Here is a 52,105-nt window from a genome sequence, read left to right on the forward strand (position 1 = left end):
TGAATAATATAAAGTGTTATGCAAAATGGATGGTACTAGTGAGCATATATAATGCAATATAACTGTACTACACACAGAGGATTAGTGCATAATTCCTGAAAAATTAAACCCACTGTCCACTAGGAAGATAAGAACTACAAGTTTGACAAAAGCATGTATAAAAATTACAACAAACTTGATTACAGACAACATAAATATCTATCATTTCTATCAAGCTTATTATCCACCGACTCCCTATAAAAATTATTATAATAAACACTAGTAACTCATTTAAAGATGGAATGAACACCGTGCCTCCAACATCTTTTCTCAACATTCTCTTTATCAATTTATAAAGCTTTTCTCAACATTCTCTTTATCCATTTATAAATCAGTTTTTTATCCGAGGAGGGAAATGGACAGGTTTTGGGGGGATATTAACACATTAAAATAAAATTAGTTTGGGAGTCAATACGTACTCCTCTGTACTGAGGAGAGTCTTCCAGCTCCTAATTTTTTAGGAGTGAATAGAGAGTCTATTGGAGTCCATTTTTGCATCAAATTCATTATAGTTTAACTTAAGAGGCAGGGTGAGGACTGAGGAGTCTCTTGCGATTGCTCTTACTGCCTTATGGCAGAACAGCCAACAAATATCCATAGACAAAGGCTTAGCTACAGTACAACAATAAGGATTATCTGAAGAGCTCATAAGACCTTCAGAGCAAACTGCATGACCCCATAAAAAGTTTCAGAGCAACCGTTTACACTTAAAGTTTATAATCTCGGCACGCCCTCCAAATGGGTTCAAGTTCAACAAAAAGTCTTTTAAATATATTGTTGAGGATGGATAGAAAATTAGAAATTTTTAACTGATGTTCGACTCTCATAAGCAAACTCCCACCACAAGCTGATAGCCAAACACGACCGAAAAAACACCAATTAGAAGTTGAGTTGGATGTAAATACCTCCTTGTACACATCAAGGGGAAGCGGCAAACTAAGAAAACACATCCAAACTTTAGTAAACTTCAATTTTATCTTTTTAGCCACATACGTTGTAGCTGGAACCTGAAGAAGATGATATCATATTAAGACTTTACAGTTCAAAAAGATAAACAGGTATACCAACGTAAAATATCACCCAGATGCTTAAAATCTCCATAAAGAATAAAATCAAAATTAATAAGTTCTAATTTACGTTGTCGCTTGTGAAGCTTTTCTTATCGCCATCATCCTGGTTCTGCTTCTTGTTTTTGGCTTTTAGAACCTCCGCATGCTTTTCATTATCAACATCTTTATTAAAAATGCCTGGTGCAGTTAGCATATAAAGTTTGCTTCAGAATATTTTTAATATCCGTTAAATTAAGAAATGCACCAGAGAGATGAAAAGTGAACAAGACACACTGAAGATCAAAGGAAATTCATAAGATAATATTAACAATTTACCTGATCCATTCCACATTTCAAACTCCGCTGGTGTTTTCTCAAGACCTTCCGGAATAGGGATGCATGATAATAGACGATGTATATTGTAAACTGAATGCACCATGCTGCAACAAGAACATTATATAAATCAGCACAAAGTTCTCAACACACACTAAAAACTTAATAATCATACAAGTCTCATAAAAAACCATGTTTGCTGAAATAATTATATGAATATATTAGAATCCCATAGCAATAACCGATACAGGGAAGGTTAAATAATAATAAAATTTGTTGATTATTTATAATATTACTTTGTGGGTGAAGAGGTGGATGTTCCTTTATCATGTCCAATTCATAATTCGTGTTCTGCTCACTTGTTCACTTTTCTGAAGCTGCTGAAATTTTATTCTAATTTGGTGAAAGTTGATTTATATTTTTTTTGAGGCTGGTATACATTGATGGTGGGGAGGCTCAGTTCTTAATGTATTGCTATTCTTATTTCAGTGTGCTGGGCTCTTTGTATATGTCGCAGTGGCATTGTAGGGAAGGTAGATTCTATTTGATCCTTTATCTTGTGGTTTCAGCTCAAATCACTCTTAACCAGTGGTTGAAATCTTAAGAGTAAAGGTATTTTCCATCCTTGGCAACGTAGGCTTTAGGTGACGACGCTGAGATTTGCTCAAAACCTGCAAAATACTGTGTCAGAGTTATATATGTTGTAGATTTCTTCTCCCAGAACCAACAAACATTCACGTTTCTTTATTTAAATGATCTGTTAATTGTCACCTCACATATATTGTTTCTCTCCGATATAAAGAGATGTAACCATCCAATACTAACCAGAGTTAAATATTAGAAAGTGATAAACATATTATAAGTATGTTGATTTATTTGTCTCTACCAATCCTCTGCGGACTTTCTGATATAGGTTTTATCCTAATTTAAACTTTTTCCTGACTTTGTCCCAGATTAGACATCACATAAATTCATAGTCCATGTACGATCTACATCTCATCGTGGCAGCTAATATTAGAAAACTTTAAACATGTTATCACTGCCTTAATGTGTCACTCAGTGCTGGTGAGTGTTGAATACATAGAGTCTAACAAACCAACGTCTTGCTACTTGTAAATCCAGTATTGTGATTTTCATAAAATATGATTAACAATATAAGTGGAACATGGTTCGAATGCAGGTAAAGTGCATCTAAAACTATGATTTTATGTGTTTTAGAAGTCATCAACATAGTCACATTACAGAGCATAAAAATATTATATACAAAGAATTGGAGACAAAGTACAAAGTCAAGCTAACCTGTTTTTGCTATCATCTGCCTGACTCTTGTTATCTAACAGCAGAAAGTCATCAGATAAAAAAAATTTAGAACATTCAACATATGAAGAACTTGTAACAGGCGAATTCATAAAAACCAGAACAGACTAGTTCAAATACCAGAGACTTTCATCTTCTCCAGATTCTGACCCAGCTTTTCCAGGCTGATGTAAGTAAAATATCTGTACCAGGAGTGGTGATTTTAACATTACTGAATGGCTCGAGATATAAACTCTGAATATTAATCCACAAAACAAACTAAGAGCAATCAAGTGACAATTTCTTGAAAGACCCAACCAAACAAATAGATTAGGTCTATGAATCTATTCATAAGCATATATGTAATAAATCCTTCAGATAGCAATACTATATAGGCCTATGATGCTATGATAATCATCAAATATCTACTGTTTTTCTGAGGTCATCAACTGTAGACAGCAACCAGCTGTAGATAACATTATGAACTTTAGAATGAAAATATCTGGTAGTGCTATATACTTCCCAAATTGCACTCACCGCTTGTAAACAAATCATTTTTGCATTATCTATGTGTAAAGGGTTTTTAAATTGTTAACATATGGTATTAAGCATGAAATCATAAATTTATTCAACAGCTAATAGTAACATGGATATATGTTCATACCGAACGTCAATGTACTTGAAATATTTTGACCGGAGCAAATCCAATAAAACATCAATGCCTGAAGTAGAATCAACCTGCAATTTGATATATTGTGAATAAATTAAGTTTAAGAGGCAAGCACAGCATCCTCCCCAAAGTAGGAACCGAACCAAGCCAAGCGGAAATTTCCAACTCAACCTCCCCAAAAGACGAAGAGCAGTATTTCATCAGTCATTCTACTTGGAAGACAGTAGCATTAACGACAACCTAAACAATTAAACAATTTTACAAAATCACAATAATCTTATAAGAAAAGAGAAGATACGTACCATAGCACGGAGAAATTTGTGATATATAAGAGAATGAAAGTTTCCTCCATTCCCAACTTTAACAAACTCCATGATGGTATCGAGAACCACTTCCTAGAAGGAAAAAAAAAGAGAAAACAAATAAAATACACACACATATGTATAAAGTGACACGCAGCAAATGGGAGCAGAAGAATTACTCTTAGGTCGAGCTGACAGGTGTCTGAAACAGAAAGATCAATAAGTGATTGCGCAAGCTGATCGAACTTGGAGCGAAGCCAAGTGAAGTAGATAACGTTAGCATCCGAATCACGAGCAGGACTTTTCTTAGAAGAAGAAGACGAAGAAGGGATTTTGGGGAGTAATGGAGTGAAGAAAGATTGAAGAGAGAGGAGAGATTCGAGCACAAAGTGTGGGGGAGAAGATGGGTCGTTGATTATAGATATCAAAACGGGGAGATTGTTGATGTGAGTCGTTGATGAGAGAAGCTCAATTCCCAGCTTTTTTATGGAGGAGAGAGTGTGCTTCGAACATCCCTCTGCTTTACTGGTCTTCTTCTTCGTCTTCATCTTCGTCTTCTCGTTTGTGTTTGGCTGCTGATTTCACAAAACACGACTGGGGTTTTAGGGTTTTGTCTTTACAACTCTAACCAGGAAGTCAGGAACCATACAAAAAGCCCTCGCAAAAATTACTAGTAATTTGAAATTGCAAAAATGAAAAAAAAAAAAAAAAAAGATATATCTTAATCTTAATCTTAATATCTTAATAATTAATAATTAATAATATATACAAAAACTGCTTTCAAAAAAAAAATATATATATACAAAAATATTAGAGTATTTGGACATAAACATTGATAAAATTTAGGACATATTTGACTACTACTATTTAAATTAATTAGCACTTTGCATATGTTAGTTTTGATCATTTTTACAATATAGTGATATCAAACAATACTACATTAGACATGGGTGTTCAATTCTAGAAATTAAAAGAAAAAAATATTGTTTTTTAATGATATACCCAACATATTTAACATTAACTGTTAAAATTAAATGATAATCCGGTTTTACCCATGTCATTTAACGTTAAATGTTAATATATAATAAGAATTCGTTAAGAAGTTGTAAAGTGATTAAATTTTTTAAGTTGTGGGATGCATCTTGTCGACATTTAGGCCATGCTCTCAAGTTTTTTTAGGAGAGGAAGCAAGTGAAAGCAAATGTGCTTTCACTTTCATCCCACTTTTGAAGTGAGAGTATGCTATATTTGCATTCATTTTCACTTGTTTTCCTCCCTATAAAAAATTCGGAGCACAAACGGGAGTGAAAGTTACATAACTTTACTTCAATTTCACTTGTTTTTCTCCCTAATTATAACTCGGGAGCATGGCGTTAAAAATATGAGACTGAATCGAAAGAACAACAAAAATTGATGGGTGCAAATGCTAATTACAAAACCAAAACATTCTGTCTTTAACGTTGACCGTTTGTTTTTTGACGGAAATTAGTCAAACGGGTGTAATGTGATGGAAATTCATAAGTTATGGGATGTAATATGTAATAATTTAAAACTTAAGACCAAATAGCAAAAACGATCAAAAGTAATGGGTGCAAAGTGCTAATTACTCTTACTATTTAAAAAAATCAGGATATTTTGCCTGTGATACGCCAATACGCGTGCTCTGATTTATGAGAAAATGACCCGAATAACATATTTTTAAATGACACCTGCCCATAATATCAATATGCGGGGGAAGTGTCCTTCTGACCTCACTGTCCACGCATATCAAAGATGCTCATACGTTTTTTCTGTTTATTATATCTCCCGCTCATGTGTTGTCTCTCTCCTCGTTCCCTTGTTCTTTGTCAAGCATCCATTTTCTTTCTTCAGATTCCTCTGTCTATATACATGCACACATGTGTACCATTTTATTAAATCTTGATTCACCCGTATAAGTGATTTGTAAAAAGGAGAAGTTTTGTTAGAAATAGGGATGAACCATGAGAAGGTTGGGGGGAAAAGGGGATAAAATGAAGTGAACATGGGTTTCATGGATCTGAATATTTAATCTGCAACACAGAACTTCATGAGAGGTTTCATATGTGAATTAGCATCCTGCCATGACAGGTGTCCCTATAATTTTAATCAAGCGTGAGTTGAAGAAATCGATGTATATGGGACAATAAATAACATACGCATTTGAAGCATGCGCTCTTTGTGATGGCGCATCTCTGATATGCGTGTTCAGTGATATTTACTACAGTGTTTACTTGAAAAATATAGTTGGAAGTGATAGAACACTTTTTCGATACACGCATGTATGTGATGCGCACAATGCATCCTTCATACACGCATATTCCAATTGTGTTTTCTATTGGCAAAAAGGGCATTTTTTCTGTCACCTGTTAATTTGGGCAGCGGTTTATGAAAAATCATTATAAAAGGCTTTCCCCCCTTATTTCTTCTATATTTTAAAATTGTAATACTACAACAATATAATTTCTAGTCAGCTACAAAATCGTATTTTGATAATATAATTATTATATGATTTTGTTGTTTAAATCAGTGCAGGATATTTGATATAACTACTTTACTAAAAAACTGAGAGAAGTGTAACCTGATGCATGCATCATGGAAGTGTCTGTCAAATAAGTAAAGTAGATGATTTGCTTAAAAAATATTTATATTTATTTATAATAAAAATTGATCAAATAAATCTGAGTGTCGAATTAGAAGTGAATGAATGGCTGTGATCTGGTTTTTTGGTCTCTTAATTATATGGTCTCCATTGAACTTTCTTCTTGAAATATATATTGTTAGGCTCCTTGGAGTATACATCTTTTGGAGTCCTTGGAGACCCTATACTATACCGTAAGATTAAAATCAAATAAAGGGTAGATTTGAGAGACAGGTGGCTAAGAAACTGCTAATTTATCATACGTATAATACATGTCGTTATAAACTGCATATCAATTTCTCCCCCTTTTTTGCTCTCATTGAATGACAGTTACCTGTCAATTAATGTCCTGCAGTTTCTCACCTAATTCCTATAAAAAAGATATTACAATAAGTCGTGGATACACTACAACAGTTATCGCTTAGATCATAGTTGCAGGACCTAATTAGACATTAACGTAAAATGTTATAGTCTTATTTTTGAGTAATGTATTATGGAGGAACAATATTCTTCAAATTAGGTAGTTTCTCAAATTAACAACAGTGATGGGTTGCAGTTTGATAGATCAATTATATTGCAAGACAAAATCAATAAATCTGTTGATGCATGTTAGTTTTCTATGATGTACTAGTATATGTGGTATAAGATCTCCATTGTCCTGCTGTGGTTTTGTTTGATCCATTGTTTCTTGGAGACAATTATAGACACAACATGATTGTTTTGAATGCTTCATCGCTTGTAGAACAACCGAAAACGAACAAACTTGACAACAAATCATTGTTCAAGAGCGCGAAATCGATGATGAACTGAGGGACAAGTATACTGAGAATAAGAAAAATAAATATTAAAGATAACCTTGGTGCTTGAATTACGGAGAACGGAATAACTGCCATCCTGAACTTGCGCTTGATCTGAGTAAACGTTGCAGTGTATGTATACGGTCTGAAGAGTATAAAGAACAATAAATAAAAAAACAAACATTCTTTTTAAAATAATAACAGCCCTTAGATTTGAAGAGAGTGGAGTTGGACGGACCAGGGGTCTCCAATACTCCAAATAAATTTGGTCTCCACAGAACCTAAGCCTAAATAAACTAAACAAATTATTCACATTATAACAATACAAAATAATTTCAGGCCGGTTCTAGCAAATCCGGTGTTTAAGAATTCACTAGTTGATCAGGTTTAATCGCTGCTCGGACATGTTCCGTCTCGATTAAACGTTAATCAGCTAAAAATTTGTTTTGCAAAAAATCGGTTAAAAATCAGATTATTAGTAAAAATTGCTATAATCGGTCAAAAAGTCGGTCAATCATGCAAAAAATTAATTTAATTTAATTAAAATGAAAAATGAAGGAAAAAAATATAGTGTGTCGTGTGTTAACTTTAAGACACGTATATTATTCAGCTAATGAAATTTGTTGTACATATAGTAAGTAATGTTTTTTGTGATATAATAATTTATGCTATTTTTTTTTACATGACTAGAATTTATACTATATAATAATAAAAATACGCTAATGATCAAATACAAACCACCAAATACGAATCACGAGAAACTAAGTCTATATGACATCACCCGTCGCCTAGATGTCATCACTCACCCCTTAGATATCATCACCCCGCCCCCAGCTCATTCTCGACCCCGCTTAATCCACCCCTGGTCCACTAAAGCCTCACCAAGACTCCGAATAGGATCCAAAAGGGCTCCAAATAACCTTAAAAGCCAATACGTTACCCCATCCTTTTCCCACTGGGGCTCCAAATGTAATTCAATTATTATATTTTAAATTTGAATAATATAAATATATTATTAAGATTATATGAATATAAGTTAAACACCACATATTAAAAACTTTAGATAAACACAGTTTCAGTAGTCACATCCAGAGTAAGTGAGACATTTTAGACGAAACATTCATACCAAAGCGGGATTGCTGAGCTGTCTCTTAGCACTGCCTTTAGTGATATTTGAATTACTATACTGCATTTAATGATGTTTGAATCACTGAAAGGTTAAAACTGTAATTTCTCGTTACTACATGAAGAAAAAATTTCTGCATTTAGCAATACCTTTTTTTTTTTAATCTTGAAACACCCTAATTTTAGTGGTTGTTTTGGGTAGATAAGCAGGGGCTTATTTTAAGTAGAAGCCCAAAACAAAAGTTAGGCCAGTGTTTGGAAAAAGAAGCCGATCATTTTTTTTGGGCTTCAGAAGCTAGAAATTCGTGCTTCTTTTCTTCGATTCTCACCTTATCTTTTTTTTTTGCCAGGGCGCTTCTCACCTTATCTTAAACATATCTAGTACTAACATAAAAACCTATCTATTCTAACACGACTGCGGCGTCTTCGATGTCTTCTTCAACAACATTCTCGGCTTAATCCTGAAAATTACTCCTTCAAATTATCAACTCACTCGATTCTCCACTCAGCTCGATCTATTCGGACATTACTCTGAAAGTGTTTGTCCTAAATCCAATCATGTATGATGAGTTAGGAAATACTTTCTTGTATTCGTATTTGATTTCATTAATATTAATAAAAGACTTGTTTTGATTTTATTATGGGATTTATCTATTTAAAGTGTTTTAAATAAGATGTTCCATAGTTTGGAGTAAAGCTTCTAGAATTATAATGAGATTATAATAGTGAGATCTAGAAGATGATAACTCTGGACTTAAACAGTTCCTGATCATAGGATAACTAATCGGAAGTTAGTAAATCCGCAAAGATTGGTACATACTGTGCTTGCTCCCTTGAGGAGGATGTCTGTTCTCATAGGCATTTGTGTGGTGACACTATAGCCAGTATGTAGGTGCTTATTGGGGAATAAGTTCACTGAACATGACTCGATAAGTTGAATAACTAATGGAGATTACTCACGTGTCAATAGTTATTCACTGAGTGATAGTTGTACAAGTGTCCTAAGACTTGAGATCGTTAAAGTTATCTTATATATAAAGAACTGTGCTTTGGTTTAGTCCTTAGTCTCAAGGACAACCATTAGGACTATTTTGGGCATAGGGATTTATGTATAGAGATAGTTAACGTCAATAGAGGATCTACCCCTTCCAGTATAGGAAGAGAATACCCTATGTTATTCTTTCTATGCAAGTTCTGGAATCTCTGGCCAGAGTGTATGAAATTAGAAAGGAGTTTCTAATTTGCATTAATATGAACTTCGCATTAAGAACAAGAAATCATATGATTAAATTTGATAGGCTTGACACGAGATCCATGCCTTGTATTTAATCGGGATATTGTAAGGGTAGAAGGAATTAATTGTACGGTAACTAGTCACTGACAGGTTCTTGTTATTCTAAGCAGAGAATTCATATTATCCGGATAGTCGCGATATGTTGAGAAGCATCACTCACGATGTAGAATAAATATAATTAATCAGTTAATTATATTTAGTGAATTTTAGAATTCATATAAATAATTAATAAAAAGTTTATATTATTTATTTCTACTACCGGCATAATATTGAACCTACAGGGTCACACCATAAAAAGATTAATTTATTGATGAAGGGATTTTTTGAGAGAGCAGGTTATTTTCTAAGGAGTTTAGAAAATAATAATAATTAAAATAGTTTTAATTATTATTTAAACATTTTATAAGATAAAGTGTGGGATTTATATATATTAATATATATTGATATAATAATTGTGTAAAACCTAGGAGGGCCCTATATAAAGAAAGAGATGAGAAGGCTTTAGAGAACTGGGGTTTTGTGAAAACCTAGTAGCCTCCCTCACCTTCTTCATCTCTCTCTCTCTCTCAAAAGTAGAAGGGCTCCATCTTTATAAAAGCTTCATCGAAGGATTAATCTTGGTGGATACCGGTAGAGTGCTTCACGCATTGAGAAGCAACTGCTAGGACCTCTCTTTGTCTTCCTTGGATCGCTTTTAAAGGTTAGAATTCGATTCTAAAACTATTTCATAAATCGTATGTGTAATTTATGTGTCTTTCTATATGCGCGATTCATGATTTACGGATTGATAATTGTTATATCATGCTTCCGCTCTTCCGTAAATTCCTTCAATGGAATCAGAGCCAGGTTATATGCATATAGATTCATGATAAAAATTTCAGAATTTTATTCATACGTATGGATTTTTAAATTGATTTTATGATTCGAGGGCTTTATTGATTTAATTATGAATTAAATCGTAAATCTTTTTAAAGGCTTGTTTCTTTTCAGATCTGGGTTCCTTGTATTTTTCTGAAAATTTCCATATTTTTTTCGAAATTTTCTGAGGTCAGAAAGTATTTTTCTTGAATTTTTAAAGTTTAATTCTGCCTGAAAATTACTTTTCTGATTTATGACATGGATCTGCCACGTGTCGCATTCGGATTGGCTGGGAGTGTTGACTGTGCAAACGAGTCAGCAGCTGACGTCAGCGCCACGTCATCTGATGACGTCAGCGCCACGTCAGCGCTGGTGGGTCAACTGCCAGTCAGCGCCACGTCATCTGATGACGTGGCGCCACGTCAGCACTGACGTCAGCGCCACGTCATCAGTTGACGCGCGCGCTTGATTTCGTTTTTTGGCTTTTCCGGGTGCGTCCGAACTCCGATTGAGACTTGTAAGGTACCGTTGGATTCGTTTTTTCGAGACGCATCTGATGGAATAAAGAAACAGATTTTTTAAATTGTTTAAAAAATATTTACAGCCCTTGGAGTGTGTTGAATGCCTTGTTTGATGATATTTGATGCATCCCATTATTGGCAATCTTGCTTATAATTGTGTTACATGCTATAATAAATCCATACATCATTATATTAATGTGTAACATGATTTTATTTGCATGCTTACTTGTTTATTTTATTTTATATATGAGATATATGCCTATGTTTACCATGCGATGATAGATTTAGGTGAACTTAAATCAATATAAGGCGTGCTCTAGAAAATCTAGAATAGGAATCGTTTCTTGCCTTAATAAAAATATTATGATTACAATCATGAGATTCTTGTGTTTATGAAACACGTAATTAAATATGAATTTTCAATATTGAGAGAAAGGATGGTTCTGTCAAAAGCGGATTTCGATCTGTAAGAAAGGGGTATTAAGTGACGCCTCTTGACAATGCTCCCCCCGATCTGGGAATCATCCAATTATCGATTATTGATTTGAAATATTTAATTTAAAAGGAAGAATCTCTTTATAATATGATTATGATTGTAATATAATATAATCCCTCTAAAATTAAATAATATCAAGTAGTAATTGGCCAATGACACAACGGGCTTGTGTCGGTCATAGCCTTCCAACATGGTAGAAAGTAGTTCTTGTTTTTAAATCATTGTCGTTTCGTGCTACAACCGAGGGCTTTGATTTCGAAATAAGAAATACTTGTCTATTACATAGAGATGTGTACATTGAATTAGAATCTACTGGTCGTTACGTGCTGCAGCCGTGGGCCGTTGGAAACTGATTTAATTGTACGAGATGTTGGGTTAGACTTGACTTAGAATATTGAGTTTGTCGTGCTACAGCCGTGACTCAATTATTCAAGAGGCTAAAGTTTTATTCGATGCTGCAATCAGTCAAAGTGTGGCTATCAAAGAACTTCACTATGAAGGACTTGGGAGAAGCGTCCTACATTCTCGGTATGAAGATCTATAGGGATAGATCTAGAAGAATGATAGGTCTTACCCAGGGTACATACATCAAAAAGGTGCTTAAAATGTTTAGCATGGAAAACTCCAAAAGAGGTCTCATACCGATGGGCCATGGAGTATCTCTTTCTGGAAAGATGTCTCCTAAGACACCTGAGGAAAGAGAGCGTATGAGTAAGATTCCTTATGCTTCAGCAATAGGATCTATCATGTACGCGATGTTGTGTACTAGGCCTGATGTTGCTTATTCAATTAGTGTGACAAGCAGATATCAGTCCAATCCAGGTGAAGACCACTGGAAAGCAGTGAAGAACATCTTTAAGTACTTGCGAAGGACTAAGGATATTTTTCTTGTTTTTGGTGGTGAATCTGAGTTGAAAATAGAGGGTTATACCGACTCTAGTTTTCAATCAGAAAGTGATGATAGTAAATCCATGTCAGGGTACGTGTTTACTCTAAATGGTGGTGTGATTAGTTGGAAGAGTTCCAAACAGTCTACTACAGCTGACTCCACAGCGGAAGCAGAATATATAGCTGCAAGTGAGGCTGCAAAAGAAGCCGTTTGGATGAGGAAATTTGTTTCTGAATTGGGAGTTGTTCCTAGCGTTGAGGAGCCTATTGTGTTGTATTGTGATAACAATGCAGCAATAGCACAAGCCAAGGAACCTAGGTCTCATAAAAATTCCAAACATGTTTTGCGACGCTTTCATTTGATTAGGGAAATCATTGAAAGAGGAGATGTCAAGATTGAGAGAGTTGACACACATAACAACGTAGCAGACCCACTCACAAAGTCATTATCTCAGATTCACTTTGATCGTCATAAAGAGAAGATGGGTATTAGATATCAGGGAGATTGGCTTTAGTTCAAGTGGGAGATTGAAAGTGTTTGTCCTAAATCCAATCATGTATGATGAGTTAGGAAATACTTTCTTGTATTCGTATTTGATTTCATTAATATTAATAAAAGACTTGTTTTGATTTTATTATGGGATTTATCTATTTAAAGTGTTTTAAATAAGATGTTCCATAGTTTGGAGTAAAGCTTCTAGAATTATAATGAGATTATAATAGTGAGATCTAGAAGATGATAACTCTGGACTTAAACAGTTCCTGATCATAGGATAACTAATCGGAAGTTAGTAAATCCGCAAAGATTGGTACATACTGTGCTTGCTCCCTTGAGGAGGATGTCTGTTCTCATAGGCATTTGTGTGGTGACACTATAGCCAGTATGTAGGTGCTTATTGGGGAATAAGTTCACTGAACATGACTCAATAAGTTGAATAACTAAGGAGATTACTCACGTGTCAATAGTTATTCACTGAGTGATAGTTGTACAAGTGTCCTAAGACTTGAGATCGTTAAAGTTATCTTATATATAAAGAACTGTGCTTTGGTTTAGTCCTTAGTCTCAAGGACAACCATTAGGACTATTCTGGGCATAAGGATTTATGTATAGAGATAGTTAACGTCAATAGAGGATCTACCCCTTCCAGTATAGGAAGAGAATATCCTATGTTATTCTTTCTATGCAAGTTCTGGAATCTCTGGCCAGAGTGTATGAAATTAGAAAGGAGTTTCTAATTTGCATTAATATGAACTTCGCATTAAGAACAAGAAATCATATGATTAAATTTGATAGGCTTGACACGAGATCCATGCCTTGTATTTAATCGGGATATTGTAAGGGTAGAAGGAATTAATTGTACGGTAACTAGTCACTGACAGGTTCTTGTTATTCTAAGCAGAGAATTCATATTATCCGGATAGTCGCGATATGTTGAGAAGCATCACTCACGATGTAGAATAAATATAATTAATCAGTTAATTATATTTAGTGAATTTTAGAATTCATATAAATAATTAATAAAAGGTTTATTATTATTTATTTCTACTACCGGCATAATATTGAACCTACAGGGTCACACCATAAAAAGATTAATTTGTTGATGAAGGGATTTTTTGATAGAGCAGGTTATTTTCTAAGGAGTTTAGAAAATAATAATAATTAAAATAGTTTTAATTATTATTTAAACATTTTATAAGATAAAGTGTGGGATTTATATATATTAATATATATTGATATAATAATTGTGTAAAACCTAGGAGGGCCCTATATAAAGAAAGAGATGAGAAGGCTTTAGAGAACTGGGGTTTTGTGAAAACCTAGTAGCCTCCCTCACCTTCTTCATCTCTCTCTCTCTCTCTCAAAAGTAGAAGGGCTCCATGTTTATAAAAGCTTCATCGAAGGATTAATCTTGGTGGATACCGGTAGAGTGCTTCACGCATTGAGAAGCAACTGCTAGGACCTCTCTTTGTCTTCCTTGGATCGCTTTTAAAGGTTAGAATTCGATTCTAAAACTATTTCATAAATCGTATGTGTAATTTATGTGTCTTTCTATATGCGCGATTCATGATTTACGGATTGATAATTGTTATATCATGCTTCCGCTCTTCCGTAAATTCCTTCATACTCCTCCCGCTCGCTCATGTAATTTTAAAACCCCTTTCAGCTGTTGTGTTTTCGTTTTTACTTACTCACAATTGCAATGGTGGTACTTGTTTCTATTTATGCTTGCACTCTTGTAATACAGAGAGGGGGATAGTTTCGATCTGGTACAATTTTGATGTTTAGTGTTGTATGTATATGTTTCTCCCCTCTTTCGATCTTTTACTCTCATGGGCTAAGATGTGTTTGCTATTTATTTTTGTACCTGTGATGTTTCCCTCAACTTCACTGAAAAATGGAAGACGTAGTGCTTCGAAGCGGAAGAGATCAAGCGCTGAAATGATATGTGATAGCTTTAACGGCCTAATTATTGCACTGTCTTCTAGGAGCACTCAGTCGACTACTGCACAGATGAGAGCAGCTAAAGAAGATGCGGCCATAACTGAGGCCTTTGCAATACTTAATAGTATGGAGCATGATATTAAACAGTACTACATTAGACATGGGTGTTTAATTCTAGAAAAATAAAAGAAAAATATATTATTTTTTAATGATATGCCTAACATATTGAACATTGACTGTTAAAATTAAATGATGATCCGGTTTTACCCATGCCATTTAACGTTAAATGTTAATATATATAACGGGAATTCTTTAAAAGGTTGTAAAATGATTAAATTTTTTAAGTTGCGGGATGCATCTTGTCGACATTTAAAAATATGAGACTGAATCCACAATAAAAAAATTGATGGGTGCAAAGTGCTAATTACAAAACTAAAACCTTCTGCCTTTAACGTTGACCGTTAGTTTTTTGACGGAAGTTAGTCAAACGGGTGTAATGTGATGGTAATCATAATTTATGAGATGTAATTTGTAATAATTTAAAGTTCAAGACAAAATCACAAAAATGATCAAAAGTAATGGGTGCAAAGTGCTAATTACTCCTACTATTTATAAAAACCAGGATATTTTGCCCGTGATATGCCGATACGCGTGCTCTAATTTATGAGAAAATGACCCGAATAACATATTTTCAAAGGACACATGCCCATAATATCAATATCTGGGGGGAAGTGTCCTTTTAACCTCACTGTCCACGCATATCAAAGATGCGTATATGCTTTCTCTATTTATTATATCTTGCGCTCATGTGTTTTCATTTTCCTCGTTCTCTTGCTCTTTGTCAAGCATCCATTTTCTTTCTTTTGATTCATCCGTCTATACACATGCACACATGTGTACCATTTTATGAAATCTTGATTCACCCATATAAGTAATTTGTAAAAAAGAGAATTTTTGTTAGAGAGAGGGATGAACCATGAGAAAGTTGGGAAAAACGGGATAAAATGAAGTGCACATGGGTTTCATGGATCTGAATATTTAATATGCAACACAGAACTTCATGAGAGGTTTCATATGTGAATTAGCATCCTGCCATGACATGTGTCCCTGTGATTTTAATCAAGCGTGAGTTGAAGAAATCGATGGATATGGGACAGTAAAATAACATAGGCATTTGGAGCATGTGCTCTCTGTAATCACGCATCTCTGATATGCGTGTTCAGTGATTTTTATTTGGTGTTTATTTGAAAAATATAGTTGGCAGTAATACAACACTTTTTTGATACACGCATGTACGTGATGCGCACAAGCACAGTGCACCCTTCATACACGCATATTCCAATTGCGTTTTCTATTGGCAAAAAGGGCATTATTTCTGTCACAGGTTAATTGGGGCAGCGTTTTATGAAAAATCATTATAAAGGGTTTTTAGCCCTGATTTCTTCTATATTTTAAAATTTTATTATCCCGACAATATAATTTCTAGTCGGCTATAGAATCGTATTTTGATAATATAATTATTATAGAATATACTTAAGTATGGAAAACATGAGTTCTCTTCACCCCGGAAGCAGCGGCTCAAGGCGATTTCAAAATTTGAAATCTCATCAGGGTTTTCAAAGGCATGAAGGTATAATCAAGGATCGGAGATGGGATCACAGGATAAGCAGCTGAGTAACTTCATCTGGGCGCATAATGAGTGGGTCGATAAAGAAATCTTGGAAAGATATATTAAACTCAAGGGAAGAAGCTGCGATCAATGAAGCTTTGAACCAGATTCACATGAGAAGTCTAGAAGGGAAATCGAAGCAGAGGAGTATGGATGATGGAAGTGCTAAGAAGTATAGCGAGGTGTTGCGAGAAACTGGGGAGTTTTGAAGGAGGTTAGCGTAGACTATCAAGGCCCCTGGAAACAGGTCTCTTACTGAAACCCAGAAAAGCTAATGTAAGTGTTAAGAAGGAAGCGACCACTACCATCTTCTTGCACAACATACCGGAAGATACCACGAGTAGAGAAGTATGGCAGCTGTTTAATTCTTGTGGCATAGTGTTTGATATAATCTTGCCAAGAAAGAGAGATGTTAATCGGAGAAGATATGGTTTTTTGAAGACGTCTAATGAAAAGGAGGCGGGGGCAATAATTAGTAATGCAAAGATGGATTAAAAAATTAGGAAGGAAGATTAAGATAACCATCAATGAAACATCAAAGAGGAAAAACGTGGAAGTAAAGGATGGGGGGGGTCATAAACACCCCTAAACAGGGGAGGAATATGGAAAAGAAGGAGGAAGACAATTGTTTCAAGAAAATAATGTTGAATTCATTGAAGTAGAAGTTGATGAGTAAGTGGAAAATGCTCTAATGGACTGCAAAGTAGGGTATACATGGTTTGATATGAGAGTGAATAGTCTACACGAAACTTTGAGTGACATGGGTCTAGGAAAGTATAAGGTAATATCGCTGTCTAGAAGGAAATTTCTTATCCGTGAAGATAAAAAGGAAAGTTGGGAGGATTTGGATAAAACAGATTTGTCAGTATGGTTTGTAAAATTAGACAGGATGACAGTGGTGATCATGTAATTTCGAGAGTAGTATGGCTAGAGTGTAGAGGTTTGCCGATGCCCGCTTGGAAGGAGGAAAACTTAAGGGCATTTACGAACAGGTTGGGTAGGTAATTTAGCTGGTCATATCAGAGTGATGGTCTTGGGGAGTTCTTTAACCCCTTAATATGCCTGGACACGACTGAGTGGAAATCCATGTATGAATATATGAAGATTTTATACAAGGGAGTGCAGAAAGAAATTTCTTTCGAGAAAGTAAATGATGAGCATTACTAGTTAGGTAAAGTCTTGCCTATGGAGCTCTTACAGGAAACTAGAATAAAAACAGAAAAGGCTGAGGCAGAGGATGAACATCAATCAAATAAGGAAAACATTAAGGGTAAGGAGGTAGAAGACTTGTCTCAAGTTGATCAAAATGTAAACTCTAGTTTTCACAATGCTATTGAGCAGGAAATTTTGGTTAACAAGGAAGAATTGGATAAGAATAGCAGAGATATGCTGAGAAAAAAAAAGTTATATGATGATATTAGGCACTTACAAACTAGTTCAGTGAAAGTCACGTAGGAAAAATAAAAACTTGAGGATTCAAACAAGTCGGTAGTGTGTGTGGAAAAAAGCATAGAGGAACTTAAAAACTCTCAATCAACGCTATGTGCGAGGTTATCAAGAATGCTGAAGGCTAAAAGTAACAAAGGGAGGCCAAGAAAAAGGGCGGTGCATCAAAAAAACCCTTTTGAGATTGATACCAAGTTTAGAATCAGAAAGGTTAATAATGTGGGGGTAGAAGTACTCAAAAAAATAGGAGGAATGGGGACTTAACTAGTTGTTTTTTTTTGTGATTTAGAAATTATGCTATTTGGCTTTACATGACTAGAATTTATACTATATAATAATAAGACTACGTTAATGATCAAATACAAATTAACCACCAAATAAGAATCAAGAGAAACTAGGTCTATATGGCATCACATGCCGCCTAGATGTCATCGCACACCCCTTAGATATCATCACCCCCAGCTCATTTCCGATCCCACTCAATCCACCTCGGGTCCACTAAAGCCTCACCAAGACTCTGAACAGGATCCAGAAGGGCTCCAAAAAATCTCAAAGCCAATACGTTACCCCATCATCTTCCCACTAGGGCTCTAACTATATTTCAATTATTAAGATTATATGAATATAAGTTCAACACCACATATTAAAAACTTTAGATAATACACAGTTTCAGTAGTCACATCTAGAGTTAGTGAGACATTTTAGGCGAAAAATTCACACCAAATCAGGATTGCTGAGCTGTCTCTGAGCACTGCATTTAATGATATTTGAAGTACTATACTGCATTTAATGATGTGAATCACCGAAAGGTTAAAACTGTAATTCCTCGCTACTGCATGAAGTAAAAATTTACTGCATTTAGCAATACCCTTTTTTTATCCTGAACCACCCGAATTTTAGTGTTTGTTCGGAGTAGGGAAACAAGGGCTTATTTTAAGTAGAAGCCCAAAACAGAATTTGAGCCAGTGTTTGGGAAAAGAAGCCGAGTGCTTTTTTTGGGCTTCAGAAATGAAAAATCAGAAGCTAGAAGTCCATGCTTCTTTTCTTCGCTTCTCACCTTATCCAAAATATATTCGAACCGATGGATACCCGATCCGTACCGACCCAATTGGGTTTTACTGAACCCGAATATTTCGGGTTTGGGTTTGATTTTTAAATCCAAATTATTTTCGGGTCGGGTTTGGGTTTATGACATACCGTTTCGAACCCAACCTGAAAATCTAAAAACCATTTTGTTTCGATCTGAACCCAAACCCGACCCGAAACCCGTTTCAATATATTAATAATATTTTTATATATACATGTAATATATCATAATTTAAAATAGTATTGATATAATATATGATATATTATATTACTAATACTAGTATGAAAAAGGACTATAATTTGTGCAAACTATTGCATTAAAACATATTTTCAGCAGTTTGGTTCGAAATAAATATATTATAAGCCGAGATTTTGACTGAGATTAGCAACAAGGACATATGTGGGTTCAAATCATCAAAGACGACTAGCCATTGTAATACTGCAAACCCTTATTCAACTCTCCGATAGTTATTATCATTATATTCCTTCATGCTTAGAAAGTTGATCCATTGTCTTCTTGGATTTCTAATTCAATCTCAACAGTTTCAACAACGTCATACCCAAGAGCTCTTTGAATCGAATCAGATGTTAATAATTTCTTATTAGAGTCCGTGGAAACCCGAACAAACCCGATGGGTTCGGGTTTAATGATTCGGGTTTTTTCGGGTTCGGGTTTGGTAAAAAAATCGGGCTCGGCTTTGGTTTTTACTAAACCTGTTTCGACCAACCCGATTGCCATCTCTAATTCTCGGCTTTAATTCTGAAAATTACTCCTTCAAATTATCAACTCACTCGCTTCTCCACTCAGCTCGATCTATTTGGACATTACTCCTCCCGCTCGTTCGGGTAATTTTAAAACCCCTTTTAGCTGCTGTGTTTTCGTTTTTAGTTACTCATAATTACAATGGTAGTACTTGTTTCTATTTATGCTTGCACTTGTGTAATACAGAGAGGGAGAGAGTTTCGATCCGGTACAATTTTGATGTTTAGTGTTGTATGTATATGTTTCTCCCCTCTTTCGGTCTCTTACTCTCATGGGCTAAGATGTGTTTGCTATTTGTTTATGTACCTACGTTGTTTCCCTCAACTTCACTGAAAACTGGCAGAAGTAGTGGTCCGAAACGAAAGAGATCAGGTGCTGAAATGATATGTGATAGTTTTAATGGCCTAGTTATTGCAATGTCCTTTAGGAGCACTCAGTCGACTGCTGCACAGATGAGGGCAGCTAAAAAAGATGCGGCCTTAACTGAGGCCTTTACAATACTTAATAGTATGGAGCAGGTCATTCCTGGGACTGCGTTATACTGCTTCGCTGGCCAAGTGTATTTGCGTGACAAAGTTAACATGACCTTCTTCATAATGGCACATGACAATGCTATTTGTCTTGAACTGTTAATTTTTGCATTAAAGCTACCAGTCACTAATTTTTCCTATTTACTTTATTAAAGCCTACTATTCAGTAAGACTTATCCTGAAGAATATGTACGGTTTGAATTATTGTGATGTAAGAACTAATTGTAATTTGGACTGGTTCTGAATTTTTCACTTTGTATCACATATGTATAGTGTTATTTTTAACTTGCGCGTCACATGGCCATTGTACTAATCAATTAGTATGTTACACACACACACACACACACACTTCAAGAACATCTTTGTTCACTACATATTGCATTCTAGTTATTTCTTCGGTGTGCAAAAATACTTTCATATATCCATACCTTCTTATGGATCCTTTCACACCACCTCACTCCAATATAGATACTAACGTATATGTCAACAGGGAGAGCCTTCCAATCCGCATTTTGGCGACACTCCGTCCAATTCTCAGTTCGGATATACATCTTACAATCCTCATTTTGACTACGCTCTTCTGGATCCTCAATTTAGCTATGCTCCTGCGAATCCTCAATTTGGCTATGCCCCTTCCAGCTCTAATTTTGGCTACGCTCCTTCCAGCACTCAATTTGGCTCCGCTCCTGCCGATCCTCAATTTGGTTGCGCTCCTACCAACCCTCAATTTGGCTCCGCTCCTACCGATCATCGTTTTGGCTATGCTCCTACCTATCCTAAATTTGGCTACGCTCCTAGCAATCCTCAATTTGGGAAGTATTCTAATACTCATTATGAAGACTCTTTTAACATTTTTAATCAAACTGGTCAATCTTTCTCCAATCCTTTTATTGAATCTTCAAATATGTTCAATACTTTTGATCAGCACAACACAAATGAAGATAAGGATGATGAAATTGAAGACGAGGAAGAAAGTGAAGAAAATTTAGCCGAATGGCAAACTGTGTGCACCGTTGCTGCTTACACCTTGGTGTACTATTATGAAAATTTTATGAACAAAGAGCCATGTCGTACCTCTATTCGAACCGGATCAATTTTAATTAATAAAATTTTGCAAGGAAATGAAAATCGGTGCTATAAAGATGTTCCTATGAATAAAAATTTATTTCTTCATTTATCTCGAATGTTAGTTGATAAGTATGAATTGATACCCACATGTGGAATGTCGGAATACGAGGAAGTCAGTATGTTTTTAATGACTGTTGCTCATGGGACAGGAAATCGGGTAATGCAAGAGATGTTCAATCATTTAGAGGAAACAATTAGTCGGCTTTTTTATTCAGTTCTAAATGCAATATGTCGAATGGCCAGAGATTACATAACTCCGGCTACAAATTTTAATGATGGAGATGCATTTCATAAACCTCAAGATAGTAAATATTATCCACATTTTAAAGCAAGTTCCGAAGACGTGTAGATTTTCAAATATTTTCTAGGATTATATGAATACATTATTATTATTATTATTATTATTATTATTATTATTATTATTATTATTATTATTATTATTATTATTATTATTATTATTTCGTTTGTAGGTTGCAATTAGAGCTATCGATGGAACACATATTAAATATTGAATACCAGAATCAGAATGAAAGTATATTTTAGTCCAAAAGGATATGCCACTAAAAATATTTTTGCAGTTTGTGATTTAACATGTGCTTCACTTTTGCATGGGCAGGTTGGGAAGGTGGAGCACATGATAATCGCATTTTAAATGAGGCCAGGCTTAAACCGGAACTCAATTTTCCACATCCAATTGGAAATAAAATATTATATTGTAGATGTGGGTTATGCACACAAAAAAGATATATGGCTTCGTATAAGGGATCATGTATACAATACCATATACAAGATTTTCGTCGCGCTAATGGTACTGCACGTCATATTCGAAATACGAAAGAAAAATTTAATCATCTACATTCTTCGTGTAAAATGGTTATCGAACGTACATTTGGAGTGTGGAAGGCCAGATTTGCTATTTTAGCAAATATGCCTATGTACAAAATAATTACTCAAACTAATATTGTTCTTACTACAATGACGATTCATAACCATATCAGAAAATCAAGAATTACAGACAACGCATTTGACACTGTTGAACTAGAAACTTATATCCCAGAAAATGCGACTTCGGCACCTAATCCTAGTCAGTGAGAATTTGGTAGAGAAGGGAACTAGCATCGTGCTTGGAGTGCAAAGCGTGATGAAATTGCTGCGAATATTCCATAAGTGTTGCACTACTTCGTGTTTAGTATTTTGTAAATTCCTTAGCAAGTTTATCTATTATCAATTTAAACTCTTTTAAAATTAATATTATAATGTACCAAATATTGCATGAACTTATAAGTCAAATCATCCAAACACTAAAAAAACCTTATAAGTTTAAATAACCAAACACTTAACAACTTAAAAGTTTTAGTTCTGGTTCGCACTTCTACTTAGGGGTGTACGCGGGCCGGGTTGGTCCGGTTTAAGTTTTTTTATAAACCCAACCCATTAAATTCGGTTTGCTAATTTCGAACCCAACTCATTAAAATTAATTTATAACCCAACCCAATTTGCCATACTTCGGGTTGGGTTGGGCCGGTTTGTATGGATTACTAGTGGCTAAATTTGTGATATAAAATCATAGTCTCAAATTTTTTTTTTGATTTTTCCTATTATAGACAAGAGACAACGGACAATACAAGTTATGGAATTGCATAATCTTCCTAAGCAGGGACTTGTTCACATGAATCCTTATGTGACAATAGACGTAGCTAGTTTCCTGACTTCACGGAATTAGCACACCACACCACTACATCAATTACAATTCAGTGAAGCAATAAAATACCAAGTTCAATAAAAATGTATACAATAAAACCATTCTAATTGAAAACCATTATCAAAATAATGGAAACAAGAAAATGGTAATATAAATGTGTCTACTAAAGTGTGTGTGTGTGTGTAGAGAGAGAGAGAGTCTTACTCCAATAGAAACCTCCTTATTCTACAAACTAAAAACCAAGCTGGAATATCATTAAATACTAAAGCAAATACTACTAAATTCTTAAACAACCCCATCTCCACCTCCATTTTCACCAACCCCACCTCCACATCCGCCACTGCCACCACCTCCATCGTCGCCTCCTCCATAACCACCACCACCTCTATGCCGCCCGACCCTCCATAACCACCACCTCCATTATTTCTCTAATAACACAATCTCCACCTCCATTTTCACCAGCCCCATCTTGGTCGTTGCTTCAACCTCCTTTAGCCCATTCATACTTCTTTCTCCACCTCGTCTCAACTTCAAAACGCAACGGAGCCGCCACTATTCCGGCAACGCTCCAACCCCCTACTTCAAGCTGCCCATAATTCCGGTACAATCATCCTTCCTCCATCTCCACCTTCACCTCCACTATCTCCACCACCGTCACCATCATCTGAATCGAAAACGTGAACAGATCTGAAGATTCTAAGCAGTTTCTGGAACATATCTGGAGATTCTGGACAGTTGCTGCAAGTTTTCACTACTTCCTACGACACAGATCACTAAATCCTACAGAGAATATCACTAAATTGTACCGAGAATATCACTAACTTGTATTGGTTTCTAGTTTTTATTTCTAAGAGTGGTTTCTATTTGATCATGAGCCTATATCTATATAGATATATATTATGTATTTTTTACTAAAATATCTTCGGGTTGGGTCGGGTTGGCCTAATAAAATCTAAAATCGTGTCTAACTCATTAAAATTGGGCTGGAGCCGATTCAACCCAATGAAATAACAGTTTATAATTTTAGGTTTGGTTCGGCCGAAAATACGGCTGGTTTGGATCTGGTTAAACTGTTTGGACAACCCGTGTACACCCCTGCTTGGAGAACCCGTGTACACCCCTACTTCTACTCTAGTTCTTTATTTTAAGTGAAGAATCAGTTGTTTTAAGTTTAAGTAAAAGCCGGTATTACGGCTCGTATCCAGTGTTACAGAAATCGGGAATCGGACCTAATCGGTTCAGCTACCGATTCAGGGATTAATCGGAAATCGGAGATTAATCGGAAGGATTAATCGGCGTGAAAATCGGAGTTATTTTAATATAAAAATATTATTTAATATTTAGTTATTATTATATTAGCTATTTAGTAATTAATATATTTACTATATTCATAAACTTTATAATTACTCATATTTAAAGTAATATAGTATTTTAATTCTAATAATATATCATATATACTTCAATTAAGAAATATATATAAGGATTAATCGGATTTCAAAAATCGGATCGATAGCCGACCTTGTAGGGGTTAATCGGTTAAATCGGGGATTTTTATAACACTGGTCGTATCTAAATAAAGGGCTAAAGGCTTATAGTTCTAAACCAAAAAAAAAAAAAGAAAAACCAAAAACGAAAGAAGAATACAGAAAGTGGTGGCAAAGCCCAGTTTGTAGGGTACGATACAAAGAGGTGCTGTGCTGCATAAACCCCACTCCACCGGACTAGCGACGGAAGCGATTATAGATGCTTGGCGTAATATACAAGTAGAAGATGAGTACAGTCGATAAGATGCTGATTAAGGGTATCCGGGCTTTTGACCCGGAGAACAAGCACGTCATCACCTTCTTCCGTCCCTTAACTCTCATTGTGGGCCCCAACGGCGCTGGCAAAACTACCATCATCGAGTGCTTGAAGCTCTCCTGCACCGGCGAATTACCCCCAAATGCTAGGTCTGGCCACAGCTTCGTTCACGATCCCAAGGTATCTTATATTTATATAATCCCCCTTCTCTCTCTCTCCATCTCTCTCTCTCTCTCCCTCTCTCTCTAATCGATGTATTAATCTCTCCATCTCTCTCCATAGGTCGCAGGAGAAACAGAAACCAAGGGCCAGATCAAGCTTCGCTTCAAGACAGCAGCTGGGAAGGATGTTGTGTGCATAAGGTCATTTCAGCTCACACAAAAAACTTCCAAAATGGAGTACAAGGCAATCGAGAGTGTTCTTCAGACTATTAATCCTCACACAGGGGAGGTACTTACGCTGCCTACCCGTCTCTATACTTTAGGTGTCAATTTATGCATTAGAGCTTTAATATGCTGTATGCTGCCTTGTTCACGTTTTAATTCTTCATATAACTTTTCTTCTATGCATGTTTATCTGGGAGAGATATGTGACTTCTGTCCTCTAAGAAATCTGTTGCTCTTCAATGATGATCAGTAATGATAGTGGAGTAGGGAGTGATTATAGGAGTCTGCTAGTGATTTGGGTTAGAATAGAAAACTCTCCCAAGAGGTTTCAGGAACACCATATGTTAATCTCAGAATATAATGTGCTTTCCTAATTAAACTAAAACTGTAAAATTTTGTTATTGATATATTTAAACCTTTTTTAGAATGGTCTTCCTAAGCCCCTCCCAAGTACTTTTGTTGGGGTTTTTTGTTGGACCGTTCTTTATAAATTCTCCGAAAAGACTATAAATTTGATAAAATCACAATGAGTAGGATACAACACCAAAGATTGTTGCATAAACAACACCTAGGAACGACCACGTTTAGGCCTATATACACAACCACCCTTGACCATCGTGGATGCATTGGCATGAGGGGTAACATGATGAACATCTTAATTAACAAGCCTTGGATGTCCGGGAATGGCTTTGAAAAGCTTCAATGGAAGAACATCATGCTTAAAATTGTCACTAAACTTTAGAATTAAGTTTTACCAAGCACTCTTGGATAGACCCGAAGTTTAATATATCATTAAATCAAGTTATATCTTTAGGATTTGTTGGTAATTCTAACTTTATAACCATTGGGGCTTACAACATTTGAACACAACTTATGACCATGTGTGACTTTAACATGTAAGATTTGTTGGCGTTGTACATGTGAATTATTCGAATTATTCATACCCTCTTGCACATTCTCATTGTTTAGTACTGGACAACTTTCGAAACAATTATTTATGTTGACGACACACAATGAAAAACTTGGGCTAATCAATCATAGAAACTCCACTACCCAAAGAATTTCTCTACCGTTGATTAGTGTTACCTGGTATGCGGCACGACCATGGATCTGCGAACTGATTCGCTTGTATTGGAACACGGGTCAACTTTGTCCTGAAACGCTATAGATCGCGTACCAGATTCTCAATCGGTTCAAGCGAACCACATCTGTCAGTTGCAAGCAATCGTAAAAACAGAAAAAGGAAGGAAAGGAATGATTGTTGTGTTTGCTTGTGTTCTTTGATGTCATGGTCCTACTGATATGTGTGTGTATATAATACGTAACTTTATATATTCAAAGAAGTTGAGGAAGAAGACTGTTGATGCCTTGAAGATTGCCTCGAAATCCGAATGATTGAAAGTTGAACTATACATTTGATTATAAAATATTTAATTTTTTTTTTTTTGGAACTGGAAATATTTTTGTCTTACAAAATATTAGAGGGATCCGTATATTGATCCATGAAATGTAAGAATGAACAAAATCATTACAAAAATTTTGCTTCTCTCTTTTAACATATGCATAGTATTTACAATAAATAATCTTATTAGAAGGATCTGTATTTTGATCTGCGAACTTGATTTGCGGCTCCTCGAACCCGATTTATACAAACTTGCGTTTCACGTACCCATACTCGTACTGCGTCCCCGATTGATCCGTGGAAGAAGGGAGATTAACTATAAATTTTTAAAAAAAAGCAACCCTAAGAAGAGATTAAGTTCAATATATATATATATATATATATATATATATATATATATATTCTAAAATCAAGTCTTTAAAAACAACGATACAACATAAAATATACTCCCTCCGTCCCACCCGATTCTATACATTGAGGTTGGGCATGGAGGTCAAGAAATATGTATAAAGTAGTGTGAAAGAGGAAGAAAAGTGGGTTAAGTGGTGAGACCTATTAGTATTTAATTGATAGATTGTGAAAAGTGGATGAAAGTACGGGTGTAATTAGTTTATATATTATAAAATTTTGCTGCTTTAGAAATTTATGTTATGTAAAGATTTGAGATGGACATACCGAAAAGGAAAGTGTAAAGAAATGGATGGGACGGAGGGAGTAATTAATAAGAATAAAAACCAAGGCCTATAAATGATTCGTCTTATTACAGTTAAACTAATAACCAGACCCTACATAAGTATCATCTATACTAACATACTGACTAATACACTTATACAACCGTACTAAAATAAATAGTTAGTGTAGAAGCTACATATTCTCCCATTGTTGGACAAACATACAGTTTCATAAAAGGCAAGAACCATGCTTGTGGATGTGGAACGAATAGAAACTTTTTGTACCTCCATGCAAATGTAAGAATCCGTCATGACCACATTATTTTTGTTCAACTGATCTTCCGTATCTTTATCTAATATATGGTCAGATTCTTATGCAATTTTGTCTCCCTTTACTACTATTACAGTTTCTAGTTGTGATGTATCATTTTCAGGTGTAAAATATTCATAAGAACATTTTAATCTCTCCTCATGCCACTTTACTTCATTTTTAATACTATTGTGTACGTCTGTCTCAAGTTTTTAAGTTCAGAATATGATTTCTGTAACTTCAAGTCTATAAGATGACTTATCTAAGTCCTCCTGCAACGTGTGCTCATATTCAAATAACTTGTTTCTCCGAGAACTTTTATTGGGCTTTTTGACTCGTCCTTCATCAAATAACTTATTACCTTATGTAAATAAAATAAGGTGTTTGACTAGCGAATCAATAGGTAATAATATCTTTTTGTGGTAGGCCGGTTGATTTAGTAATGATGTACTTTTGAGACCGTCCTGTACTCTATGTTTGTACCAGAGGAAGTCTTTGTAGCTATTTAATAAAGGAGATATTTTCAGATCTCAATCATCCAACTTTGGAATGAATGGTGTGAGATGTGGGGTACCTAGCCAGTATTATCTTGAGTTGTCAAGAACCTAGTAATATACCTCCCTCTGCATATCACGTGTAGATTTATCTTTATATATATAATTTACTTCAAGAGAATGCAAAGCATTTTTTGTGGCTTTCTCTTCATTCTCGGGTTCCTGGTGGACTGTTAAATTTTGGTTTGACCTCATTGTGTATATATGTTAACTTGAATTGTGAGGATTACACGTCCTATTCCAATGGAATATAAGATCCAGTTGTGCTTGCTGGAAGATGTCAAGTTTATTACTAATTGTTGGCTGTTATAATAAACTGAATTTTGCTGCATGCTAAGATATTGAATTTGGGAGTTCTCTGCTTACATTCTATTAATCTGGTTCTTTCGTTTTAATTTAATATTTACACAATTTTTCCAAAGGAAACTCCATATTTAGAACATGTATTCTTGTTTGCGTCCTCTAACACTTAAAATTACTTCCCCACATATCTATTATGCCTAGTACACTTGTTCTTCTGGTCAAGTTTTTCATTGAGTCCAAAAAGAAAAGTAAAACTCAAATTTGTTTACCCTGAAAACTAATTACGGCAAGTAGTGGTCATGATGATTCCAGCTGTGACAATATGTATCTTGAGTTAATATATTAGGAGTTAGTATTTTGTTTTTTATTAAAAAGTCAGAACATTAGCTTATGAAAGAGGGTTGCTAAAGAAGAAGCTTTGCCCTATTTTGTTTTAAGCGAGTGTACCATCTCCCGAATCAGCTCAATCACCTACGAAGAAAGGAGCCCGTTCCTCGACTATGAGATGTAATGCATCTCGACCAACGGCAAAAAACGGGCTAGCTAGCAATAGGTTTAGCCAGGGCATTTACAACACGACCCAAATAGGCCTCACTCACAGGTATCTGAGCAATTCTTCCTGTTGCTTTTACAGAACTTCCTTCTTGTATCAGCAAACCATCACCCATTAATACAACACCGACATTTGTTGTTATGAAATTGCGGACCTGTATTTACTATATTTGATAGTTTCACTATTTTTTGTGTCTTTGCAACAATCCGAGGAGAATGCAACCACTTGATATTGTAGCAGAAGATCAATAAGTCTCTGCTTATCCAAGATGAGAAATGTAATCATAAAACAACACTAGGCTCACAATCTACTAAACAAAAATACCCTCCATGATAAATATATAATACAAGACAAGAAAACAAAGTTCTAAATAGGTGAGGATTATGTTCGCTTCGGAATTTAAAAAATAGCAAGGGCCATTATGTACTTGCCTAGTTTATTATCCACTTATCTTGAAGAACATTTGTTTCTGCTGTTTCTAGCAAATCAGAAGTAGAGCCTTGTGGTTGGTGTTCAACCTTTTTTACACCAAAGACAAAGAAATGCTTTTTGTGTCCACAGAAGAATAGTCCTTGCGGATGATATAATGACAAAGTAGACCTATTTCTTGAAGATAGTTAGCAGGGGAATGTCATAACCTAAGCAAATAGAAAGTTGCAAGAGTGTGCTGTTTAGGTAGGGAGAACAGTGCCCCTCGACTTTAGGAATAAAATTGCAAGTATCATCATTTTCTATACTATACTATTCGTAAGATGTGTTGTAGTTATTGTAGTAGAACTCATCATATGACTAATTTTCTGCTGTGCCTCATATGTACTCTTACAAACATTGCAGAAAGTTTGTCTTAGTTATCGTTGTGCTGATATGGACCGGGAAATTCCAGCTCTTATGGGTGTCTCGAAGGCTGTGCTTGAAAATGTTATATTTGTACATCAAGATGAGGCCAACTGGCCATTGCAAGATCCTTCTACTCTAAAAAAGAAGTTCGATGATATTTTTTCCGCAACCAGGTACATTTATTTTCAGATAAAGCATAAACAAGCATCCAGAATCCAGATGATGTACAAATCCATGATTTTTGTTAGTTGACGGTCCATCGTAATTTCAACTATTTTATTGCAGACCATCATTTTCTCCTCTTTAGTTGAAATAGCATAACATGCTCACACGCAATACGCTTCAATATATACTATTAATACAGAGAAGGTGGTTCATGTATTAAATACATGTTATATCCCCCATTGAATCCTATATTCCAAAATTCTAGTCATACAATCTTGACAAATATGGTTTTAGTTGGTTTTTGCATCTCCTATACATATACACTAATGTAAAGCTCAGTAAAAAGAGGGATTAAAGTAAACTAGGCTTGCAGGTATTTTGATTTGTACTGAACTACTGATAGTGAATGTGAGGAACAAATAAGGAATCTGTAGTAATGTATTATCTATAAAAATTTGAATTTAATTGTGTACTTCTAAACCATGATGAATATATCCTGTGTTTAAAGATATAGATTTATCGTGGTTCCAAAATTTTTCAGTTTCTGTAATTTCATGTTACTGCATTGTTGCATTGATTCGCTGAAATGTCATCTGTCATTTGATACGCTTAGATATACGAAGGCATTGGAGATTATTAAAAAGCTTCACAAGGATCAGGCCCAAGAAATTAAAACATACAAGCTAAAGTTGGAGAATCTTCAAACATTGAAAGATGCTGCATACAAGGTATCTTCAATTAGTTTACATTCTCCAGTAGGACAGTGGTGCACATTTGATTATGACTGTTTTGACTGCCTAGTTTGATTTGTCATGCAAATTGTGGTTGGGCGAAAGACACCCTATTCAGCACAATTGATTTTTAATAATTATAATCAAGTCAATTTTTTATTTGTGAAGATAAGAGATTTGAAAAGAATTTGTAGTGGTACTGAATTTGCAATGGTCTTACTATTTTGTCAGTTATCTGGCTAGTTTATTGCATTTGTTGAGAAAGTTGTTTCTCCACTTGTTTGAATCATTGGCCTGTCCTTCCTGCTACAGCTCCGAGAGAGTATTGCTGAAGATCAGAAGAAAACGGAATTGTTGAAAAGTCAAATTGAAGAGATAGAAAATAACATCCGAAGTTTAGATGCCAAAATTCAAAATACTGAAAGCACACGGAAAGTTTTGGAGGACCAACAGAATCTGATCTCAAATAAGAAGACTGAAAGAAGCACTTTGTTGAAGGAGAAAGAGAGACAATATAATGCTTTGGAAGTGGAAATTGATGGTATACCAAATTGTTGATGCTGAGAGTAGAAAGCCTGTTTCTTTATATATTATATATATATATATATATATATATATATATATATTTGGTTTTTTCTGTTTGATGATATTCTTTGTTTACCTATTTAATATGTTTATGGTACTAATGTTTGATATGCAATTTGACTTCTAGTAAGAATAATCTAGTGTTCATGATGCTGATGTGTGTATCTTTGTTTTGAATCTTGTGCATTTTTTTACCATTTGTTTAGACAGTGATGAAGATTTAAGGAGATGGAATAGCACAGCTGAAGCACAGACTGCAGCTTTAAAATCTAAAATTTGCAAGTGGGAGAGGGAAAAGGAAGAAATAGCCATTCGGGCTGTTGTGCACAAGGACAATATCAACAAGCGTATACAAGAGATCAGCAAACTTCAAACTGAGGCTGAAGTACATGCACTGTGCTGATAATCTTTATACCCAACTTGCAATATTTTTTACTAATGTTACATACGTTTTGTAGGCATGTATGTCTTTGAAAAAGGAAAGAGATGCAACTATCCAAAGGCTTTATGAAATGCTTAATTTGGGAACTCTTCCAGATGTCCCCTTCAGCAATGAAGTTGCTTTAAACCTAACTAATTGCATAGAATTAAGGTTGGAAGATTGCAGAAAGGACTTGGAAGATCAGAGGGTAAAGATTTTCTCATTATTGTTTTCATCAGATGTGCTCATAGTCTTGTGGTATTTTGTACAGTAGTAACATCTAAGTAGATTATCTTTCTTTTTAAATTAGCGGTAATGCTTTATAGTTCATCACCTTTCTCCATCAACATATAATTTTAAATTAGTGATTTGGTAAAGTATAGTACTGATTTTTATTTGGTATCCACAGGAGTTATCTTTCTTATGAACTAAAGCTATGGGATTTAAAATAGTTTTCACCCATTTCTTTCTTTGTGTTCCATACATTTAATATATCACAGAACTGTCTTTATAAATAATACACTGATACAACTGGTTGCTTATGTGAAGCGATATTAGGCATTTAAGCTGAGGCAATGCACAAATTCTAACTATTAGGAAACTATTAGATGTAATGATAGATGCATCAGAGCAACTCCAACGTTATCACCTGCTAGGCAAAAAGTTGAGATGTCAAGTATTATACCTATCCTTCAAAAAAAAAAAAAAAAAACACAGCTACAACCACTGAGCCTGTTAGGTAAATTTATACCTATCGACAATTAGGTATGCTAAATCTATTGATCCATAGGCCATCACTATATCATCCACCTCATCTCCTGCCTCATCCTTCCCGCTAATTTTTCTCTCTAGCTGCATCAATCTCTGTTTTACAACTCGACTACACACATATTTATACTATATACATAAAATTTAGGTTTATAATAGTGTCTTTAATTTTACAATTAAATAATAAAAGAAGATATATTTTACTATTTATTATAAAAACATTATATAAACACAAATATGTAAATGTATTATTATTTTAAGATATAATTTATATTTTTCGTTTTAAAACTTTACATCATTTTGAGCTATATATATATAATATTTTCGATGAGAAGATAATCTATATGATATTTTTTGTCAAAACAATATGAAGTTTTTATTTTAAAACAAAAATAAAAGGTTAGTAAAAAAACCCATAACCATTTGAATTGAAAAATAATAATAAAATACTGTTTTTGAAATATAACTAACCATTATAGTTAGCACCATTGGAGTACAACATCTTACAGGTTTAACAAATTTTACATAACTATTATTTTATATTATTTTAGCTAACCATTTTAGCTAATGCCCTTGGAGATGCTCTTACTGTCCAAGATTTGGCTGTTTGTCTGAGCTTTAAAGCAACTTTATATAAATATCACTCGAAAGTAATGTTTTTGACTGTGTCTTAAAATCATGGTGTCAAATCGAACCTTGACGTCTGAGTACCTCCAAAAGACTAGTCGACAAGTCTCCCGGCTAGTCATAAAAAGCTGACGTGTTGGTTAAATACATAATTTTACTAGATTTAATATATTATATAACTAAACACAGCAACTTCATAATTTAAATATATAGTAATAAAATAATAAATATACATTGAGTGTAGTCACCACATGATAATATCCCAAAATAAATATCAAACAATCCTAACTGTAATGAAAATCAAGCAAAGTCATCCATATTAATTTGATGTTCATTTTCATTTCTATGTGTATTTTCATTGGTACAATTAGTCGGAGGTACACCAAAATCATGGTTCTTATCGCCTATTCGAGCCTTGAGGCCCCTGACTAAACTAGTCGTTGACGTGTTAACTATGCAAAAAAGTAAAAGTAACTTCTAAGTAAATTATAAGTTGAAATATGTAATTTGACTTGTGATGATCAATATTATCCTTTGCAATTGGTTCACCTTTTTGAATATAGGGGCGTTAGGTTTTCCCGGGAATTTATATAATGTGCTGATATCATATGGTTCAATAAGTTTGGTTCGTTGTTTGAATGAATATACTCTCTCAAGAATTAATAGTTATGGAAGTATTTTTAATTCTTTTTACGTAAGTATAGTTTTTCTATTGTCAACTATATTTGCAACTTTTTAAAATGTAATTATCTGTGTATAATTTCATTTTATTCAAGTAATAATTAAATATAATCATTTTATGTTATAATTCAATTTTTTAATTAATATAGAAAAGTAAAATTTAACGTAGATTTGAAGATGAGTGGGCAAAAGATAAAAGATAATAGGTTTAATTTCGTTTTGGATACTACCATACCTCCCCCTAGCTTTCTTAAACCAATAATACTTCATGGGTTTGTGGTGTAAGACACTTGGTATGGATTTATCTCATTATAAAACCACCATACTTGATAAGTGATAACAGAATTTGACGAACTACGGGGTACTTAAAATATTTCTTAACTTATTGTTTGTATCATAATAATATTTTTATTTATATTAATTGATTTTTTTCTGGACATGTGTTAAACTAGATCAATTACAATTATGTGTTTTATTTATAAAGCCTTTTAAAATTAATTGGTCCGTTGACATTGGTTTTTGAAATAAGCAGACCACATGTCTTTTATTTAGGATAGATTTTAATATAGCTGAACCATTAATTGTAATCAGTATTCCTTTAAGAAGTTTCTAATTAGAATAATTAGATGTTTTTCAGTGATTATATTTTCTTAAGAATAATAGGCCTGTAGACTAGCCCGAACCACTGACCAATGACTGATTGCCAAACTTCTATGTTTTTGCTTTAGTAATATAATAATAACTAGCTTATATCCCAGGGGATACACAGTTGACTTTTAATATTTATTTAAAATTTTAATAATACTGTGAAGAGTTTAAGATTTTATTAATTCTAAATTACATTTAGAAGTGACCTTATAAAATAGATCTAAATAAGTAGGCTTATTGACGTGTTTGGATTGATATGTTTTTAATAAGCTCGTTAAAATAAGTTTTTAATAAATAAGTACATTAAACTAGATTTAATTATAAATAGGGCCAGGAGATATGTTCAGATTATATTGTTTAAATATGTTTTAATTAGAATAGAGCAGGTCCGTTAGAATATGTTCTATAATAAAAAGGCTTGTCAATTGGTTTAAATGCTGACCGACCGAAACTTTTTATGTTTCGACATTAATAGTATAGTTTAGATATAGATAGTATTAATTTTTTACTATTTTCTAAAGAAAATAATATAATATCAAGTGAATTACAAGTAGAAAAAGTTCTGTAGAACAAAGAACTGGTTTGTATCGTCTGGTAACATGGCAAACTAGTTTAGATGTTAATATGATGGTAGAGAGTATTTAGTCAAAGTGAGATACAACCTTACTTATGAGGCTAAACATAGCACATTCTAGTTTCTTACAAATAAACACACATTAATTTATGATTTAGAACTGATCCTTAGTAATTGATGCTAATTTTTATGCAGAACTGAGAGATATAATAAAAATCCTATTTTTTAAGCAAGCTTCTTTCAGTCTGCACTTGCATCTTTAGTTGTTTTTGTGGCACGATTTTGCTAATAATATCTTCTCTGAGCTGTCAAGTTCACTGAATTTATTTGTCTCACACCTTACTAGACATTTTACTATTTTAGTGCAATAGTACGCGTGATGTTCTATTGTCGTCGTATCTTCAGACTCATCAATATATTGAAAAGATGACTAATGAGGCCCATTTTTTCAGAGGTCTTGTATTCAGTGTAATGATGTATATGATACTTATTGATGAATTTGACTGAAATCCGTCCTTTATATATATTTATATATCAGGAATCAAACAAGAAAGAGATTCAGGTGGTGTGGGAACTTTACAATGCTGCAACGGACCGTTGGAAAGATGTTCAAGCCCAACAAAATGCTAAACGTGAAATCAAGGTTCATGTTTAGGGTTGCATGCTATGAACTGTATTCTCGGTCTATCATGTTACATGTCAAAATGGCTTAATTTTCACATATTCTTTTTGCAGAATGGAAATATAAAACGTATAGAAGAGAAGGAGAAGGAGCGGTATACAAGGGAACTCCAAATATCAGATGTCGACCTGGTTCACATTGATGAGAGGGAAAAACAAATGGTTGTGATATGTTTTAATTATTGCAACTTGGATTTGTTTGACAACCATATAGCTTATGGTTTTTAACCTTCCAGGGGATTGATGTAGCTAGAAAGATAATGCAGCTTGAACAGAGAAACTTTAAGACACTCATTGAGCAAGCACATTTGGAAATAGTAACATCAACCCATCAGCTTACAACTCTTAACCGCGAGAAAGATATCATGGCTGCAGACTCTGCGGATAGGAGGTCTCTCTCTGATAAGAAGAATGTGCTAGAAAACAACAGGAAGAAACACAGAAAGATGCAAGTCAAATTGTCTCCCTTGCTCTGGATTTTTTTTCCCTTTTCACTTAAGGTTCCTTCTTATAATATGTGCTTTATCCGTGTAAATTTCAGAATAGATGAGTTCAAGGATAGAATTAGAGTAGTACTAAAAGGAAGGTTTCCTCCAGAGAAGGATGTGAAGAAAGAAGTTATAAAAGCTCTAAGGTAGTATTTAATCAATTATATCATGCTTATGTGTCCACAAAAAATTTTCATATACATGTTCAATAGTCTTGATTATAGTGTGTCGGACCATCTTATCAACCTTTAGCACATCCCTAATTGCTTTTAACTGAAAGACAGTTGACTTTTAACCATATAATTTCTCGCATTGAGAATTTTTTATTGCCCACGTGATTGATAGTAAACTTCTTCGCCAAGTGTAATAGCCACGAATTGGTCGTTCTCATCTTTCGGGGCTTATCACCAAGGTCATAGGTTTAAGAGAAGTTTTATATTGCATCCACACACACAGACATATATGTGTATTAATTTCTTAATTTTTCGTAGTGCTATCTAGTACTTGTATAAGTTGTATTTTTCTGCATTATAGTCTTTAATGCCGTAATCTCTTCCTACTCGCGGGGTATGCTTCTTAATTATATAACTTTGTTCCTTGATAAAGTTCTTAGTTCGCTATAATAAAATAAAATATAAACTTGTAAAATACATACTTTATTGAGCCACGTTTTATTACACAGATGCTAACCTTGATCTATTTTACCTTGATTATCATCACAAATGGAATGAATTCAAACAAGTGGATTTTTACACTCCTTCAACAACATTATTTTTCATTCACTAATATTGCATATATCATTTTGAAATCACTTCATCTCAAAACAGAGATGTTTTTAACAATTTATTGTACACTATATATTATTATTATTATTATTATTATATTATATACATGCTTATATTATATATATGTTGTTCATTGTTATTCACCAAAAGGCTAAGAGATCCTCTCATGTTACACCAGACATGCATAAGTTTTTGTTCCTTTATTGATTCAATGATGATAAAATTTTGAGTTGCTTGCAAAATATTTTGCAAGATCCAATAATATAAACAGTGCGCTCAGTTTTATAATAAACCTGTCATCTTAGTTAAAAGAGCTACAAACCCGTTTGTGTTTTACTATTGCCCATTTACAGATCCTATTACGAATATAGTGTAAAATGCATATAAAAACTACATTCATTTTCTCATTGTCACATAAAAGAGAGAACCAATTCAATTACACCAAATCCATTAGTAAGCTACTTCAATCAGAAACAAGTACCCAACATCAGTAGACGATGCTAGGAAATTAGGAAACTGGATTTATTAATATTGGACTGTTCTTTATCTAGTTGATAATCTGGAGAATATATATTCTAGTCTTGAGTGTTAAGGGGCTTGGGACTACTTTTCATCTTAAAGACCGATAATTGCCTTGTGTTGAATTGTTTAAACTTTGAGGCTGTTTAGCTTGTTTTAACTTTTAGGGTAACGATATTATAATCACCACCACTCCTTAACCTAGTGCTTATGATGCTTAGGATCACCACCATATTCGCATAATTAACCTTACTGGATTACATTAGGGTCTTAGACTGAATCATTCTAAAGTCTTATTTATACCATTATGTCTAACATGACCCCTAGTCCTCTAGAGTTTTGTTTTTCTGTATCTTTACTTTCGGTTGGGTGATTATAATTTTTATGTTATATTATTTCGACATTCTTTTTTCCTTGATTTTTTATTACTATCAATTAATTTGTGTTTTGCGGCTCACTGGTGCATGAAATTGGGACAGTATATTGGAAAATTTTGTGTACCAATTTCTCCTGGTGTGGTGATTGTTCAGCTGTTAAAATTGCATTAGGTGCATTAATTCAGTGAGCAGTGAGGCGTGAGGCTCAGCCTGTGAGGTGTGAGGCACGCCTTTCTCTAGCAAAGGACAAAAAATCTCAAAAGTTTAAAATTTGCAAAATTATATTCTCTTCACTTTTTATTTGTGAAGTCAGTAGCAAAGTTCATGTTTCTAGGGTGCGTCATCGATGTGCCAAAAATTCATTGAACTTCTTATAATTTTTTTACAAAGTTGTAGTTGTAGTTGGCCAGTTTATTTCGGCTTATTTTCGGATTTGGAGTTCGGGACTAGACCCGATTTTAGAAAAAGACTCGGGATTTGACCTGGGTTGTCGCATATGGTATCCAAAGCCAACTCTTGAAAGCTTGATTCATCATGTTGCCGGAGGTGGGGACACGAAGGCTGGTGGTATTATCCCGCAATGGACAGAGATCCGGAGGCGGGGACACGAAGCCAGCCGGTATTATCTTACAATGGCTAGAGAGGTGGCTATCCGTTTCGGCCTAACGAGGACGTCAGGAATTTAAGTGGGGGAGTTTGTAACACCCCAATCTCATATCGAAAAGTGTGGAGACTTCAGTTCAGTTTATAAGCATAAGTACTACTACCAATTGCACTAACAAATCATGATCTTTTGGGGGCCTGTGGTGGGCTCGTGGATTACCCAAGTTGTTGCAGTTGGGCCAGTTTATTTCGGCCTATTTTCAGATTCGGAGTTCGGGACTTGACCCGATTTTGAAAAAAGACTTGGGATTTGACCCTGGTTGCCGCATATCATTTATAACATCCCAAGCCCATAACTAGATGTATACTGACCCAACAACCCATCATAGGTCGGCCCAAAAGTGCTAGCAAATCGGTATACATTAGGTATTTTCTTGTTCTTATAAAGGTTCTTAATCTTATCAATGTGGGATGTTACATACACCCCCTCTTATATGCTCGACGTCCTCATTGAGACAATAATCAAACTTACGAAACCCGGGCAGTGCCTTTGCACTTCCGGCCGGGTAGAGCTCCGATACCATATATAACATCCCAAGCCCATAACTAGATGCATACCGGACCCAACAACCCACCACAGGTCGGCCCAAAAGTGTTAGCAAATTGCTATACATTAGTTATTTGCTTGTGCGTATAAAGGACCCAAATACTCTTAATCTTATCAATGTGGGATGTTACAAAACTTGTGTCCAGTCACCCTATATCAGAATTGCTATTTTATTGTAGACCTGAATTAGAATTGAAAGCACGCCACCAACAGTTTTCAATCTCACTTGCAAACTTCGTGTAGTTGGTGTGCTATCTAGTACCAAAAATAGTACTTATTTGAGGTTCTGGCTTGTTGCACTTGCTAATTTAAATATTGTAACTTTTTTTAATCCATTTTGTAATTTTGACATGGAATTGATGGAAGAGAAAGTGAATGTCTTAATTACAAAAATATTTTGTATGATCTCAGTATATTTGACTAGGATTTTTTTTTTTCACAATTTTAAAATGTAGGCTTAATAGCATGTTGTGATTGTATTAACATTTTACAAACTACTCTGTTTGGCCTTGATGCATGTGTCCCATTAGGGTTAATGCTGAACAGATTTAAAGAATATACTTTTTAATCTCAGTTCCACAGAATACACACATATGCCACACATGGGCATCAGTGATGTCGATACACATGCACTTAAAGGTCGAGTTTGGTGGGATATGTCCACCTGTCTTTTAGGCGGAGCAATACGGTGCATTGCAGATTTGCAGGTTTGAGCAAGTTGGAAGCCTATAATATATAATGACTTTAGTTGTCTGTAATGTGACTTCAAATGACAGTATATGATTTAGTACAGAGCATCATTTGTTTAGTGTTGTTATGCTACAATAAGCTACATGTATCAATCTGGCTCTCCTGGACAGTGTACGCCATCCTCACTTTTTTAGTGGTTTCGGTTAAGATTCTATGTTTGATGATTTACATTTCCTTGTGCAGGGCACTTGAATTGGAGCACGATGATTTACATGTTAAATCACGTGAAGCGGAGATGGAAGTCAATATGTTGCAAATGAAAAAAGAAGAAGCTGAGAATCACCTTTCCCAGCTTCACAAGGATAGAGATTGTAAGCTTTGTTTTGTAGTTTTGAAAGAGAAAAAGGTCTACTATAACATGATATTATGGGATGTTGCCCTTTTCGGCACATCTGCAGCCTCTAAAATTGCATTATAATTTTTGGGTAATTAGTGCATCTCTCCTAGATCTATTACAGGGAGTTGCTCATAGTATAGATGTTTTACTTGCTTTTGGCCCGGTCACATTCTCTGGATGCATTGGTTTATGATAACTTAAAATACATCTTCCTTGTGGCTTAAATAATGGAAGGTGCTGTTTTGGCTTAAAATTAGCGAAAAGGGCGAAAACCTTGTGAATTGCTATATCTGTGGTTGTGTGTGTGTGTATAGATTTGCCCCCAACTGGGACCACTACATTAGGGAAGGAATAGTGGCTTATGTAACCGTAACTATACCCTATTTTTTTTCCAGCAGGAGTGTGAAATTTAAATGGGAATTATTATAGTAATGAAGTGAATCAATGTAACATATTCAGTATACAATAGTAACTACACCTTATTCTGCGATTGGTGAACTGAAGCCTTAACGGAAATCATTACATTAATGATGTTAAGATTCAATGTGTCTAATCTTAGTGGTTTGTACTGTTTGTATTTGAAGTATTATATAATGACTTCCAGTTGCATTTTAGGTGTTTTTATTTCCATCTATCTGCGGGGCTGTCTTTGATAACTATATATGCGGGTCTGGTTCAAATGAAAACCAGACAAGGCGGGAACAGGCAGAGTTGGTTTTTTTAACAATCATCTACTGCTTTTTGATTATATTAAGTAGTATGCTTATTTAGTGAAAGGTGTTGAATGATTTCGGTTGGTAGTATTATGTGGATCTGAAATAATATTTAGAACCTCCATTCATCTAAGACCTAATTCTGTAACTGTTTGGTTATATGTAATCAGTTTGTTTGTCCTTGTTCTACTGCAGCAAGAAAGAGATTCCTTGAGTCAAAGTTGAAGTCTTTAGATCAGCAGACTGCTAGTATAGATCTGTATCTTGAAGTCTTGGACAGAGCAAGAGCACAAAGAGATGATAAAAAGAGGTTCTTTGACCTAATTCTTCTCAAACAATTTTGGACAGACACGTGTATATATCTACTTGGCATATATCAACGATAGTTGCTATAATAAATTTTTGTTATTTTTATTACCTGATAATTTTCCTGCAGTAAATACAATATGGCTGAAGGAATGCGGCAAATGTTTGATCCTTTCGAAAGAGTTGCGCGTGCTCATCATATGTGCCCTTGTTGTGAGCGCTCTTTCTCTGCTGAAGAGGAAGATGACTTTGTTAAAAAGGTTGGTACATTTTCTATTTTTGTTCAGTAGTTTAAGCTGGCAAATTTAGATTCACCGAGATGCTCTTAAGTAAATTGAAATATTTCGTGTTTAATTTTCTTACAATGGATATGTACGTTTACAGCAAAGAGTGAAAGCGACAAATTCTGTTGAGCGTATCAAGGCTTTGGCTACAGAGTGTACACATGTTGATTCTTCTTTTCAGCAGTTAGAAAAGCTTCGTATAGTATATGAGGAATATACTAAACTTTGGAAGGAAACAATTCCACTTGCAGAGAAGAATCTGAACAAGCTTAGTGCAGAGATGGATATAAAGTCTCAATCCCTCGATGATGTAACTCTCTGAGTAACCTGGCTGTGTTTAAGTTTTATTTGTTCAGTTCATATAATATTTAATCTGATTGTATGTCTAACTGTGTTATCTGCTAATGTGCTTAAAATTTCTCTTTCTTAGTTGATTTTAGTTCTCCAGCCGGGTGTACAAAGTAGCTTATATCAAAGAGGTTATATCTTTTCACCCTATCTACCCCATGGTGACTTTCACCTCCTTCCGCCTGATATTCAGACATTTTACAGTGGGGATATCTACAGGGAGTGTTCATTAGACAGATTTTGAGATATTGGTGATCTTCTCTTTGTTGGTTATACTTCCTCCTATAAGATTTTAATGTCTCAACTCTCAAGAGCGTTGAGAATGAAATTACGGAACATGGATCCCTGATCTCCACCATTGGGTATTATGTCAAAGTGCCCACCATTTTCTTCAAAAACTATCAAGTGACTACCCGATCCCCACGGTGACTCATTTAAGCCATTATAATCAATATATATATATATATATATATATATATCACTCGGTTATATCTTGAAATAATATTAATGACAAAGTTAACAAACAGATGATGTATGTGCTACAATCTTTTTATATTTCTTTGTAATCTTTGGTTCTATTTTTTTTTTGTAATCCATGTGTCTCACACATCATCTGCCAATCAGGATTGCATTAAGTTTTCTGTTGATTATTTTTGAAGATTTGACAGTGATATATAGTGATTCTAGTGGCTAAAATGAGTCCCCATGGAGATCGGGAAGGCACTTGATAGTTTTTGGCGAGAAAAGTGGGCACATTGATATAAAACCCTATTGTATTGTTATATTAGATTTAAAATACAATAGCGACAGTAGCTTGAGGATGGCTGCAATCTTTTCTTCCCTTCTGTGTTCAAAGAGAGCCATCCAGGCTAGAACTATTCACATGATCTATTTGGTTAAGTCAAAGAGCCCTTTAAGATATGTAGAACTGATTTTGAGGAACTTGAAAAGATTCCATGCTAAATCACCTAGTACAAAATAAAGTGTAATTGCGCGACTTAGCTAGATTATTATTTAGACATTCATTTCTCTCAATGTAGGCATTTTACAGTAGATTACACCAAGGTGGGATGGTGAAAATACTATCAATTAGTTTTTGTTATTGATTTATTATTGTAGGGTGCTGGGATGCATAACAGAAAGAGTGTTTAGAAGACAAAGTGAATTCTGTCAAAAAAAAAGAAGAAAGAAGACAAAGTGAACCAAGTCTGGTGTTTGCGCAAAAATGATTTAGTGTATTGCATACAATATTTATTCTTTATATGCATTAATTGGATGTCCTTTAACCCTCAATTCCTGCAATGTTCTTCATCCCATTGCGCAGAATACAGCCCTTGAAACTTCATTTTTACTTGTTTAAATACTTCTTTCAGCTAAAGAAAATGATATTATTTCCATATGCTTTATCTTATGGTCCACAACTTGTTATTTTTGTGATAAGATCCATTCACTATTTGTCCCTTTCCCTTTATCTCTCATCATTGTCTTTAAATCTTTCCTTCATTGCTCGTTTCGTAGATCAATATCTGGCCTATCGCTTAATATAGATAGGACATTCAAGAATTTTATAGCTTGAGTTCTCATCAGAAGTAAGAAATGTATGCTCAATATTAAAGCTCAAAATAGTGGCAGCATTAAGTTTAGAACATTAATTATCTAGGAACCACTCCCCCCTTAGAAATTCCTTAATATCCTAATTCGGCTCTGTGATCTTGGATATATTATCCTCTGTATCAGAAGATGATTGGAGTGTATAATCTTATTGTTCATGAATTTGAATGTTATCGTTTATTTATTTTGTGTATTATCAATATATTGATGATTGGTCGTGGCGAAGTCAGAAATTAGTTGATGGTAGATGAAGTTTGCTTTCCCTCTTGATACCCTACAAATCTCAAAGCCAGTTTTTCTTCTCTTCAACTCATATTCTTTCTGTGTGTATATTATTTCATCTCTTATTTTAAGCATTAGTAAAAGATTTGGTTTTATTTTGGGCTAGCATTGTGGGTTGAAGATAAACTATTATGTATTGGGCTGTGTTCTGCTGCCTTGGACATATCCTGGGTACATTATATAAAAATTGATTTCTAGAAGTCAGGTACTCGCTGCACCTTCTCGGCACCTAGTCCTTCCGCCACATCCCCAAAATTTACAATAAAATCTTACCAAATGCGCTGTATAGCATTAGACATTCATTAAAATCCTTTGAATTGCTGGACATTGTTAAGTTTACGTACGCATGCTTTACATCATTTCAATATCTGGACTGGGAGGGAGGTGAGGCCATTATTCATGTTCTATAGGTAGTTACTTATGGGAAAAGTATAGCATTACCAATTCATGTATGGGGAAATCAGAGTACTGAACCAGTTGATGCATGTACTGTAACCAGACAAACACTTCAACCATGCAAAACTCAGATTTTACATAATAGTATGATGTTTTCTTATTGGATATTATGTATTAGTATGTGCATTGTGCTGTAAAATTTCAGGAATCAATTAAATTCTTTTCCTAATCAAGGTCCTTGCTCATTTGACAATAAGGTCATGAATCATTATGACCGGATAATGAAGCCTTTTAACCATAAAGCCTTTTACTTAATCCTCATTATTTGACAGGTGCTAGGCGTTTTAGCTCAAATTAAGGCTGATAAGGACTCTGTTGAAGTTCTAGTGCAGCCGGTAGAAACAGCAGATAAAATTTTCCATGACATACAGGCTCAGCAGAATGAAGTTGATGATTTAGAAGCCAAGTTTGATATCCAAGGTCAAGATACCAAATCGATGGAGGACATTCAGGCTGAGATAAATACGTTGCAGAAGAAAATGTATTATATATTAAATTTGTTTGTTTAGAAGCTGTACTATTTCCAGTTTTTTATCAATAAAGTAGACTTAGTAACTGGCATGTAATTTCTATGTTATGTGGACACCAGCGATAATCTACATAATGAAAGGGAGAGATTGCATGTTGAACAGTCTGATATGGAAGGAGATCTTCATCGTCTACAGTTGAGGTGGGCTGATGCAAGGGAGGTGAAGGTGAAAGCATCTAGTGCTTTGACTGAACTGAAGAAGATTGAGGCGGAGTTGGAACATTTGGCAGAGGAACAGAGACAAATCAATCTTGAAGAGAAGGTACTGAGATTGATTAAGCTTCTGCCTTGTTTTAATTTACATTTATTCATCTATGCTACACTATTAATACTGAATTTGAGATCTTTTCTATTCGGTCTGGTTTGACCCATTTTTAAAATATTATATTATTAATGCTAAATTATATGATAAATATTATGTATTTTTTATTAGAAATTTAAAGTACTACCTGCAACTATAAAATAACTACTTAATCACATGTAACTATAGCCACAATTAGCTCATTGGTTTGACCCATTCTTCTTAGTTGCATCGTTTTGTATATGGTATTTATTTTAGTGGTTTGTGTTGGAGTAAGACCATATAACCAATAAAAAACCAAATACGAACCAATCCAATTAAAAAGAATGGAAAAGGATGTGGGGCTCGGGGATGGAAGGGGGCCTGGGTGGGACCTAGTCGGGCCATGTGGGGTCAAGTTTGGACTCTATCTGAGCTTGTGAGGGCCTATCCGGAGCCTTGGTGAGGCTTTGGGGGCCGGGGGTGTATTGGGTGGGTCCCGTCGGCCGGGTGGGTGATGTCAGCTGGGTGTGTATTGGGTGGGTCCTGGGGTCGGGGTCGGGTGGATGATGTCATATAGGGGTGGTTTCTCTTTCGTCTTTAGGTTTATTCTAATGGTTTGTATTTGAGTAAATGCATATATATATATATATATATATATATATATATATATATATATATATATATATATATATAGGGGAGGGTTCTGGTACAAACTTACAAACTCTTTTTGTTCAACACATATATAACTTGAGTTCAACATTTTTTAAGATATTTTGTTGAACATCGATCAAAATTGTGTTGGAGAAGTACATAAACTAATTTTTCAATATATGAACTAAGTTAAACGCATTATATAACCAATATTTATATTTCTATACCCTACCCAAACCCCAGAGGTATAGTTTAAGCATCTTTATAACTATATTCAACACAATGATAATTAGTGTTCTACACCCGATGTTGAACCCCAATTACAAATGTGTTGACTGCACGATTTATTTATGCGTTTTTTTTAAAAATTGTGATTTTTTTCAAGAATTTTCAACATGAATACTTTCTATAACTAAAGATTAACATGATGGGAGAATAAAAAAATTCAAAAAAAAAGTTTGTAAGTTTGTAACTTAAAAAAGTTTTTATTTGATCCTATCCCTATATATATATATATATATATATATATATATATATATATATATATATATATATATATATATATATATATATATATATATATATACATATATATACTTGCACTTACCCAATGAAGGACCTTATAGCGAATACTAATAAGAGATACATATGTCCTGCAACATGTTCGGTATATAAAATATTATAAAAATATATTACATGGAGTATAAATTAATAAATATATGTCATGTAATATATTTTTCATATAAAATATGTTCGAACATAAGCAAAATAAGTTGTAGGACATGTGGGTCTTCCATTAGGACACTTTATGAGCTACTTTATAGAATACAACTATATATATGTGTGTGCGCGAGCGCGTCAACAATTTAGAGAGAACCTTCTTATATGGAGTCCCGTAGCATCTCATCACAAATTACTGATTCTATTATAAAATAGACATAAAATGTGATTCTAGTGTACAATACTATGATATATATATTATAATTTATTTTACACTTTGAAATTTGAATAAAAAAGTTGATTTCAAAATTGGTTCCACATTAAAATCATTCGGAATAATTACAATTCTGTTGTAGAATCATGATGAAGTATTGCATAATTTTTAATAATTCTTGGAAGAAAAACTTACATAATTTTGTTTTTTGATTACTAATTAAAATTTGTGATTATATTTCATGGGTCGCGCTCAAGAGAGAAGCAGTCCTTAAAATAGAACCATAGAACCACTAGGGTTCTACAGCAGAACCCTAAATTTTAAATAAATTTTTGGGATCTAAATCTAAATACTTGTTTTTTTCATGTTTTTTCATTGTTATTAGATATTTAATATTATAAGTACATATTAATGTCTTTTTGAAGAGAACAAATAAAATTAGGAAAAAAGAACAATGAACATATAAAAATTATCAAATTAAAATAAAATTTTATATTAGATACAAATTTTTATATAACTTATTTATGACCGCCCGTAGTTCGCGCAGACTGTTAGCTAGTGCAGCTTGTATTTACTAAAGAGGATATTGTACCATTTTTATACTACCCATCAATTAACTATGGCCACTTTTAATTTCAATATCAGATTCTTGGTTTAAACAAATTCGGACACCATCACATGACAAAAACAAAAAAAACAAAAAAAATCGGACACCATCATATGTAAACTGTATTTTTCTCTATAATGTCTGACAACGTACAGTACTTCTTGAATTATTGATACTATTGATACTATTTGTTTCTCCTATATGATTAAAGATTTTATAGCTACCTACATGTTTTCTATTTAATGGAGAGGGGTTTGCTGAGGCACTTGCCTACTGCATGCAAAGAAGCTACTTGAGATCTTCTCTTTAGATTGCAATAGTAATTATGTAGGCGGAGAGGCATGAGGCCATGTATTGCTTTGCATGGAAGAACAAGGAATCATGTTTGAATATATAGGATGGACTCGGTTCATGATGTTTCATACCTGTTAAGTGGTTAATGTGAAATACATTCTTACTCCCATGTGTCGCTGTTTGGTTGATAGAAATTATGTGTTGGAATGGGAATATCATTTCCATGATTCGGGTAATTCTTTTCTTATGGGGATTCAAAATTACTCCCTATCCTATTTTCCCCGTTACCCAGGCCTTTCGTTCCCATTGCCATCAACAATTCAAACGGCCTCTAAAATCAGGAGTGCATGGTGTGTGTGATTGCATGGTGGTTTACCTGAGTTTGTGTTATATGTCCCTGTAGGTTCTTTAAAGCTGTTCATCAGCCCTCCAAGGTGATAGGATTACCTGGCAGTCCTCATAGGGATTGACCACATGGGGTACGTACCTTACAGTGGCTTATACGGTCTGGGTGACTGCGTCATAGCCTTGTGCCCTATCTTGCAAATGTATGTGCTCATGGGCTGTGTCCTGTGAACCCTGGATCCAGCCTTATTTTGAAAAATTGACTTGTAGCTTTCAGTGGCTTAGTCGGTCTGGGTGACTGCGTCATAGCCTGTGCCCTATCTTGAAAATGCATGTGCTCATGGACTGTGTCCTTTATTCTGTCAACCCTAAATCCAGCCTGATCTTGAGAAATTGAAACCTTAGTACGTGGGTGTGTGTGCAATTATCTTTCTTTCTGTTTGGGTGTCGTTGAGATTCATAAGTCAAAGTTATTTGAATTGTTTTTTAATTATTAAATTGTTTGTTATTGGATAAGTAGATTAGTTGGAGATTAGTATGAATAAGTTAGTAGTGATGAGCATTTTGAAGTCTTGTTTTTAAAGGACGTTTATCCTTATGTGTTAGCCTATACAAGTTGATGGATTCATAATATATATATAAGATCGGTAAAATCATTTTCTGTGGCCTAACATTTTCTTCTTTTTTTATGAATAGAAAACCAACAGGTGCATATTGAATGATGAATGGGCTTACATAATTTTAATTCTGATTTTTATTTTTTATTCTGTTAATGATATGAATTTCCCCTTTTATATTAGTTTTATACTGTTTGTTTCAATAATAAGACTCCGTACTGGTTCTTTTTTGTTGGTGCAAATCTTTTTAATATTTGCTTTCTTCTCTTCAGCATGTGTCAGAGGCTCTTGGTCCTCTACTTAAGGAGAAACAGAAATTGCTAAATGACTACGATGTTACAAAAGAAAGTCTTGAGAGAAGATATGAGGAACAAGATAAATGTGTAAGGAGTTATGAAATGGAATTTAGGACACTTCTGAATCAGAACTCAAAGATTAAAGAGTATGTTATGTTCTCATGATTAATTGGTATATCTCTTTCATAAGTGTTGTTGATCAGCTATTCTGTTAAACTAGGTATAATGAATTAAAGAAGCTCGAATTGTTAAACAATGCGTCAGAGAATAAAGCAGTCCTGGATTCTCAACTCCAAAATTGCAATACGAGGGTAGAAGAGATTTCAGCTGAACTATCAAAAAGTAATGAACTTCTACAAAATCAAGCGGGACTAAAAAGAAATATCCAAGACAATCTGCATTACAGGATAACAAAACAAAGAGTGGATGAGCTTGGTTACGAGATCGAACTTATGGAAGAAAAAATTGCTGAAATGGGTGGAGTTTCCAAATTTGAAGCTGAGGTTGACAAACTCAAGCAAGAAAGAGATAGGTTTTCTTCTGAGGTATGTGGCATTTGCAGTTAATGATTTTCAGCTTTTTCTATCTTTTCATTCTGAAAGCAAATAGAGATTTGAGATCTGGTTAAATTTTGCAGTCAAACAGGTACTTAGGTACAGTTTCGGTTCATCAAAGTAATATTTCAAAAAACAAGATTGATCTCAAACAGGCACAGTACAAGGACATTGACAAGCGCTATTTTGATCAAATGATTCAGCTTAAGGTGAAGCACAACCCTGATGGGATTTTTTATTAATGACTCATTTTTGATTTTGGTGGTAAGTTTATGGCTTTTGTGACAGACAACTGAGATGGCCAACAAAGATCTGGACAGATATTACAATGCTCTTGACAAGTAAGTTTTAGTTCCCTGTATTAGTTTTTAACTTCCTCTATTGTTGTAATGGAATAATGTTGACTTTATTCGGACAATGGCAGTCTCTTTATTAGGTTCCATGTGGAATGCTGTAAATATATACACTATAGCATTGAAGTATATAAGCTCGATGGTTACTGGAAGAGGGACTGATGTGTTGTGTTTGTCGAGGGTTCCACTAATGTTTCAGTTTGTGTTATTATGCCTTCGCCTATCTTAGCTTATGATGTTTATTTGTTTGTCTGTTATCTTGATACTCTTTCCTGTATCCAGAGCTCTCATGCGCTTCCACACAATGAAAATGGAAGAGATAAATAAAATTATACGGGAGTTGTGGCAGCAAACTTACAGAGGTCAGGATATTGATTATATTAGTATTCACTCTGATTCTGAAGGGGCTGGTACTCGCTCTTACAGCTACAAGGTTTGGAAAAAACATCTACCTTGGTCCTTTTTGTCTTTGCTCCTTTTGCAGGTCATGTCTTAATTTTTATTATCATACATCTTCATATAAACTTCACTCATATAACATTTGTGTATGTATGATTATGCATTTAGCTTTTAATGCAAACTGGTGATGCGGAACTAGAAATGCGTGGCAGATGTAGTGCAGGTCAAAAGGTTGGTTAATGGTGATGATATGAATTGGCTTTCTCTATTTATATTAGAATAACTGTGTGTAACAAATAATAAGATAATGATATCCATCACTTACTTTTGGGCTTTGGCTTAGTTGTGATGTAGGTCTCGGTTGTAATCATAACTTATGTAATTTTGGTTTCAGGTTCTTGCTTCACTTATCATACGTTTGGCACTAGCTGAGACTTTTTGCCTCAATTGTGGAATACTAGCTCTAGATGAGCCAACTACAAATCTAGATGGCCCCAACGCTGAGAGTCTTGCTGCAGCTCTTTTAAGGTATTACCATGCAATCATGCAAATCCTCACTTTTTGTTATTCTGAGCTAGCATTTTATGCTTAAATTCAACTTGTGTAGAATTATGGAGGATAGGAAAGGGCAGGAGAATTTTCAACTAATAGTAATCACACATGATGAGAGATTTGCTCAGCTCATTGGTCAGCGTCAGCACGCAGAAAAATATTATCGGATAACTAAAGATGACCAGTAAGCCTAAGCGTTGTTCTCGCCTTTGCTTTCTGATATATGAAGCTTTTTTCCATTGTAGTTTCTTTTTTCCTTCTAGTTTAAAACCTAATATTTTTAATGAACCTTTATCAGTCAGCACAGTATTATTGAGGCCCAGGAGATCTTTGAATGAAAGCTAATTCGGAATGCCAATGGAGTAGCTGCAGGGACAAAGTTCTGAACTATTTGTTTACTCATTTGAGCGACTAGTTTTTCAAATTCGAGCTGGGTACATCCAGTGGGCAAATGGCGAAGTACCTTTGGACATGAACTATACATGTAAAACATAATTTAATCATAACACTATACGGTTTGGCTCTTTAAGCATTTTCTCCCCCCTTCAATTTTTCACTTTATTGTAGTTCTCGATTGTGTTTTACTGTATATGTAATTTGTTTTCCCAAGTCAGTTGAACAATAGAGCACTTTGTTGCAATGCAGAAAGTAGCTTAAAAAGTTTCAAACTTATATATAATCCAGCTAGCTCTCCAAAACAAATATCTTGTTTAGCATAAACCACTAGCCTTGTATGCTGCGGTACAAGTATATTATTACTATCTTAAAAAACCGTGAGCCTTTTTTGTTTTTGCATATCAAACTCTGTTCGAAAATTGATGTCTTGTATTTCTATTTTTTTCAAGTCGAATTGATCAAATTTTGTGCGTGTATATAAACATTTTATATTTTATTTAATTTCGCACTTTGATATTTTAATATTTGTATGTATTTCATAAAATTTGATCATATATATATAATTTATGGTGGGAATAGAAACTAAAATTATATAAAAACTGAAACTATGACCCAATCCATAAAACTATTTCCCTGACCAACTAAAAACGAGCCCAATGCACACTTTTCTTGTTGAAAACTTAAAAAGAAAAATATTATGAATACATACATTATAGATACGAAACAATTGCAAACACGTGCTTATTTTCACAGATCTCTCGCCCTGTGCTTATTTTTTTTATGTTGTCTGCAAGTATTCCAAGTCAAACTCTTTGCATCTCACATGTTTAACTACATATGTTGTCATTGATTCTAGTAGTTAGATAGTAACAAATCTTTCGCGTATGATAGAACTGGGCACTAGTGTTACAGTATAAATGTGCAAAAATAAGTTGTATTCAATACTATATGTCTATATCACAGAACAATTTTTATCTTCGGAGAAATCTGGAGTCCTGCTGTTTTGCGTGTTTGAGTGATTCACAGGACATATAATAA

General features: G+C 34.4%; 2 protein-coding genes across 2 annotated transcripts in view; one reads left to right on the forward strand and one right to left on the reverse strand.

Annotated features, from left to right (window-relative positions):
- Positions 1-4,323, reverse strand: part of LOC108210137 (protein NUCLEOLAR COMPLEX ASSOCIATED 4) — a 9,902-nt gene extending 5,579 nt beyond the window's left edge. Inside the window, exons 1-8 of the mRNA XM_017381408.2 lie at positions 3,869-4,323; positions 3,690-3,782; positions 3,382-3,455; positions 2,859-2,920; positions 2,721-2,754; positions 1,425-1,528; positions 1,177-1,286; positions 945-1,046 (exon numbers count right to left, since the gene is read on the reverse strand). Of these exons, the coding sequence (XP_017236897.1) occupies positions 945-1,046; positions 1,177-1,286; positions 1,425-1,528; positions 2,721-2,754; positions 2,859-2,920; positions 3,382-3,455; positions 3,690-3,782; positions 3,869-4,237 (948 nt within the window). The 5' untranslated portion in view covers positions 4,238-4,323. The remainder of the gene's footprint in view (positions 1-944; positions 1,047-1,176; positions 1,287-1,424; positions 1,529-2,720; positions 2,755-2,858; positions 2,921-3,381; positions 3,456-3,689; positions 3,783-3,868) is intronic.
- A 20,391-nt stretch (positions 4,324-24,714) lies between these two features.
- On the forward strand, positions 24,715-51,280 carry LOC108208838 (DNA repair protein RAD50). Its single transcript, XM_017379408.2, has 26 exons — positions 24,715-25,074; positions 25,177-25,344; positions 29,908-30,083; positions 30,689-30,803; positions 31,119-31,347; positions 31,598-31,776; positions 31,850-32,020; positions 35,649-35,753; positions 35,846-35,953; positions 36,028-36,239; positions 36,333-36,425; positions 40,104-40,231; positions 41,166-41,280; positions 41,407-41,536; positions 41,661-41,870; positions 44,530-44,738; positions 44,847-45,048; positions 48,790-48,959; positions 49,034-49,358; positions 49,451-49,576; positions 49,656-49,708; positions 50,003-50,153; positions 50,288-50,350; positions 50,514-50,647; positions 50,727-50,855; positions 50,970-51,280. The coding sequence occupies exons 1-26, from the start codon at positions 24,865-24,867 to the stop codon at positions 51,007-51,009; spliced, it is 3,951 nt and encodes a 1,316-aa protein (XP_017234897.1). The 5' UTR covers positions 24,715-24,864; the 3' UTR covers positions 51,010-51,280.
- The last annotated feature ends 825 nt before the right edge of the window (positions 51,281-52,105 follow it).

Source organism: Daucus carota, chromosome 2, assembly GCF_001625215.2.
Source record: "Daucus carota subsp. sativus chromosome 2, DH1 v3.0, whole genome shotgun sequence".
Classification (NCBI taxonomy): Eukaryota; Viridiplantae; Streptophyta; class Magnoliopsida; order Apiales; family Apiaceae; genus Daucus; species Daucus carota.

Excerpts from the sequence above, each read along its gene's own strand:
- LOC108208838 (XM_017379408.2), top strand. The coding sequence starts at position 24,865 with ATGAGTACAGTCGATAAGATGCTGATTAAGGGTATCCGGGCTTTTGAC. Across the intron at positions 41,871-44,529 it reads AGTCTCAATCCCTCGATGAT|GTGCTAGGCGTTTTAGCTCA; the intron begins GTAACTCTCTGA and ends ATTATTTGACAG. Across the intron at positions 49,709-50,002 it reads TATTACAATGCTCTTGACAA|AGCTCTCATGCGCTTCCACA; the intron begins GTAAGTTTTAGT and ends TCCTGTATCCAG.